Source organism: Hibiscus syriacus, unplaced genomic scaffold (genome assembly GCF_006381635.1).
Source record: "Hibiscus syriacus cultivar Baekdansim isolate YM2019G1 unplaced genomic scaffold, ASM638163v2 tig00008146_pilon, whole genome shotgun sequence".
Classification (NCBI taxonomy): Eukaryota; Viridiplantae; Streptophyta; class Magnoliopsida; order Malvales; family Malvaceae; genus Hibiscus; species Hibiscus syriacus.
In genome coordinates, this window is record NW_024062154.1 from 376483 (window position 1) to 448571 (window position 72089).

Sequence of the window (72089 nt, forward strand, 5' to 3'; positions counted from 1 at the left end):
AACCACCATTCCCTAAGTGGTATAACAAAAATGAGACATGTGAGTATCACGCCAATATCCAGGGCATACCATTGAAAAATGCCTTGACTTTAAAAGGGTGGTCGAAGACTTTATCAAAATGAAGGTTGTGTCCTTTAACAATAAGCATAGTTTGTTACTTCAAACGCACTATCAAATCATCAAAGTCAAGGGGTTAATATTGTCGATAAAGGCCGCAGGATCAAGGCCAAAATTGAGGAAGTAAGAACACCGTTGAGATGGGTGTATGAACAATTGATTACGGTAGGATTATAGAGTTCAAGAAAGGAATCAATAGACCAAACATTGAAGAACTACTGTGAACACCATTGTGAGGATGGTTATCAGATCCAAGTCTGTCAAGAATTTAAGCAGATAGTCCAGGAATTGATATACATTAGATAAATGCAATTCTTTGAAGAAAGCCCTATAAAAAGTGAAGGAGATGTTTATGAATCTGAATAAGTTCAAGAAAGGACGAGGGAAAGAATGAAGAAATCGATTATGGTTATTTCTAAACCATGCTACGAGGTGAGCCAAGGGAAGGCGACGTCAAAAGTGATGATAAAGGCAGCAATACCGTTTGCCTAAAGGGACAAAAAAAGTGTCCCATGAAATTACTCATGTCAAATTAACACTCCTAAATGCAAGGGGGATGAAGTTGATGAGGTTGGAGGCTTCACTAGGAGTGAGAGGTGTTACGCTTATGGTCGAGCAAAAAAGGCTAAAGTTGTTATAATCAATGAGATTGAAGACATGATGAATAAACCTGTTAAGATCGAGGAAGCTCGAGAGTTCTTAAAATTTTTAAAACATAATGAATATATAACATCATGGAGCAACTCCATAAAACCCATGCACGTATTTCAATGTTATCCCTCTTTCTACATTCAGAGTTACATCAAAATACGTTGATGAAAGTATTGAATGGAACTTTCATAGAAAATGATATACCAGGGGAACACCTAGATAGATTGGTGAATAATATCAATACAGACAATTTCATTTACTTTTATAACGATGATATACCTAAATATGGAAAGGGTAGATGCAAGGCATTACACATAACCGCTCACTGTAAGAGGGTTATTTTTTCTGGAGTATTAATAGACAACAGATCAGCCTTGAATAGCATGCCTTGGGCAACTTTGAATCAGCTTCCTGTGAATACCTCACACATGAAGGTTTGTGGCAATCATATCTGAGCATTCGATGGAAAAGAGAGGAACATCATGGGTAAGATAACAATCCTCTTTCGAGTGGGCCCTGTAATATTGGAGGTGGAATTCGTGGTTATGAACATTCACCTAAACTACAACTGTCTACTCGGAAGACCATGAATACACATGACTGCGGCAATTATCTCTTCATTGCATCAAAAACTCAAATTTATCACTAAAGGGACTTGATAACCATCAATGATGAAAAGGAAATCATAGCCTCTATCACCACTGATACACCATATGTAGAGGTGGATGAAAAAAAACTTGATTCATCCTTTCAATCCCTGGAGTTTTTTAATGCTACCTTTGCTCCCGAAGGAAATATGATGCCCTCTCCCCAGCTTTCGAGTAGCACCAAGATGTAATTAAATGAGACCATAGCTCGAGGAGCCTAAGTGGGAAAAGGTTTGGTAAGAAATTGTAAGAAATCATTGAAGGATTGACCCCCAACACCCAAAAGGAATTACTTTGGGATTGGATACAAACCTACCTATCGAGACAGGATTAAGGATGCTCAGAAGCTTAAGGAAAGACAAAAGGAAAGGGCATGTGGTCAGGATATTGCTTGGGAACCTATTTTCATACCACCCATTTCTAAGACCTTCTCATCTAGAGGCTTGTGATAATCGTGTTGGAGCATCCGTGGATTGATGAAGTAATTGTTGATATTGAGGCCTTGATGAAATATTTAAGCATTAATGCCATGATAAATTATTCAATTAGGGAATGCTCTCTAGTGTCAATTCGTCTATGCCCTCCTGAATATTCTCTGAGCAACTATACTATTGAAGAGCTTCTAATTTTCAAACGAATCTCAAAGTAATTTATGATAACAACCTTGTTACTTTTGCCCAAAAGTAATAGGGATCCTTTGTAAGGGCAGACTTTTATTAATTTTTATTTTATCGAGACGATGCATTTTTCTTCATTGTTTCCATGGAAAATATTTTATTTCATTCTTTATTATTATATTTTAGCCATTATTTTTCAATAAATATAAAAATTCTTGTCTCTAGCACGAATATATTCATTTCCCTTTGTAGGTCTCCAGATATCAGTTGTGCGAGTAATGATGTTTATGAACCAAAGGTGGATTTTGAAAATGACATTTGTCCAAAAGAATCTGGGGGTTATAAGGATGATGTGGAATGTGAGTTAAACCCTGAACTCGTTAGATTAATTAAACAAGAAGATATGCAGATTTTGTCCCATCAAGAGAAGACTGAGATAATGAATTTGGGGATAAAAGAGGATAAAAAAGGAGGTCAAGATTGACACTTCACTCTCATAAAAAATAAGACAAGATCTCATAGGCCTTCTGCATGAATTCAAACATGTGTTTACCTAGTCGTATCAAGACATGTCAGGTTTGGACACTGAAATTGTGGTACATAAGCTGCCGATAAAGCCCGAATACAAGCCAGTGCAACAGAAGCTTCAAATAATGAGACAAGACATGTTGTTAAAAATAAAAGAAGAGGTGAAGAAACATTTCGATGCTAGATCCCTACAAGTATCCAAGTACCCTGAATGGGTAGCAAACATCGTACTAGTTTCAAAGAAAAATGGGAAGGTCCGAATGTGTGTTGACTATCGAGATCTCAATCATGCAAGTTCTAAAGACAACCTCCAACTTCCTTATATCAATACCTTGGTTGATAATATAACTAGAAACACTCTTTTCTCCTTTATGGACGGCTTCTCGGGGTATAACCAAATCAAGATGAACCCTAAAGATATAAAGAAGATAAAGTTTGTGACCATGTAGGGCAAATTTTGTTATAAAGTAATGCCATTCGGACTAAAGAATGTAGGGCAACATATCAATGAGCCATGGTTACCCTGTTCCATGATTTGATGCATAAAGAGATAGAAGTATACGTGGATGATATGATTGCCAAAACACAAATCGAAGAAGAACATATTGAGGTCTTAAGGAAGTTGTTCATGGGATTTAGAAAGTACCAACTAAAACTTAACCTATCTAAGTGCACTTTTGGATGAGCCACCTCAAAGAAGTTAATTGGGTTTGTAGTCAGTGAGAAAAAGATAGAAATAGATCTCGATAAAGTCAAAGAAATCTTGATCACCGCCCCTTAAAACACAAAAAGAGGTGCGATGATTTTATGGGAAGGTTAAGTCACATTGTTAGGTTCATCTCTCAGTTAACTGAGAAATGTGATCCAATCTTCCGTTTGCTGAGAAAGCAAAACCCTGGAACATGGGATGATAATTGCCAAAAAGATTTCAATATGGTCAAATATTACATGTCAAATGCTTCAGTTCTAGTATCGTCAATTCCAAACAAGCCATTGATTATGTACTTGGCTATTTTTGAAAATTTGATGGGATGTGTACTAGCTCAACATAATGAAAATGGAAGAAAAAAATGAGCCATTTATTATCTAAACAAAAAATTCATTGCCTTTGAGACTCGATATTCTCATAACGAGAATTTGTGTTGTATTTTAGTTTGGACTACAAAGAGATTGAGACAATATTTGTTATACCACACCACGTGGTTAATATCAAAGTTGTATCTCTTAAAGTACATGATGGAGTCATCAATCTTGACTAGAAGAATGTCAAGATGGAAAATGTTGTTATCATAGTTTAACATAGTGTTTGTGAGCTAGAAGGCTGTGAAAGGTAGTGTCATTTCATATTTCTTGGTAAGTAGAGCACTGGAAGACTATGAACCAGTAAACTTTGAATTCTCAAATTAGGATTTAATGACCATATCCTTAGTAGGAGAAGAGGAAGTGTGGAAGATGAATTTTCATAGTGATTCAAATGACGTAGGACATGGAGTTGGGACAGTGTTAGTTTCACCTGAAGAATATCATTATCCTTTTATCATGTGGCTCACTTTTGAATGTACAAACAACATGGACAAGTATTAAGAATGTATCATGGGGATCGGAGCTGCAATTTAGCGCAAGATCAAAATCTTAGAATTATTTAGGGATTCTGTTTTAGTTATCTACCAACTTCGTGGAGAGTGGATGACTAGAGATTCGAAGTTGATAGAGTAAAAAAATTTGTCTATGGATCTGATAAAAGAGTTTGAGGAGATTACTTTTACTTATCTCCCATGAGAAGAAAATGAGATGGCAGATGCTTTAGCCATGTTGGCTTCAATGTTAAAAGTCAATGACTAAGCTCGAATAATGCCTATTTGAATGAATATAAGGGAAATATCTTCTCACTTTTGTAACATTGAGGAAGAGGAGGATGACAGTTTCCCATGGTATTATGATATTCTTCAATATATAAAATATCTAACTTACCCTGCTAAAGCTACTAAAAATGATAAACAAACTCTAAGAAGATTGGCTATAGGGTATATTTTCGATGGGGATATCCTATACAAAAAAGGAAGAGATCAAGTATTGTTAAGATGTATTGATAAGTGTTCAGGATCGTTAATCTTTGCTCGTTATTTCTTTGATTTTGTGGAATTATTGCTGCTAAATTGGTCGTGTTATGCTTGTTTTCGTGCATGTCCTTACTTTCCAGAATTAGTGACAAAACGAGCGCATTCTGCATTTTTTTATTATTTGGTCACGATTGAAGACATGGGTAAGACTCTGGGCACGACGCGGTCTGACGTGGCAGTTTCTAGAAGGTCCAGTCAACGACGGTTCCTAGAAGACTTCCTCCACATGTCTTCTAGAAGTTTGACGAGCAGAGTTGCATTAGGAGACTAGTTTAAGTTTGAATTTAAATAGAAAAAACAATTATCTTTAAGATTATTTTATTTATTTTCCTTGTTTATCCTTAGGCTTTGAGAGGCTATAAATACCCACTTGGGGTAAGCCTAAACTCACAACTCAAATTAAAATCTTCTTTTCTCTCTAGTTTTTATAAAAGCTTTCTCTTTTTACTTTTCAGGTTTTTTTATTTTTCTTTTATTTTTAAGCTTTGTTTTTAATATGCTAAGTATGACTTTTTTCATGCTTAGCTAAATTTTTCATAAGCCGAGAGCTGACGCGATGACTCAATTCCAATAGGAGAATTGAAACAGGCCCTTAATATCTTCGGAATATCTCTCTCAATCTTTGCGCTTATTTTTCAAAATCAAAACAAGTTTTCAAAATCAAAGATTGACTTTGGTCAAGAGGTTGTTGCGATTAAATGTGTGGGAGGAAGATTTGGCTTATATAAATCAAATTTGACTTCCTGGGAATACACTTGGCGAGATGGCTTCACCAAGAGGGAATTGAGATCGAAATTGATGGTTAAGGAAACAACAATCCAAGTCGGTCGCAACAAACTTAAACAGTAATTGATCGACAATTGATGTTGATAGAATCAATTTCTAAAGCCGAAATCAAAGATTATCTTGGGTATTCGGTATACAAGATAGTCACGGGAATAGCCCTTGTAGACAAAGTAACCAACGTGAATCCCGAAGAGAAAATCTTATTCGATGATCTAAAGGAAATTGAGTCAAAGTGAAACTTGAGGCTAGTTTTACTGTATTTATTCACAATCTTCATCCTCTTACTTTTACTTTAATTGCTTTATTTATTTAATCATTTTTCTTTACTACTTAAACATATTTTTACCAAAACCCCCCATTCACTATATCACGCCTGGCATAGATCAATCAGACATAAATTAAGAATTTTCCAAGTCCCTATGGATTCGACCCTACTTCTCTACGCTACGAATTTTCCTTTATTTAGTATCCGAGAAGAATGAATTTATTTTAACATCGAAAACGACAATTGTCAAATTGGCGCCTTTGCTTGGGACTTCGCTAAAGTTAGTAATTTTTTTTATTTATGACCAGGGCTAATCCGAGCACATTAGTAGAGTACGACCCGGAGTTCAAATCCAAAGCTAGGAGACTCCAGGCACAGACCCTTCAGGAAAGAATGAGACAAAAAACAAATCCAGAAGAAGAATCAAATTCAGGAGAATCCGTTGATACATAACCAATTCTGATGGCTGATCCTACTATCCGGGAGTTAGCCGCGGAACCCACCAAATAAGGGCCTATGTGCATTCATTTTCCCCACGGTGAAACTCCATACTAGTTGAAAATCGACCTTATTCATCTCCTCCCTACATTCGTGAATTCCCAAACGAGAACCCACACAAACATCTCAAGGAATTTCACATGGTCTGCTCCAGCATGAGACCACAGGGAGTAACCGAGGACCAAATCAAACTTAGAGCTTTTCCTTTTTCCTTAGTCGAATCGGCTAAGAAGCGGTTATTTTATCTCCCCCCTAATACTAGTACTACGTGGCTCAAATGACTCATCTTTTTCCTGACAGGTTTTCCCTGCGGAGAAAGTAAGTGAACTACGAATGAGAATACTTGGAATCAAGCAGCTTGATGGAGAGTCACTTTACGACTACTGGGAGTGGTTTAAGAAGTTATGTTCTAGTTGCCCATAACATGGGTTAACTGAACAAACACTCCTTCAATACTTTTATGAAGGATTATCTCCCCTGGAAATGAAGATGATCGATGCTACCAGCGGTGGAGCCTTGGTAAATATGACTCCTACTGAGGTAAGGGACTTAATATCCGCGATGACCGCAAATTCCCAACAGCTTCACGCAAATAATGAACATTCTCGAAGGGTTCATGAGATAAGTTCATCTTCCTTAGAAAATAAAATAGATATGTTAACTTAATTCGTAAACTCCCTTGTTGCAGGAAAGACAGGACAAAACCGATTATGTGGAATATGTGCATTACCTTATCATCCAACATACGATTGTCCACTGATTCAAGATGACACAGCAGCTCAAGTCAATGCCGTCGAGAGTTTTCTAGGACCTCCCTAAAGATCTTACAATCCTTACGGAAATACATACAACCCAGGATGGAGGGATCATCTAAACTTCAATTATGCTCAGAACTTAAGATCGAATCAAGGTTATCAAGCGAGACCACCTCCACCACCACAACAGCCACAGAAGACATCATTAGAGTCGATTGTCGAGAGGTTAGCACTCTCCTAGGAAAAATTCCAGAATCATACTAAACCCACTTAAAAGAGATAGAAAAGCAGATGAGCCAACTAGCTCAAACCGTAGGCCGCTTGGAATCACAAGGTAAGCTTCCGTCTCAAACTGAAGTAAACCCGATGGAAAATGTCAGCGCCATCACTCTTTGGAGTGGTACAGTAGTGGCGCCACATGTTCCATCAAACGAAACAGTCCAAAAAGAGAAGAAAACTGATGATTCAGGATACCAGAAAGAGAATAATGAATAACAAATAGACGACCCGATGCCACTCCCTATTATGTGTCACCGCCTTTTCCATCGAGGTTAGTTAAAAAGGATAAAAAAATTGAGGAAAAGGAAATATTAGACGTACTTCTGAAGGTGGAAGTTAACATACCTCTCCTTGAGGTTATTTGGAAAGTTCCAAAGTATTTTCGATTTTGAAGGATCTATGTACGACTAAATGGAAGCTTATTGGGGTTGAGAAAGTGGATTTAGGTGTAAATGTCTCAACAATTTTCCAATAACCGCTTCCACCGAAGTATAAAGACTAAGGTATGTCTTCAATACCTTGTAAAATTGGTGAGGTTAAAATCAAGCGAGTTATGTGCGATCTAGGTGCCTCTATCAATGTAATTTCTCTCTCAGTCTATAATTTAATTTCCACCAAGCCTTTGAAGGAGACGAGAGTTACACTTCAGCTAGCTGACAAATCAATTATTTATCCTGAATGACTTATAGAAAATGTTCTAGTAGAGGTTGAAGACTTAATTTTCTCTACTGATTTTTATATGATTGATATGGAAAATTATCGTAGCAACATTGGTTCTGAAATCCTCCTCGATCGTCCCTTTCTGAGCACAGCATATGCAAAAATTGAAGTTCGAAGCGGTATTCTTACTATAGAGTTTGACGGTGAGATCGTAAATTTTGATGTTTATAAAGAAATGAGATATCCGAATAATGTGCATAGTATTAATTTTGTTGGCGTTATTAAACCTGTTGATGATGAATCTAACTTTGTTGATGATGAATCTAACTTTGTTGATGATTTATGCAAGGAATCGGATGATAAAAAAGACGACATAAGGGAGTTGAAAAATTTTTCATTTGCTGATTCAGATTTGATCTTAACTCCTTTAAAAACTAAAGATTTACATTCCATTTTGCATGAACCAAAAATTAAGTCGAAACCATCAAGGAATCATTTGAAGAAATCATTTTTTGGTAAAAAAAAATGTTTTAACGTGAATTCTTTTTGACAGGATTTTAATTTGGGAAATATTCGAAGAAATCTTTATGAGAATTTTCGAATCTCTCATAAAAAATTTCTTAGTTAGAGAAAGCAAATTAAGTGGAAGCGTTTGTCACGGAACCTGTTGTCTGAATCAGGTCGTCGAGCTAACGACGTTAAACAAAAGCGCTTCATGGGAGGCAACCCATTGCTTTTAATTCCATTACATTTTTTTTATTTTTTATTTTTGTTTTATTTTTTATTTTGATCTAGCGTGTTTTATTTAATTTTTATTTTTATTTTGCAGGAACCGATTTTTTTTATTCAAACTTGAAAGATGAAGATTTACGAAATTATGATTTGAACAGTGTTAATTTTGGAGACTACTGAGTAGTGAACAGTCGAACAAAGCAGAAAAAAATAATGCTCCAGTCATACGCACTGTTTCATTAAACGACCAACGTTAGCACACTCCTATGGAGACCGGCGCATGTTAGCAAAACCAACATGAAATCTAGGGAGTACTCTATCCCTTCTCTTGCACTTTAGTTTTATGTTTTGAGGCAAAACGCTTTAAGTGAGGGGGAGTAGAGTATAGGGTTGAATTTCCCTTTTCTTATCTTTATGTTTCGATGCTAGTATGTGTTTGTTGGATTTGTCAGAAATTTCATTGATTGTCTTTGTCTTGTTGAAAATTTTTGGAATGCTATGTTTGTTTGGGAATGCATAATTGTTTAGATTAGGATGTTCTTGATAGCGAACAACATGAATTGTGAGTTGGTGTTTTTGTGATATTCCATGACTTTGTTGGTTGCAATGTGATTAGCTCAATGCATGAAACAATTTGGTGAGATTTGAGCCTTTACGAGCTTATCATTTTTGCTCTCATTTGGTAGATTAAGTGTGTCGAATTTGGTATTGATATTCTAGAACCTTCATGTTGAATACTGTCGAGATTACACATGAACATGATGCTTAAAAATGATTTGGGCACCTTAGGATTAACCATCCTACTAAATTGCCTACCCAAGCATTTTTTTCCCTTAGTTAACCACTTTGAGCCTATTCCCGCTTCTTTGTTTTCACCATATTTATAAACCTGAGCCTTTTATTTTATCACTCTTTTCTACCATTTTCAGGGCAAGTGAATAGTTATCTGATGTATGCTATAAAAAGAGAAGGAATAGCATTTCGAAAAAAAAGAAAAAAAAGGAAAAAAGGGGTTGTTCAAAAGAAAAAAAGAGACAAAAAAATGGAAAACGAAACAACAACAAAGAGAAAAAAATGCAGTTCGAAAAGAAATTTGTTGTTTGATATGTCGTCTTTTTATCTTATTGTGCTTAATGTTTTGATGGAGTTGAAATTATTATTTGTTAGTTCCTTGCTTTGAATATTTAGCCATATATTTAGCTTTTTCCCCACCTTTACCTAAGCCCCGTTACAACCAATAAAAGACCCTTTGATTTATGCATCATGTTCTTATTAGTAGTGGAGATTTGATTTACTTACAGTCCTATGGTAATATCTTGTTGATTCTGACATTGAATGTTTCTTTACCCCAAACACGTTGAGTGATTTGAGTGAATCCCGGTAAGGTGTTGAGTTATGAGCATTGAGATTAATGAATGAATGGATATTATAATTGCACTTGACTTGTTCCAATTGGTGATGTTCAATTGATTGATTTCTTGACTTGAATATGAAACTTGACAAAAGAACGTTTAATGAAGTTTTTGACTTATTTGATTATATCGTACTTGAGGACAAGCATGCGATACATGAGGGGGAATTTGATGAGTGTTCAAGATCGTTAATCTTTGCTCGTTATTTCTTCGATTTTGTGGAATTATTGCTGCTAAATTGGTCGTGTTATGCTTGTTTTCGTGTAGGTCCTTACTTTCCAGAATTAGTGACAAACGGGAACATTTTGCATTTTTTTTATTATTTGGTCATGGCTGGAGACATGGACACGACTCTGGGCATGATGTGGTCTGACGTGGCAGTTTCTAGAAGGTCCATTCAGTGGCAGTTTCTAGAAGACTTCCTCCGCATGCCTTCTGGAAAATTGACGAGCAGAGTTGCATTAGGAGACTAGTTTAAGTTTGAATTTAAATAGAAAAACAATTATCTTTAGGATTATTTTATTTATTTTCTTTGTTTATCGTTAAGCTTTAAGAGGCTATAAATACCCACTTGGGGTAAGCCTAAACTCACAACTCAAATTACAATCTTCTTTTCTCTCTAGTTTTTATAAAAGCTGTCTCTTTTTACTTTTCAAGTTTTTTTATTTTTCTTTTATTTTCAAGCTTTATTTTTAATATGCTAAGTATGACTTTTGTCATGCTTAGCTAAATTTTTCATAAGCCGAGAGCTGATGCAATGACTCAATTCTAACGGGAAAATTGAAACAAACCCTTAATATCTTTGGAATATCTCTCTCAATCTCTACTCTTATTTTTCAAAATCAAAACAAGTTTTCAAAATCAAAGATTGACTTTGGTCAAGAGGTTGTTGCGATTAAATGTGTGGGAGGAAGATTCGACTTATATAAAGCAAATTCGACTTTATGGGAACACATTTGGCTAGATGGCTTCGCCAAGAGGGAATTGAGATCGGAATTGATGGTTATTGAAGCAATAATTTGAGTTGTTTGTCATGAACTTAAACGGTAATTGATCTACGACAATTGATGTTGATAGAATCAATTTCCGAATCCAGAATCAAAAATTGTCTTGGGTATTCAGTATACAAGATAGAGTCATGGGGATAGCCCTTATAGAGAAAGTAACCGACATGAATCCAGAAGAGAAAATCTTATTCGATGATCTAAAGGAAATTGAGTCAAAGAGAAGCTTGAGGCTAGTTTTACCGTATTTATTCACAATCTTCATGCTCCTACTTTTACTTTAATTGTTTTATTTATTTAATCGTTTTTCTTTACTACTTAAACATATTTTTACCAAAACCCCCATTCACTATATCACGCCTGGCATAGACCAATCAGACATAAATTAAGAATTTTCCAAGTCCCTGTGGATTCGAACCTACTTCTTTACGCTACTAATTTTCCTTTATTTATTATCCGAGAAGAAGGAATTTATTTTGACATCGAAAATGATAGTTGTCATGTATGGACAAAGAAAATACTCGATGAGGTTCATGAAGGGATTTATGGAAAACACACAAATGGTTTCACAATTGCCATGCAAATAATGAGGTTTGCATCATCTTTGCCCGTAAATTTCATAAATGTCAGATCCATGCTGATAAAATACATGTTCCTCCCTCACCACTTCATATAATGACGAACTCTGACCATTTTCAATGTGGGGAATCGATGTCATTGGGGAATCTCATCGAAGGCTTTAAATGGATACCACTTCATCTTGGTGGCTATTGATTATTTTACTAAGTGGGTCGAACCTTCATTATATGCCAATATTATAAAAGGACTAGTTTACAGATTCCTAAAGAAGGAAATTATATGTAGATATGGAACACAAAGAGAATTATCACAGATAATGCATTGAACCTGAACAATGACTTGATAAAGGAAGTCTGTACGGAGTTCAAGATTAAACATCATAACTTAGCTTTTTATCACCCAAAGATGAAATGGGCAATAGAAGCAGCCAATAAGAATATCAAAAAGATCATCACCAAAATGACCAAGACGTATAGAGATTGGCATGAAAATTATCTTTTTCTCTGCTTGTTTATCACACATCTGTTTATACATCGACTGAGGAAACGCCATTCTCACTTGTCTATGGGATGAAAGTAGTTTTACTCATTCAGGTAGAAATCTCTTCTCTGAGAGTAATGATGGAGCTAAAGCTAGAAGTGGTTGATTGGGTTCAAAACAGATTTAATCAGTTAAATTTGATTGAGGAAAAGAGATTAAGAGATATATGTAATGGATAGATGTATCAGAAAAGGAAAATACGAGCTCACGATAAGAATGTCAAATCCCGAGAATTTAATGAAGTAGATATGGTATTGAAGAATATTCTAACTATGCAAAAATATTTCTGAGGGAAGTGGATGTCAAATTGGGAAGACCTTTATGTTATGAAAAAGAAATTTTTTAGGGGAACTTTGATTTTAACAAAAATTGATGGAGATGAGCTGCCTAATCCTATGAATTCTGATTCAGTAAAGTGATACTACACTTGAAAAAAAGAAATAGAAAAAATAGAAAAAAGGGTTTAAGATGAAAACCCAAAATAGGCATCTTAAAACCAAATGAGGACTCGAGTTGAAAATCCACAAGGACAACTCGAACAGTCACGATTAGGCTTATGAATGATGGGTTCCCTTGGAAGCCTGACATTTAAGGGAGATATTCTCATGCTCGGACATCCTTAGTACGATCTGAATCCTCTAGACACATGTCAATTTTCAAAAGAGATTTTTGGTAAGAAGATAGAATGACTCTTGCACTTGATATCAAGGGTACTCAGTCTTTATTATTTTTGTAATGTTTTCCTTTTCCTCAAGAGAAACACTTGATCAAAAAAATTGTACTATTTTCACCTCTCATTAATGAAACCAGTCAAGTGCATCTTGTTACCCTTTTACATAAGCATCATACATATAAAATTTTGATTAATAATGGTATCATATATAAAAATATTATTATGACTTACTCTGAGAAAAGTTCAAGAGTATGGGAACTTTAAAACAAGTGTTCACCATGAAGCACACATGATTAAAACAACTCTCTACCTCAACATGATTGATCAAAGCGATAAAAAAGGGTTTACCCAAGTCAAAAGACTCAGTCAAAAAGGTAGGCGATCTCAATCTAACTTCACTCACCCAAGAAAAAAAGATCAAAAGAAATCTTGATCAGGGGTGCACCAAATACGATCTCATCTAGTCAATTTATTTCAAGAAAAAATCAACCTTTTTGTCAAAAGTCAACTAAGCAAGAAGAGTCGTTTATTTGACTAGATCAAAAAGATTAATTAAAGGTATTTTTGGTAAAAACGGAGTTAGAAGGGTAGCCACAATCGAAGCCCAGATAATGATGATAGGTAAAATCTCGACTGCCTTACTCAAGAGTGGCTCGCCAGAAGTTGATGGAACCAAGTTACATTGAGCATTCATACACTTCATATCAAGTTGCACTAGATCATCCTTAGGGCATATTGTATATTACACACATATAACATCATAGCATTTTGACCTTTTGAACATGAACTCAGAAGATTTATCTCATTAGAAGATAATGAATCAATCATTGTCAATCTGACTAGATCTTCTCACCATGAAGGAGTAATGTCATCATCAAATTTGACATCAAACAAATCACCAGTGACCAGATATCCTAAGCACGAAGGGGCAATGTCATCTTCAAAAATCAAATTATTAAAAGACAATTAGATTTCCTCAACGCGAAGGAACAATGTTGCCTTCAAAATTCACAACTATTCAGACACGACTTGATGTCCTCAACACGAAGGAACAATGTCAATTTTGAATTTCTAGTCCCAAAAAAAAGACTCGGTTTCCAGGATCAAACCAAACAGGGAAGTCGAACAAAATTAGTGTCTTTGGTCTTTGCCCTATTCCTGTCACACGACAGTGAGCAAAGAGGGGCAGTTGTAGACACTATATTTTGCTCGAGTCCAAATTTTTATTTTATTGCATTAGTATTTTCTTTATGTTTAGTTGTTTATATTAACCAGGGGTTTTAATTGATACAAGGTCATTAAATATAGACGTATGTGCTCAAACATTTTATGTTAGTTAGTATTTAATCTATCTTGTTTATTAATCATAATTAAATACGTGTATATATATATGTGTGTGTGTGTGTGTGTGTGCGCGCGCGCGTGTGCGCGTGGGGTATAATTATTAAATATATATAGCGAGGTTTAGATATTATATAATATATAGTTATGAAGTAAACAATGATAAATTAAATAAAACATTTGCATATATAGATTTAGAAGTTAGTTTTAAATATGAAATACGAATGGTTTGGGTTATTCACATAATTATGTTAAGTGTAGGTATGTGTTATAAAGGCATCAACTAGATTTAATATGATTATCATGATTATTAAATACATATGAAAATATATAAATATAAAGTTAAATAAAAGAACTCTTATATTTATTCATATGTACAAGTCCAAATATATAGCAAGCCCAATCAACAAAACCAAGGTTAAATCAAGCAAAATAATCAGCAAGCCCACGTGTCAAAACCCAATAAGCTAGGGTTTCTTGTGATGTTAGCTCAATCGTCGCCTATGAGAGCCATCACATCTGGACCCATCCAACGGTCCAGATCCAAGACAACATTTAGGGTTTTTACCCTAACTTTTCAATGTTGCCACCGCCAACAAAGAGCTATTGATCTGCCCGAATCAAGTGCACGCGTGTCCTTCCAAGTGCCCTTGTGTTTCGTGTTGTGAGTATTAATAAATTATACGTAAACGATGTACAAGTATACATAATTGCAATAAGTAATAAAGTGATGAGTGAGTATCGTCTCCACGGGAATTGGTGGAAATTATGAGTTTGACCACACTACTACACTAATTTATCTAAGTATAGAAATGATATATACACTGATGATGCTTCAGCAATGGAAATGTGAGAGTAAATGAAATGATGGTGACAGAGTGTGATTAAGTGAATAATATCGTGGCAAAAGAGCAGTTTATAATGATGAATATAATGAAAATGCCAAGGCAATGTAAAATGGTAAAAACAATAAATAAATGAAATAGCTTGATAATCCTCACATATGAAACTACTTCCAGAATGAATGGTAGGGAGTCACTTAAGAAGTTGAAAACTTATCTTTCTAGCTGATTTACTCTTCTAATGCTTTACTTGTTCGACGAAGTTTGCTAAAAGTGTTCTTGCTATCTCTAGTCATAAGAACCTAACAGAATAGAATGCCACGATATCACCTCTCAATCTCAACTATGGAAACCTACACTATTGAAGATGCACTACCCCTCTTAGTCGTTGAATTCCTAGCTTAGTCTCTCTCAAGTACTAAGGGATTAGGTTATAGTGATTAACAATATCTCATTGCTTATGTTAATCATACTTAAGTTTCTTTCAAATACTTAAGAATTAATGACTAGAAAAACATCTAGTCTTCATCTAAGAAATGGACAATCTCATGCCTCCTACAATCTAGAAGATGAAGCACACATAAACAAAACAAGTAAAACAAAAGATAAACATTCATCAACCATTAAAATAAAGTTTCAAGCATCCATCGAATAAACCCCACCAATATAGCTTAGTTCATGGTGGGGTTCGAACAAACCATAGAGTATACACAATCGTTCATTCGTCCTTACAACCTAAATAAAATTTCAAGATTTAACAATGAAGAAAAGGTTGGAGAAGAAAGAACTAGGTGTGCACGGCTGGCACTTCCCTCGAACTACCACAAACGGCTATAGTAAGAGCTCCTCTCGGAAGCTATGCCATTCCCTCGAGCTTCAACAATGGAGGAACACCAATAAAAAAATATAGGAAGAAGAAAAGAAAAAGCCGCTATGTGCGCTAATGAAGGTGGAGAAAATGGAGAAAATTATGATGGATTTCTTCCTCTTTTCCCTCTCATGTGAGGTGTCCTTATAAATAAAATATCTAAGGGTATTACTGGGAATTTTGCACTCAAAATACCCATCATACCCCCAAATTCATTCATTGTGCATGAAGTTTATCTTCACAGGTGGCAGTGGACCACATTCAAACGGTTATCAGTAGCAGACACGTGCTTTGACTGCTTTTCTCTTGTGAAAATATCTTTGTCTTTTTATGCGCCAGAAATGCCAAGGCATTGTAGTTTTCTTCAGCAACATGTGATGCCACGACGTTCTTCTTAGCTTGCCCTACGCTCATTATTTCCTGCACATCACTAACCAATCACACCTTTCCCATCATATAACACCATAACAAAGTAAAAATAACACAACAACAACAAATACATCTACATCTACATCTACATGCAACTATATGAATCTAGAATGACCTATATGAACCCTTAGACAAACAATAACTTAAGTGAAAAAGACCTTAAAAGTAGTTTTTTTACGGAGTTATCACCCTGCCAATACTCGTTTTGTCCCTACAACAACAGAGGGTAAAAAGCAGCCATATAATTGTCAGACAATTATCTTGGAAAACCTTGACCCTCAGATGAAGCAACGTCGGATGGATCAATGGGGAAAGGTTGCTCATTTCCCCCTTTCTCACATGCAACCAAAAGAACAAACCAAAATAAAAAAAATGTATATTTTCCATCTTTTTTAAAGTTTATATAAATCCGAACAAAAATCTTGTAAAGAGTTCAAAAATCAACCCAAAAATATTCCAGAAAATTTGAAAGGAATACAAAGTCATATTCAATGTATTTTGTCTTTTACATGCAACATTTTTCCTCTCATTTTTTCTTTTTTTTGGAAATAACAAAACAAAAATAAGAAAATATTAGAGCTTTTAACTTAATTTTGGGTTTCCCTCGTCGAAATAGAGGTCGCCGCCAAAAAAAAGATGTCACCTTTAGAGTTGTAGATCGTCGGGAGGCTAAATGTCGGGGTAGTCAGTCGTTTAGGGGATTGGGTCTCTTTTTATATTTATCAGTTTGGGGTTAAGAGCCAAAAAAGGTGATTTTTAGGTCGTTTATGTTTGAGTTTGGTTCGATCAGCCATCAACGGTGGTGGTCAAAGAGTGAACGTAACCGATGTACGGTGGTGGTGAGGGCTTTGAGGTTCGATTAAGAGAAAACAAAAGGAAGATATGTTCCTTTTGGGGATTTTGGGATCTGATCGTGGTTAGGGTAGAGAAGATGAGGAGTTTGGGGTGGTCGGAGTAGGGTTTTGGCCACCAATCTATGGTGTCGGGCCATTTTTTTTGCCTTGAGAGGTCTGACCGACGAGAGAAAGAGGAAAAAAGAAAATTGAGAGAAAAAAGTTTGAAAATGGGGCTAGGGTTTTTACTTAAATTGGCTAAAAAAAGATGCTATATATTAAAAAAAATGGCAAAATCATGTTCATTCCCCTTTACTTTTAGCGCCTTTTTACATTATGGTCACCTAATCTCTGCCTTTTTTATTTATTTTGATTTAGGCACTTTATTTTCATTAATTTCAATTTAGTCATTGTTGTTATGCCTCTGTTTTTATTTGTTTTAATTTCAATATTTTATATTTATTTCTTTTAATTTAGTCACTAACATGCCTTTAATTTTATTCTTAACATTCGAATTAATTCAACGATTTTGCAGTGACTCACCCCGAGGTATGATTTGCATTATTTATGGTCTGGGTAAAATTCTAACACTAACCCACTAACTCTTTTATTTATATGTTCAAACTAACCAGCTAACTCTTTTATTTATTTGTTCGAACTAACCCGCTAACTTTTTTTATTTTATTGTTCTAGTTGAGTCGCTAAATTTTATTATTCGAATATATTTCACGACTTTGTGGTGACCCACCCTGGGATATGATCCATGTTATTTATGGTCCGAGTAAAATATTAAAAATAACCCCTAGCTTTTAATTTGTGCAATTTAATATTTCTGTTATTTCCATTCCAGCACTTTAATTTTTAGTATTTTAACTTTCTGCCCCTTTAATTTCCAGTCATCTATTTTAGTCCTTTTAATTTACAGCACTTATTTTTCTGTATTTTCATTTATGCATCTTAATTTGCATTCCTTTTATTCTAGTCACCAATATTACTTGTGGTTTATTTATTTCCAATACCTATACTTTTCATTGTTTATGTTTTAGCCTTATTTATTATTTGCAATATTTATGTGGTGTTTTAATCTTGGTCGTTAGTTTATAGAATATTCATGTTAGTCCCTTATATATGTTATTAGAGAACAAATAGTTGGTTTGTATTTTAGACTCAAAATTGAACTTGTTTGCCTTGTCATTACTGCCTCTAGTTAAAAATAAGAATATTTATGGGTTTATAGCATGTTTAGTCCTTAATATTTTGTTTATGTTTGACTTAGTCCTTAGACGATATTTATTGATCTTTGCATTTACTCACTATAATATTAATTTGTTCAATATGGTTACTACTCTTTTATAAGCATACACTTTTATGTCACACCTGTTATTATTCGAACTTTATTTTATTATAAATCATAATATTTTCTTTTTTCACATATATGAAAGGTAAATTTCGTTGCGATGGAAATCTATGAAGATATCTCCCAACAAAAAGGGAAGTGTGTTTTCGAGGATTTTTCGCCCAAAAATACCTTTTTATATCCGTTTGGGTTTTTACTTTATAATGGTTTTTTCATTATATTATCTTCTTTTTTATTTTATTTTATTTTATTTTATTTTTAATATTAAAAAATATAAGGCAATGTCTTTTTGTGAGGGGAATCCATGAAAAAGTATCCTAATTATAAAGAAAGTGCATTTCGGAGGATTATTTGTGCAAAAAAACATTATCTTATCTGAGTATTTCTTGAACATTAATATAATACTACACTTTTTTAAAATATATTATAGATAAAATTAAAGAAATATTATTTTTGTGAGGGGAATCCATGAAAAACTTCCTAACTATAAGGGAAGTGTCTTTTCAAAGATTATTCGTACAAAATGATGTAATTTCTCTTTTAAATATAATAATAATCTTTTGGGGTAAATAAATAGTTTTTTATATATATGTTAGATATTAATTATTCTATAAAAGTATATTGTTTCACCCATTGCATTTATATTTGTCATCATATTTTTAATTTTAATAATTTCGAAGGAAATGTTGTTTTGGTTTGAGAGAATTGACAAGTTAGTATCCTAACTCTAAAGGATGGCAATCTTCGTTGATTTTCTTAAATCGAAAGGACATCCTTTTGAATAAATTATAGCGAATCAATTTTCCTTTCTTAATGAAAAATCATTTTAATGAAACTCACTCATTTCAAAATAAATTTGAATTAACAAAAGGATCATAGTTTAAATATATGTTCGAGTTGGCAATTCCAGTGTTTAAGCAACGTATAATCGTTTAGGTATCAAGTTTGGGTGCTTTGGGGTGTTTTTATTTCCCCATGCGTAATCGACTCCCGAATTCTTAAAAAACAAATCTTTGATAAAGTGCATGCCATTTTTTTCTTTTAAATGATTTTTTCTAAGAATTCATAAAAAGACGTTTTTTAGTATTCGACCTATCTAACCCAAAGGTTGATGACGACTTCAAATCAAATTGATTTAAAATCTAAATTTCACCATCATTTCTCAAATTAAATTTTTAAGTCTAACCGATTCCCATTCGTCGCTAGGCTGTTAGGGGAACATTATGACAACTACTACATAGTTAAGTTCGGAAACGAGGAAGACTACACAAAAGTACTAACATAAGGCCCGTGGACGATTTTACGGAAGCTATCTAACGATTCAACCTTGGAGCAGAACCTTTGCAACAACCGAAAAACACCCGTCGCGCGTAGTTGTATAGATTAGATTACTTGGATTACCCTACAGATATTACACAAAAACCTTATTCAACAAGATCGCTTCTATAATGGGAAAAGTAGTGAAAGTTGATTACAACACCAGCAGAGGAGAAAGAGGAAGATTTGCATGGCTAGCCATTATAACATATCTCAATAAACCACTGTTACTATGTTTAGGGATTGACGATTTCAGTCAAACCATCGAGTACGAGGGCCTCTAACAGATGCTTCCAATGTTGTGTACACAGACAAAACAAGAAACAATGTGGAGTAATTCAGGAGTTTGCAAAAACCACTAGACAAAAGGAAGTACCTAAACCGAAACAACAACTGTAACCATGGCGACAATGGAGAAACATGAACCATACGGATCATGGAAGGGAAACCCGTTGAAGGAAAAAACGAGAAAAAGACACCAACACAGGCTCAAGATTTCAATTACTTCAACAAGAATCGATAGAAATTGGAACTGGGGAAAAATCAATACCCAACTAAGGAACACGACACAAGGGAAGAAACTGATAAGGTGAATAGCCAACAAGCGACAACATCTCGAACATCAGCAGGGAACAAGGCGAAGGAAGTCAGAAAGCAATTGCATGCAAAGCCCCTCAGAATAGACCAAGAACAAGAAAAATCAGTAAAACAAAACAAAGACGTTGAGGTGATACAAATCGTTGAATTGAAGGACAAGAAATGGAAGTGGTTACCCACAATACAAGATTAACGGAAGGGAACCATGCTGCAGTATCCATCCTTGAAGAAGACAGGAACCAAATCAAGGAACCACTTGGCAAGAACAAAATAGGAACATGAGGTCCAATACGCTCTAATAAGAAAAATGTTAGGGTTAAAAAACAACATGAAGCCAAGCCTACAAGTAAACAAAAGGTCTCCAATTGGGTGGATTCAGTTTCCCAACACATTGATAGTCTCGTACAGTCTACCCATCCTGTCAACGTCCAAGGTTCAAGTGAACTTGACAAGATTGAGGAGGATTTATTAGAGGAACATAGAACCTTAAAGAATAATGAACCAGGGACCCTAGTGGACGTAGTTGTCCAAGAGGAAGCTTATTTCCAAGCTCCGCAGTAAGCGACCAACAACTTGAACATTTTAATGATGAATATGATGATATAGAACTGCAAGGGGGCTGCAAAACCCTCATTTAGAAGAATTCTCAAAGCTTTTGTTCACACTCACAAACCACAAGTAATCGCAATACTTGAAACTAGAACAAGTGGCAACCAGGCAGACAAAACCATAAAGAAGCTTGAGTTCGAAAACTTATTTAGAGTCAAAGCGCAGGGTTTCAGCGGCGATATATGGGTTTGCTGGAAGGAGGAGACGGAAGTCGAAATCCTTCAAGTATCAAATCAATTCATACATAGTCGCATAAAGGATGTTAAATCGAAGCGTTGGGTATTCTTTACCACAGTTTACGCAAGCCCCAACGTGACGAAAGAAAGCTGTTATGGACAGGCCCCTATTTGAGTATCGGCAAGAGGGTCCCTTGCCCATCCCCTCTCGCCCGGTACCTTAAATTTTTATATTTATATATAATTGAAAAATAATAAATTATTTTTTTAGTCATTAATATATTATTATATTTTTATTTTGGTTATTCAATTATTATTATTTTAAAATTATATTTAACGTTACATTTAAATTTTGTTGGTTATCCATCATTAAAATTCAATAACGATATGTTGGTAATGCTCAATCCCACATAGTATTGAAAACACTATTGAGAATGGTATTTAAGGCTTGGCTTTCTCACTCCCTTGTTGGGTAATAGAGAACAAGGAGGACTCTCGCGCACCGCCGCCGTCGCCGTATCGTCTCGTATCGTATCGTATCGTATCGTATCGTATCGTATCGTATCGTCTCGTCTCGTCTCGTCTCGTCTCGCTCGCTCGGCTCGGTCGTGGTCGTGGTCGTGGTACCTAAAATTTTATGGACGATATTAACCCTATTTCTAGCCTATAAATAGAGAGCTATATTAAGCTTCTCAACTCACTCTTAAACATTCACAATTCACTTACAAAAGTGTTTTCTACAGTTCTCTCTGAGTGTTTTCCTATCAGAAGAGTAATACCACCAGCAATCCACTTCGGTTTCGGGTGTACGGAATTCGTAGCGACCGTATTAACCTCGGGGGACGGTCTGCCTACTGCAGCGATTACACACATAGGGGAGGATTCGTTTCTAAGGCAGTGGTTTTTACCACAACACAGTTTACGAATTTGTTCCTTTCAATTACTGTTTATATTTCCAGTCAGTGCTAACGGTGTAGTTTTGCAGTTCATATATCCAACATGATATTGATATGATATTTTTAAATTATTTCTCGCTTTTCATTAAAATTATATTTCTTATTTTTTTTGCTATTAAAGGTGTACCTTGAGCAACTATTCATGCCCCTCATTTTGTATGGAGCTCCTAATTTTTTATAATATTGTTTATTTTATAATTTAACTCTTTAATTTTTTTTAATTTTAGTTTTTTATCCTTATAATTGAGGTTCTTAATTTTTTAATCCTATTTTTTTATCTTTATAATGGAGGCCCTTATTTTTTTTCAGTCCCATTTTTTTTTACATTTATAATTGATGATCCTAAGTTTTTAAATCCCGCCTTGTACCTTTATAATTAAGTTTCTGTTTTTTTTCAATATCACTTTTTACCTTTATAATTAAGGTCTCTGATTTTTTCAATCCCATTTTTTATCATATAATTTAGGCCCCTAATTTTTTTTAATCTCACTTTTTACCTTTAAAATTATTGTCCATATTTTTTTAATATCAGTTTTTACCTTTATAATTGGGGTCCTTAATTTTTTCAATCATAATTTTTACTTTTATAGTTTAATCCCCTAATTTAATCATTTTAAACGATTTATTAACGTAATATTAAAATAATTATTCAAATTATTAGAATATACTTTCATAATTTAGGTTTGTTTCTGAGATTTTAGTTGCCTGGGGCAAATGTAAAAATTAGGTCTCCAATAATAAGTATCGAAAAATTAAATTGTAAGAGCAAGAAAAAATAAATAAATTTATTTGTAAATTATTATTTAGTATGTTTAATAAACTATCTAATAAATACATAGTTATCTCATACATTTTCGGGACCCTAAGCGAAACTAAAAGATAGACCCTTATAAAATGAAAGAATATTATAATACTTTGAATAATTAATATAGTATACTTTGAAAAAGTAGGATTACAAAAATTAGAGACCTCAATTATAAGGATAAAAAACTAAAATTAAAGAAAATTTAAGGGTTAAATTATAAAATAAATAATATTATAAAAAAATTTAGGAGACCCATACAAAATGATAGGCATGAACAGTTGCTCAAGGTGCACCCCTAATAGCAAATATATATATATATATATAATTTTAATGAAAAGAAAAAAATAATTTAAAAATATCATATCAATATCGTTCTTGATTTTTTTAATGATGGATAACTAACAAAATTAAAATATAACGTTAACTATAATTTTAAAAAATAATAATTGAATAATCAAAATAAAAATAAAATAATAGATGGGTGACTAAATAAATAATTTATTTTTTTAATTATATATGAATTTTACAATTTTATGTCCCGAGCAAGAGGTGGCTCTTGGCAAATGTTCCTATTGCCCATGCTCAAATACGTGCCTGTATATATATATATATATATATATATATATATAATCTAAATATTTTCTAAAATCAATAATAAAATAAAACTAAAGTATAAATTTAGTAGTTTATTCTGGATAGAACTACTTTTTTTCCTCAATGAAGATGTCAGCAGCTAAGTCAAGTAATGCATGCTAAACTAAATATCAAGGAATCACAAGTCAATGTTTCTTTTAATAATACATCTCTAATCATACTTTTGAACAGTTATATTTCGAGCCAGTAAAAGATTACCACGTGTTCATGGAATTTGTACTAGAAAATGGTTTAATCATTGTTCATAAAGAATACGCATCTCCAATACACTTGTATTTGATATTCTTAATTATTGATTAGGAATAATAGTTGATTAACGATAAGTAGGGATGTAAATAGGGATATAAATGAACGAAATTTGAATAAATAAAATTGCGGTGGTGTTAATTTGTTTATTTTTATAGGTATTTATATTCAAATAACCTTCTTATTAATATTATACATAATCTAATAAAAAATATACTAAAAAATTAAATATCCACATATTTCATTAATATCTACAAATAAATTAATGAAATCTATGATTATTTTTCAATGGTATGATTATTATAAAACTTAGCAAAGAGAATATACTTGTCAATCAAGGGGAAAAAAGGCATATCAAACAAATGGTTAAATATATGACGTGGAATATAATGAAAGCGAAATTATTGAAAGTAATTGCTCCACCAACACTGTGATGCTGATTTCCAGAGTCTTCAAAAGTTCAAAATTACGTGGCCCATCCTAATTCACTTCCTCGCCCTTCAACCTGAAGCCACTTTTATCATTTACCCCCCCCCCCCAACCCCAAAGGAAAAAAAAGAAATTTACGCAAATAATTTTCCGATTATAATATTATATTTTATTAAATTATGATTATTAAAAGTTATAAAATGATTCTTTAATTATATGATGTTTCTTTATTAAGTCATCGACTATTAAAAGTTATAAAATGATCATCTAATTATTTATATGTTTTAGATTCATTCTTTTCGTTAAAAAACTGACGATTGTCTGATTTAGACATTAACATACTAACTAAGATATGATAGTCGCTTGAGATTATAAGATAATATTTTATAAGATCTTAGTTAATAGATTAATATCTAACTCAAATTATCATTAAATTTTTAATAAAAAAATTAATTTAAAACATATGAATAATTTAAAAATTTATTTTATAAATTTTAATAATAAAAAAATAAAAAATAATTTATAATTAAAAAATCATTTTATAACTTTTTAATCATAATTTTTTATATATATTTTTTAAAAAAACACATATATTTTAACTAGGGTAAAAAAAAGCTGCTCCTATTATCACGGGCTGCTGTCTCAACTTCCTTTCCCCAAGCCAATCGTATCACGCCACACCTCATCCACTGATCCACAATTATTGACCTTATTGGAATTAAATTACCATTACAACTTAAAAGAAGAATTTTATTGGAATTAAATTACCATTACAACTTAAAAGAAAGCATTTTTTTTCTCTTTATAAACCCATTCATCGCTGCACTTTCTGCTACCCTACACATTCAAAATCCTTTTCTCTTTTCAAACATGGGTTCACTGCTATCAACTACGGCGATTCTCTTGCTGATGATGTTCATTTTGTCATCAGCTCTTGACATGTCCATCGTATCCTACGATGACGCCCATCCCGATCGGTCAAAGTCTAGTTGGAGAACTGACGACGAGGTTATGACCATGTACGAGGAGTGGCTTGTACATCATGGAAAAGCGTACAACGGTTTGGGAGAGAAGGAGAAGAGGTTCTGGATTTTTAAGGACAATCTCAGGTTCATTGATGAACATAACTCGGACGAGAGCCACAGCTTTAAGCTCGGGTTGAATCGGTTCGCTGATCTGACCAACGAGGAGTACCGCTCCACGTACTTGGGGGTTAAGAAACCCAACAGAAAAGTTTCCAAGAGGAGTTATCGTTACGCTTCCCGCGTCGGTGAGGCGTTGCCGGATTCCGTTGACTGGAGGAAAAAAGGTGCTGTGGCTCCGGTCAAAGATCAGGGATCTTGCGGTAAGTTCTATTGTATATTATTGTCTTCTGATATTAAATTTACTTGACTCCACGCTTTTCTCAGCAAGCCTTTTTCATGGACTTTTTTTTTAATTCTGTTAATTTTATTTCCATAGTGAGAGTTGAAAAAGGCCTGAAAGTGAATCGATTATCTTTATATTAACTTAGATCTTCACTGAAAAAAAAATCCATTTTCGAGACTTCAGGGAAGGATCTTGGACTGTGTCCTGGTTTGAAGGAAACTTTGCTTTTGTGGATTTGTGTTTTATAAGATGGTTTTTACTGACTGTTCAATGTTGAATATAGGGAGTTGTTGGGCCTTTTCAACAATTGCTGCAGTGGAAGGGATAAACCAAATAGTTACAGCGGATCTCATCTCGCTCTCAGAGCAGGAATTGGTGGATTGTGATAGAGGCTACAATGAAGGGTGTAATGGAGGGCTCATGGATTATGCCTTTGAGTTCATCATCAATAATGGTGGCATTGACACAGAAGAAGATTACCCTTATACAGCTCGTGATGGAAGATGTGACCCCTCTAGGGTTTGTATTTGATTTCAATTGCAAAAGGGGACAAAGACATGATAATAGAATATAATTAACTTTCCTTGCTAACTTTGGTGTTTTATGATCTATAGAAAAATGCAAAGGTTGTTTCAATTGATTCTTATGAAGATGTGCCAGCAAATGACGAGGTAGCATTGAAAAAGGCAGCCTCAAATCAACCAATTAGTGTTGCCATTGAAGCAGGAGGCAGGGCCTTCCAGTTATATCAATCGGTAAGATTCCGCATCCATTAAAATTAATAGTTTTTGTAAGACCATAAGTTGTGATTAATGATGTTACTCATATAGCATATGACTATGCTTTATGGAATATAAGTTTATGTGGAGTTGATGTTGCACTTTGTTGCTAAATTGTCTGCTCTTTAGTTATAAGCTTTTTATATTGGTATAAGAGCCTAGCTGTTCAGAATTCAACAGAATTTTTATTCAAATTTTGAAGCAAAATTTGTTCCCCACGTACTCTATGCTTCGATTATAAATTATAATGACTCTTGGCTAGGATATCAAGTCTGGAAACCATCTAATAAATTTCATATTACACAATGAAGCAGCAATGTTTTCTTAAAATTGGAGTTAGAATAATGTTTTGTCCACTGTTCTATTTAGGGTGTGTTTGATGGAATATGTGGCACACAATTGGACCATGGTGTGACTGTTGTTGGATATGGCACTGAGAATGGTAAAGACTACTGGATTGTGAAGAACTCATGGGGTGAAAATTGGGGTGAGGGAGGTTATATCAAGATGGCAAGAAATGTGGCCAATTCTGTAACTGGCAAATGTGGAATCGCAATGGAAGCCTCTTATCCTATCAAAACGGGTCCAAATCCCCCCAATCCTGGACCCTCTCCTCCATCTCCTGTAAAGCCTCCTACAGTTTGCGATAATTATTACTCCTGTCCTGAGAGCAATACCTGCTGTTGTCTATATGAGTACTATGGCTACTGCTTTGCTTGGGGATGCTGCCCACTTGAGGCTGCCACTTGCTGTGAAGACAACAGCAGCTGCTGCCCTCATGACTACCCTGTCTGTGACATAAGGGGAGGCACCTGCTTGATGGTATGAACATTGTTATATTCTAGATTATGCTATTGACATATTTGGTTCTGTTTCCCTGAAATCGTTATTGTTTGCGTGTTCTGGATCATGTGTCGTTCAAACTAATCTACCTTTACGTTTCTAGTGATAGATATGCTATTGACGTTGCGGTTGCTTGCTTTGAATTTGTTTTGCAGAGCAAGGGCAATCCTTTTGCAGTGAGGGCACTGAAGCGCACCCCTGCTAAACCTTTCTGGGGACATGGAATTGCAATGGAAATGAACATTTCTTAAATAGAAGACCAACATGGATTCTAAAGGGAGGATGAACGAAGCTTGACATTACTTGAAGTTCTCCGTTTTAACATATTGCCAACTTACTTTCATTTTCATACCAACAACTGGATGGCCTATAGACATTACTCAGATGCCAATTATGTATCTAGCTTACATTGTTTTATCCATGTTGTATTTGGGAACAATCAGAATGCTGCTAATTTCTATTGGTCCTCTGAATATCATTTCATCATTTAGCAATGGCTTTCAAGAATTGATTATCTGTCAACCCTATCCGTCTTTTTAGCTGCTTAATATGAATAACCAAAGTTTCTGCCTATTTGACTAGTTTGGCATGACTAAAATAGTTGTAGGCATAACTGCATTTGAAATCTCTTTCCAGGGGCATTTGGATCCGTGTAGAATTAATACTCTTTGCAGTGACTAGTTGCTTAATATATGATTGATGTCGCCTATTTATTAACAAGTCTTCACAATTTAGGCAGTAAAATTTTAGCTTAAGAACTCAAGATCAACATGCAACTATTGCCTAAGGCCTTAGTTTTAGTATGTGGAATGCAAGTGCCTTGTTTCAAATTTGTTAGCCTTACATCTGATTGCTATGAGTGGCATGCAAGTAACCTCAAATCCAGTAGGCATATTTCCTTCACTGCAATATAGTCACAGGCAAGACATTTCTTAACATTAACTAACTAAAAACGTATCCGAGTCAAAGAACATCTCACTCATCACATCCTACCAATGATACCTTGAGTTGTATTGAGTCGGATCAGATGTGGATATATATTTGGAATATCTCTACCTTTACTATTTGTTTCTGAATACATTTTGAATGCATCTCAGAAACCAATACTATAAGAAAATGAAACATCCTGGTACCATGGTTAGAAACTTCAAAGGTGAATGGTGTCACAGTTAGTTAGGGCTGCTTTCAAATTGCAAGCTGAAAGTACCCGAGGCAATTGCCTAGAGTTTTCTGGACAATGGAATAGTTTTATACTAATGCTAATATCTTGCCTGCTAACAAAAGGGACCCTTTGCCTAAATGCCATGTCTCACAACATAAAATCATACCTCATTTTCTTAGATCTATATAGTTGGGACCCAAAATATTGAAACTTAGGGGATAATCATTCATTGTGCCGAGAAGGATGGACCAGATTCAAAATGTTGCAAATAATAACTCAATCTCACTTTCCCTACTCAATCATCCATTGCCATTCGTAATCTTCATTTGGGTTTTCTAGGGTACCATTTCCGGAAACGACAAGTATAGACCATTGAATCCGAACCCCACCCTTGCCTTTATTGATTGCCTCTGGTATTGGCATTACCCATAATATCTGTCCGTCTTGATTATGGGAGCACAAAAAGAACTAGAATCATATGTATAGCTTGACAATTATATGCATCAAGTTATAAGCTTGCATTTTTAAGTCTAAAAGCACAATTTTGTTCTGTTTAAGTCATTTCATATCAGTCACCACCATCCGCATCATATTTTTAATTATAGAAATATGAAATATGGTCTTATTTTGCATAGGATAGATATCGTTATCATTAGCTTATCACCCTGCAACTGCACATTATTGATGTTATAATCCACAGCTTTTGACAGCTACAAAGCTTTCCTGGTATAAGGCATGTATTTGTTGGTTGATAAGTTATTTCCTCAATACAACTAGCTAGCAAATTACACTTCAGTGAATAAGTGTAATATTTTATAGACGGACACAACAAAAGGGTAAAAAAAGACTGACTGAACTAAAAATGCAAATCATATCTTTGTTAATAAATACAGCTGATTATCCTAAGAAGCTAAGCTTCATAATACTTGCTCATAAGTCTCAAAGAGGTCCCAGTCCTAGTTGTACTACTGCATCATCTTGTTGCTGGAAATTAGCTTTTACAGTGCTTGGCTTCTCCTCTTGAGCATCTTCTACTTTACTAGAAGTTTCTACTTTTGTCTCAGAAAATTGATCTTCACCTAATGAAACTCCCCTGTTAGGCTTCAATCTCTGGCTTCCATTATTGGTATTGTCGATCGGAGGCAGTTATGTTAGGAGCTTCGATAGAATTATACGATGGGATGACAGGAAAAAAGGGAGGAATTAACCAAAAGGATGATCCTATAATGCCATTTTGTGCTGTTCGAACCTAAGTCGATGGATTTCATTGGAGAGTCTTCCAGCTTTCGATGACCAATCTCTTTGTTCCAATTAACTGGCGCTTCTCATCGAGACAGAATGCTGTTTCATGGTTTTCAAGTATCTGGTTACGTCCTAAGGTCGTATGGATGTTGAATTGGAATGAATGGTCTTTGAATGGAAAAGACACCTGGTATGGTCTGGAGGTAGCTGAATTTCCTCTGTATGCTCTGATCACCAGATCGAGATCTTCCACAGTCTGAAAATTCCATTATTCATTACTCACTTAATGCCAAAAGAAATTTTCTTTAAAATGCTGAAAAAAAAGAGAAAAAATAGTAAGAGAGAGACCTTGTCAAATGAACCGAGTTGAATGATACCTTCCCTGACAGAAACAATGGCAATTGTCTGTTAAGAACCATGAGAAACTGTAATCAGCATTTTTAATAGGTTAATGCAGCAGCTACAATTAGAATTCTCTGTAACATGCAAACACTTTCCCTACATATATATACATAAACCTGAATGCCTGAATTGAACTGAACCTCTCAAGCCTTTGGTTGCTGCTTATAGGATAAAAAACTGAAAAATCAGGCTTTTAACTTACAGGAAAGGTTACACATTGCTATGGTGAATGAATACTGTTGAGGACAGTTAAACGGTTAATCTTACAGGTTCAATAGACATTCCAGGAGGAAATGAAGTACAGGATCATTGTCATTTGGGGTTTCTTTATACACCCACTTGTGTCTGTTATCTGCTGCAATTTTGCCTATTAATCTGTAATCAAAGTACCATTAACTTCACCATTCAGCTGTTGTTAGGAAATTTAACTATAATTAAAGAAATTATCACCCTTCTCCATAGTTATAGACTCCATGAGACAATTTGATGAAAATATGAGCTCCAAACCTCCCTTCAACAAAGCCACTTCCACCACTCTCACATTCAAGGATGTCACATAAACCATCTTACCAAACAAGAATCCTAAAACACAAAGAGTCATTATTAAGAGCCTGCAAATTAAAGAAAATTGAAACTTGGTTCTGCCACATATACAAAAAGGAAACTTTTAACTCTAAATACCAATTCCTTTTGTTTCCTTTGGAACGATCAAGAGCACTCCCTCCGTAATCCCACCTGCAAGAGAACAATTTGTTTTACATGCATTAAGTGGACATAACATCAGACAAATTCATTCAAGCTTGTTGGCCTTAACATTTACTAATTTTGTTTTATCTTTGTTCTTACTTTGGTGGTGGATAATTTCGAGGCACTTTCCTTCAAAACACAGCATAAACCCACTTTGAAGAAGTGGAAGAATCTGAACTGAACTTGAACACAAGCTCCGTAAGGTGTGCTGCATGAGACAGTTAAGCATGGGGACTCCAGCTTCCATTGTACAAATAAGAGCAAAGAGTGAGAAAATAATGAGAACTACCACTCGACGATGAGTCCTAGTTACGTAGGTATAAATAAAAGGCTGAATAGCTACATGGGCACGCTCCAATCAAATTCATTTGCATAATGTAAACATCTCATTAGTAGGAACATTGACGAGGGAGTTTGAGACAGTCTCCATCGTAAGGACTTGGAGATGGCATTTCATGAGCAGCAGACACTGTCCCCTCGGAAGCTTCTTTAATATTTTGTCGTTCCTTAAGACAGCAGAATAGACAAATATGAAACAGTTGGTCTTAATAATGTTGTTCCATTAGGAGTATGATAGTTACGAGAGTTTTGATGGGATTATCTCGCCATGCAAACTGCAAGTGATTCTCAATTGCAATTGAGCTGCCAAGCTTGCAATTGGCAATAAAATGACCAAAAAAGTGTACGAAAACTGAGGCTTTCCCCCACAATCAAAGCACTAATTTGATACTTAGTATTATCAGCTACAAATCCAACGAAAAAAAGGGGAAATGTGTTTTCTAATGAGTTATATAAAGCCTAATTTGTATTTCCTTTCATTAGAGCAACATTAAATTTGAATCTATTTAAAAGTTGAAGAGAGTGAAGGTGACAAAGGCGTCTGAATCATCTTTTAAGTGTCTTCTTTTTTTGTTCTAACAATAGTAGATGTTGATATCTATATTTGTCTATTGTTGTAATTGTCTGAAAGGCTAAAGGTTGGTTCTTGTGACTACTAGGTTAGCATTGATTTTGATAAGTGTGATTAAAAAGTACTTTAAAAAAAGGGTTTTTGAAAAGTATTTTTAGATTATTTGGTAGTGTTTAGTATTGATGTCAAAAAGTGTCATTGAAAACACAAATGACCATTTTAAATATGATGCTGTAAGTAAGAAATATATATATATATATTTTTAAATTTTTTAATATTATAATATATCAAATATATTCTGATACTATATAAAAATATTTTTGTTAATAAAAAATAGTCTTTTAATAATTATGCATATTCGGTGAAAATATATGAATTTCAAAATAATTTAATATAAAAAAATTGACATGAAAAAAATATAAATGTTCAATTCATAAATAATTTATTTTAAACATTAGTGTTAAAATTGATACAATTGAAAGTTTAATGGTATAAACGAGTCAACGCTCAAAGTCTGATGATATTTGAAGTAGTTTTCTCTTATGTAGTTAATTGAGTTAGTCTAATTTATGAAAATGGTTTTAAATTTATGGATGAAACAATTATTGTGAAATTATTAGTCTAATTGAGCTAATTGAGTTAATTGACTCAATGTGACATCTTATATACTTCAGATTGATCACGTCGACTTTGAGGTGTTACAGATTTTATGTAAACATTTGAATTATAATTAAAATTTATGTATATAATTATATCAAATCAAAATTCACTTAGGTGGCGTTTGATTTGCTTGAATGTTTATGATGGAATTAAAATATGTGAAGGAATTAGAATCTGTAGAAATTGGAATTTGAATCTGAAACCTGTTTGGTTGGCAGGAAAATGAATTGAAATCCAATTCCATATTCTGTTTGGTTCACAGACATGTCAGATGAATTTGATTTCAGTAATATAAAATGACAAAATTGCCCTTTTTGTTTTTTTTTTAATTTTAGTTTGTTTTATAACTTACATGTAGAAATATATTATAAAAATTTTAAAAATATTATATTTTCATTTTATTGATTGATTATTCATTTCAATAAATTATAACAATCATACTAATAAACATCATAAGTTAAAATCATCCCAATTGGGGATGACCATGGGTCGGGTTGGGTTGAGTTTTTGGTCCACCCGACCCAACCCGAGAACAATGGAACCTCCACCCGAGACCCGACCAAAATAAAGTTTCACCCGACCCGAATATATGAATTAGAAACCCGACCCGAAATAATAAAAATATTATTTTTATTCAATAAAAACAATGACTTAATTGAAAAAAATTATATATAGAGGGGTATTATTGTAATTATTCCTAAATATATAAGATAAAATTATATATTTTTTCGGGTCGGGTCGGGTATTTTTCACCCTAAACCCGAACCCGACCCGAATATCACACTTAAAAAACCCGACCCGAACCCAAAATTTTTAAAAAACCCCGACCATATCCCAAATTTTTTTGAAAAAATCCGACCTGACCCGAACCCGAGCCGAATATTGCACTCACAAAAACCCGACCCTACCCAAACCCGTAAATTTTTAAAAAAATCCGACCCGAATACCTAGAGATTGATGAGGCTAGTATGGTCAAATTTCACATTCCCTCCTCCAAAGAATTTCAATTCCATCATGTTATGGATGAAATTTACTTTCCATCCCTTGATGGAATTGGATTCCAATTCCCCCTTTGAAAACTTGAACCAAACATGAGAAAGTGGTGGAATTGGATTCTAATTCCAACTAATTCCAGCGAACCAAATGCCACTTTATAGAATTTTATAGGTCATTTGTATGAACACCAACGACTGCAATGATGATTAAATGTTCATTATCAAATGATTAAGAATACTTAGAACAAATACTAATTTATAATCACCTTCAGTTTATTGAAAAAAATATCATACTTTTTTTTATGGTCCAATAATGATTCCTCAACTTCTGTTTTGTTTTTGCATAAAACATTACCTGATTTAGTAATAAGGTTGAGTTCCAAATTCAAATTTCATAATTATATCATTAATTAAATGCTTAAACTAAATATTAAACAAAAAAAAATCTATAATCATCTAAACTTATGTCAGTGATTCGTAAATCTTTCATGTAAATAACTAACTTTTATTATTTGTGTATTATTTTGATACATCCTTTATGTAGACATTAAATTTTTTGTTCATTACTCATTATTTATTATTTATTTTATTTATTATATTTTATTATTACTATAATAATTTTATTATTATTATTAAATAAATTTTATTATTTCAGATCCAAAATACAAGGACCAAAATCGAAGCCTGAATACAGACCCGACCCATTTACACCGGAGCCCAGTTATGGCCCAACATATAACCCAAACCCTTTAGGGTTTGTAACATTTCAGCTAGGGTTTTCTAACCCTAGCCCCAGCTGCTAATGATTCTTCCTCCACGCGGCCGCCGCCGTTGATTCCAGATCATCCAGCGCCGACGCCTCTGATGCCAGGTGGTCCAAACAACTGCTGCCACGCCAAGCCTTCACCGAGCTTTCCAGAGAGCCAGCTGCCCCATCCACGTCAAGACCCTACTGTGAGTCACCACTAGAGGTTCAGTGACTCACCAAGGACCATTCTTATATCCAGTCTGTGGTAAGGTTCATGGTGGCTATAAAGCCACCGAACCTGCAAAACAAAAAGAGGGAGGACAACAAAACAAAGGAAAGAAGAGACCACAACAGCAACAAACAAGAGAGACAGAGAGCAGAAAACGAACAACAAACAACAATACCCAACAGTAGCCAAATAAAGAAGGAGAAGAGAACAGAAGCTTACCAAGGAAACTACATAATCATCGGAGCCTTTCACGCGTCCTCACACTCCCCCGGAGATACAAAAAAATCGAAGGTAGTAATCGTAGATTTACTACGTTTGGTGGGGTTTTAGGTTAAAACAACCTCAAAATAGGTTTTAGGACTCTGAGATCTATATTTTGGGGTAGGTTAGAAAAATCCGGACACCGTGAACGGTGGCCGACGGCGACGATTATCACCGGAGCACAGTGGCCGGCGAATGGCCAGCTCTCTTCCCCGATGAGTGTATTTAGAGAGATGGGGGATAATCTCTCAGTTAGAGAGAAAAGAAAAGAAGAAAGAAATGAGAAATGGCCATTATGGCCGGCCATAAAGGGTTCAAATACCCCTTCCCAAACGACGTCGTTTTGGGGAGGGGTATGTGTGTAATTTCACTATTGGTCAAACCCTTTCCGCAGTACCTACAGTTTTATAATCTTCTATTTTAGTCACTAAAATCTATTATTAAGTCTTTTAATTCGGTTTCTTAATTTTAGTTTATTATAATTTAGTCCCTAAACATAATTATATATATGTTAAGTAAAATAACCGAATTAGCCATTATAATTTTGTTAAATAATGTTTTAGTCCCGGACATCATGTTTTAATTTATTTTAATTTAATATTCGAATTTGATATAAGTTTATTTTAGTCCCTAAATTAAATAAATATAAAATAGCATGTTCAGTCCCTGTGATTTTAAATAAATAATTATGAATTAGGGTATCTAATTTTAATATGTTATAATTTAGTCACTAGTTTTAATAATATGTTAATTTATTGTTAATTTTATTGTTTTTTTAAATATATAAGTTTTAATTTTATTTATTCATTGTTTAATTTTTTTATGTTTAATTTTTTTATTACTATTATTATTATTATTATTTAGTCATATGAATATATATATAATAAATAATTTTTTTATTTTATTTTGTTTTTCTATGAAATAAAAATCCTATTTATGAACTATTTATGTTTAAATTTTATTTTAAGAAAATATTTTAGTTATTTATTTATTTTTTAATATTAAAGGAAAGAGCTATCTTAAAGCAACTAGAAGCCCTTTTCTAATATTTTTAAATAAATAAATATCTTACTATATTAAAATAAATTTGTTATTATTATTTTAAATGTTTTATTTATTTATTTATTTTTTAATATCAAAGAAAAGAGTTGTCTTAAGGCACCTAGAAGTACTTTTCTGATATTTCCAAGTAAATAAATATCTTATTTATAAATAAATAAATATATATATATATATATATCTTAATATATTTTCTTAAAATTATATTAATAAATTTAAAATAACAGGATTATGAATTAAATATATTTTTGAATTTTTAAATTTCCAATAATTGAGACTATTTATAATTAAAGAGTATCAATCTTGGGCGTTGTAGGAGTGCTAATCCTTCCCCAAACGTAATCGACCACGAATCCCTTTTTAATAAAATTTTGGTTATATGTAGATCAGTTTTATCTTTTAAATTATATTTTATTCAAAACTATTTTAAAAGATTGTTTTTAGGTATTTGACCTACCTGACCCAAAAGGTCAATGGAGACTCCCAAAATATTTTTTTATATAAAAATAATTTATTTATTCCCGCCAAGTAAAAATTTGTGCCCGGACAAAAACTAGTTACGACAGCTTGGCGACTCCGCTGGGGACCTTTAGTCAAGCTTTAAAATTAATTATAAATTATCTCTATTAATTAGAAATTAGAAATTCATATATTTAATTTTTAATTTTTTTTAAAAAAATTATATATACTTATTATTTTCATAATATTTATATTATTTTATTAATGCTTTATTTTATTTTTCAAGTATTAAATTTCATTATTTATTGTCTGTCAGAGTTTTGAACATTTCTCCTCACACACAACACATGCATTGCATAACATAAGCTTTTTAATCAAGCTTGTCCCTTTTAAGTGGGAGTAAAAGCGACGTCTTCGTGAGAATTTATTCTCTGTGTCAGACCTAGCAAGTAACTTTCGGGGTTCATATGCTCTATGTCTTCGTGAGAATTTATTCTCCGTGTCAGGCATAGAGAAGTGTATCCCCTCAAATTGAACTCGATCCACTTTAGTCTGTGATGGACTAGGATTAAGGGTTAGCAGCCCAAGGGGCACTGACAAGGACAATTCGGGTACCTTTATTCTTAGATCTGAAACTCTGCATATAATAAACCCTAGAAATTCACCTGATCTAAGACAATACTGAACCTCTGTTCGTACGTATACACAAAGGAGAAATAAGCTTTAGCTTTTAATTTATTATTTTTATCTCTGAATAAATGCATGCGAACTAGAAATCATGCAGTTAGGTTAATTTTTCCAAACAAAGCATGGAACTAAAAAGCATGAGGTTAGAATACATTATATACCTTGATAGATAGAATCTTTCTTGGTACTAACCAATTTATTTTTTCCCTTCCCATTTTTATTTTTCATACATTTTGTTTTGCTCTAACTTGTTTATGTTGATTTCTTTCGTCTGCATTGCATGATCATGGCATAACCAAAAGGAGTTGACTTAAAAGACTATTCATCAAATTGGAAAGAAATCGTAAATGGACAAAAAGTTTTATGATCAAACAAAATATAATGCAGCAAAGGAAGAACATCTTGAGAAAACTCCAAAGATAAAAGCGAGCAATACACATAGAGATCCTGTTATATTAATACCAAAAGTACTCCACAAAAATCCTGCCAGATTGATACCAAAAGCAGTCTATGGTAAGAGCATCAGTTAGGGTATTCAGAATAAAGGTAGTTTTTATGAAGCTCAAGCATGTTATTTGAAGGACTTGAATGACCAAAACAAGAAATTGAGCACAGAAGTGGAAACCATGCAAGAAGATTTCCAAAAGATCAGTCAAGCTTTTCAAAATGCTAGCATAGGAGATACCCCAGAAGAGTGGATAACAGAGGTTACCAAACTGAAAAAGAACTACAACATATATGAAGATCTAATCCAAGAACTTCTTAGACAAAAAAGTTCTCTTACAAGGGAAAATGAGCAACTCCGAGAAATGACACAGAAGATGAAGAAACATCAGAATGTCATGGAAGAAGCTGCATTCCAGACAAGCAATACGACCCATAAGCTGATCGACTAACTTAGCTTTCAAGAAGAAATGGGAAAGTTATCTCCTATATGTAAAGTTTTGTTGAAGATAGGACTAAAAGTTGTCCCCTATATGTAAAAGTTTTGTTTGATGCACGGAAACTTTTATGTTCAATGAAATCTAGGGATGGCAAATGGGTATAGTTTTATGGATTCCGCACCGCATCCGCTCTAATTGGGGCGGGGATGGGTATAATTTTAGCGGGTAGTGGGCGGGTATGGATTTAGAAAGTGGTACCCATCGCGGATGGTGGGCGGGTAATGGGTTTAAGACATTACCCGCCCCACATCCGCCCGCCCCACATCGGCCTGCCCACCTAAATATCCATTAAATTTTGGACCATTATGAATTTAGGTGTAATTTTAGAGACTAACTTATAAATTCTAATATTGTATAAGATATAACATGTAATTTATCCAACTCTCCAACAAATAGCAAAGGATATTTTGGGCATTCTTGTCTCCACTGTCCCATCAAAATCTGTATTCAGTATAGGTGGAAGAGTAATTGGTCCTAATGTATGCTCAAAATTGGCTTTGGGCCGATATTAAAGGTAATATTATTATTTAATTTATATTAGTTGTCAAATTGTGCTTAATTATCTTATTAAAGTTTAGTTACTAACTTATATTAGTTTTACTTTCTATTATATATGTAGGTAGTAGTGAATTTAAATTGGAGCGCTCTCAGTTGGAGGAAATAGAGAATGATGATTGTAATACTGGAGTATTATATGTCACAAATATTGCCTGAAATTTTAGAATGTTGTGCCAAAGAATAAAAATATTATGTGTTTGTCATTTATGTTTCTAGACTTTAATTATGTCCTTTATTATGGTGTTTTATGTATTTTAAGATCTATATTAACACTTAACTTAGATAATCCTTGGATTATTTTATTATGTTTCTTAATGGACATGTTTTTTTTATGTTTGTTGCTTATGTATAACTTAAGTTTACTGTCAATCGGGTCTAGACGGGTACGTAGCTAGTGGGTAGTGGGGATGGATTTGAGAATGTACTCGCGTGGGCGGGTGTGGATTTGAAAATTTGTACCCATCATGGGTGGTGGGCGGGTGGTGGATTGAAAAATATTAGGTGGGTATGGGGATGGGGGAGGGGGTATCCGCACCCGACCCGCCCGTTTGCCATCCCTAATGAAATATGTTCTAAGATGATCACTATTGAGTGACACCTTTTCATACATGCATTTGCATTTTGCATCTTTACATTTTCATTTATACTTTTATGTTTTCTTTTGTATTGCACAATTTGCATTTTTTTGTTACATTCACATATTTACATTTGCATTTACATTTTGCATTTTTACGTTTATATTTATATTTTCATTATTGCATTTGCATATTTGCATAATTACATTTTATTTCAAACTATTCTACATGCATTTAATCATGACAACGTGGAATAATTCGTGGAGAATTCCATGACAGAATCAAAGTGGAGTTAACTTGGTCTTCCTAAAGAAGGATAATAGCCATGAATAAGATTTTAGCAAGGGTTGGTAGAATCGAGAAACTAAAAGAGCAATTTATCGAGACACAACAAAAGATGAATGATCAAGTAAAAAAGTTCCAGGAAGATTCAAAGGAACAACTGACCAAATTGATGGACCTAGTGAATATTGTAATCCATGGAGAGAAACCCTTAGAGGATCCTGTTGTGAAAGATTTGAATGGGATTACGAATAATGTAGATGATACAATGGAAACAAATGACCAGAACTTTGCCAAGGAATGTGGAAATTCGATAAATCTCCAAAAATCGGGTATGACCCCAGAACAGGTGACAGAGATCAAACTGAAGCGAAGCATAGAAGAGGTTTCGGTGCCATTGAAGAAAGCTAAGCAAAGCAAACATCTAGATCGTCAGCTTCAAGAAAGCAAAGAAAATAATTGTAATGTGACAGTAATGTCAGGGGAAATTCTACCCAAATTTCCTTCAGTTTCATGCAGCAAGTTATATCCTGAGTTACTCAAAGCCCATCTTATTGGCCCATGTCAGGCTAAGCCTTTGTTTCCTCCTTACCCAGGATGGTATAATGAGAAATTCTTTTGTGAATATCATGCTGGAATCCGAGGACACTCCATCGAGAATTGCGGTAACTTCAAAAGACAAATTCAAGACCTTTTGGTTCATAAAATCATAAGAGTTGATGTTAACAGTCAATCCATTTTGATCAAACAATCGGGATTCAAACCCCAAAATGAAGTTAACACGATCAAAGCAAATAAAGATCATACAGCAGAAGTTATTGAAAAGAAAATGGAAAAATTGAGGAATATAAAGTATGTATGACAGATTCAACTCCTGATACTTCTCTAATACTAAAGAATGAGAAAGAAATGAAAAGAGAGATAATTCGAGTTTGGCCCACCGGTTTAAGAATGAATGGGAAAAATGTAACTTTGAAGAAACCTCAAACATTTGTATCAGATGTTCTGAGGACAAGTGAAGCAGTGGGCAATATAAAGAGTATGGTGAATACTACTCCAATCACAACTGCAAGATGCATTCATAATTAGAACAAAACTATCATCACCAAAGAAAGCTGTTCTGAATATAAAATTGAACCCAATTTCCACTCGGGGAAGAAGAAGATGATAATAGAGACTGATCAGGAAGAAGTAAAGATTTGTGCATTTGAGGGTTTATCCAAAAACATTGACACAAAAGATGAACAAGAAATGGGGGTAAATGAGGACAAAAACCTTAGTCCTATTACACACCTAACATTATAATGAGACATGATAGATAAACAAGTGGAAGTTGATATCTACCACTGTAGTACCTTTATACTTTCAGCATCTTGTTTGAACTTGTTTTTTGTTCATTTTCTCCGCCCTTTGTGCAATAAATAAATTTGTGTTGCTTTTATGGTTATGAGCAAGGAATTAAGTTTTGATCTTGAAATTCTTGAGTATCAAGTAGATTAAATATTCTTTTAATTTTTCAAGAGTTATAGATCTTTGGCAAGTGGTAAAATTATATCTTCCATATCCCATCCAACACCAATTACTTGATCCTTACAATACCAAATCGGACACTACGATTATCTAAGACTCTGAAGAAATATCTCTACCTATTTTTGAGAGACCGAATCCAGAAGTTTACTGGTTTATGATACTACCTTCCACCACATACACGACTTCAAAAGTCACACTTTTGTCCTTCCAAATATAAAACCATCATAAACCAAATGACCTCAAAAGAACCAAACTTTCAATTATCCATGAATCTTCCTGTAAGAGGAGACGAGATGAGGCATTATGGACTAGCTTATCGAAGATAATTTCGAGTGATTGGAGCATACTCAAAGAAGAAAAAATGATTGATTTAAATAAATATATCATGCATTAATTACATTATTTTTATATAAATGAAAGTTAATCTTGAATATTCATCCCCCTGGAGATACATCTTTTCACAAAGACTTCTATGTATGAGATGACTGAACTTTGCGATCAATCATACAAACTCAGTGACATATTGCCCAAAGATGAATGAGGCAGTTGAAGGAGCAAATAAGAACATTAAGATGATCATTACAAAGATCACTGAAACTTACAAGGATTGGCACGAGAAGCTACCTTTTGCCTTATATATACATCGAAATATTGTTCGAACATCACTAGGGAAACACCTTATTGTTCAGTCTTACCAATTTGAGATACCATCACTTTGTATCTTAAAGGAACTAAAATTAGAGGAGGCTTAAGGAATCCAAGCTCGACAGATACATCAGAAACGGATGATAAAAGATCACATCCGAGAGAGTTCCAAGAGGGTGATATAGTGTTTAAAAAGATTTTGCCTATACATAAAGATTTCTGTGAGAAATGGATGTCCAATTGGGACGGGTCAAATATTGTAAAAAAAAATAGGCCTTTTCCGGAGAAGCATTGGTTTTGGCAAAAATGAATGGGAAAGTTCTGAGAAACCAAATAAACTCAGATTTTGTCAAGAAATATTATACTTGAAAAAAAAGGAAAAAATGAAAAAAAAAATTGGCAGTCTAGAGGGATCCAGATGATAGAAAAATCCCCAGCAAAGCAGATCCAAGTCAAGCAAAGAAAGATTGAAGGCATCCAATTAAGAGAGAATATCTTCAGAATTCATTCCGCCTCTCAAGATCGATTTTTATTTGCAAAAATTGGTTTTTAAAATCTTTAATGCATGATATAAAAATGATAAAAGGGGGGGTTCAAGATGTAAATTTTTAAATAATATCTTGAAACCAAAGGAGGATTCGAGTTGAAAACCTGAAAAGGCGGCTCGAATATTGAATGGTGCAACAACGACATAAGAGACGATCTTAAGCTCTTAATGAAGCACCACACATCCCAAAGATGTTCCTGAGAGTCAGACACAAGAAGTATCTCTACGAGATGAGCATAACAACGAGAAGTATCTATACAAGATGAGCATAACAATCATTTCTTCAAGTTAACCCAAAGAGACATATATGCTGGACTAACCTGAGAGACCTTACTTTACCAGAATCCACCTACACCTTAAATCAGTTAATAGTTTTGACACTTGCCATAGGACTATGATTTTTGAATGAGTTAAAAGAGTAGTTGATTTATTTGATATTCATTAATTTCATGTCTTATGATTTCATTCTATTGTGAACCTGTAAAGGGCAATACTTTACAAAATTATGTCATTCTTCAATAAAGAAAGGAGAAAAAACATTTTCAAACAGGACAGTCTCAAATGAGGAAGGTCCTTGAAGCAAGTTGTTGCCTATTCTACCTCTATTGAAGAGAAAGAATAAGTCAGGCCAAAATAATGAAGCACTCTTGAAATCAAGTGGTCTGAGAAGACAGAAAGTTTGGAGAATTGAACTTATGATGCTTTTCTGTGACATTATCAGCAACTTATCAAGAATGATTACTTTGTTTTAAAGGGAGATACTGAAAGCCCATTTCAACTAAACCTTTCCATGGTTCGGGAAGAGTGAGATATGAAGGTGTCTATCTTGAAGTAGCAGAAGAGCCAGTCACTGAAAGTCATTGCAAGAAAATGCACCAACAAAAATCTTCAAGCCTATCCCAATGATGTTTATTTCTTCCGATAAGGTTGTTACACTGGATGCTACCATCAACAAGGTCAAATCAACACATCTCGTCAATTGCTCCAACCGTTTATCATTTAGTTCTTGCGCATATATTTTTAAAGGTATGCCAAGACAGTAGAAGGCAACCTCTGCATCATTGATTCCAGAAAAAAGAGACAGAACATTGATACCACCAGGGAACATGTCTCTAGCAGATCCTCTTCGTCGTGTATGGTGTTTAGGGAAACCTAGAAGCATTCTCACCTCATCAGGTTCAAGTAGAACAACTTTATTCTTTCCAACCCATACCAGATTCCATTTTCGGCATTCATCAAGAACGTACTTTTGGACACTCGAAGGAAGGCCACCATTTCTTTTTCAATGAAAAAGCATCATGTATGGTGCATGGAGGAAGCGAAATAAGAAGAAATTTGTTCTCAATTAGCAGATTACGAATGTAGCCCCTTTTCCGTGTAGCAGCATAAAATACTTTGAATCTACAAATTCTGGCTCTACATTGTATAAGTACCATGATATTTCGGTCCAAATACCAACTGGAGCAAGTACCACGTTCTCGAAGTAGAAATCAGGAGGCCCAATAACATCTTCTGGAAGTTTCTTTGAGTTATCTGATCTGGTTTGGTAAGAACCCAAAACCAATCATTGGATTTGAAAGATGAATTGCATGATCTTCTTCATTAAGAAGCTTCTTTTCAAGCTTCTTCTGCTTCTTCCTTTTCCAAAAATCATAGCCTGAGTGTCGTCTTTTCTTGTAATTGGGGTCATTGCATAATGGTTTCCTATCTCCTATCGGAAGAAGTGTGTCAGCAGCCTTAACCATTTGAGCAGCACATATAAAATCTGTCAACTCTGCAATTGATGAATCAGGACCACATATCCATGGCTATTAAAGCCTCAACCTCTGAGTTCCCCATTTTTTGTCAAGTATAACAGTTTATTCTCCTCATCAGAATCAGAATTTAGGATTTCCTCGGTATCAGAAGAACTATCAATATCTGTGAAATCATCCTGAAAGACCGCTTCATAATCAGATGAGTAGTTATCAAAATCAACATGTTGCATGGGTGCGGACTTTTCAAGAGCATTGTATATGTAGTTTTTCTATTGCATCAAAATAAGATTACTGTTCACATAAATCGATTTCTCTCCCACAGAAAAGTATATTCCAGAAATAACCTTCATTAAAAACAAGGTTCACTGTGTTAGACTGGAATGAATTACCAAGTGATTCATACCGCTCTGTCCGACTATATCCTTTCAGATCCAAGAAGTGGGCACCTCATTCAGAAGATGCACATATCTCAGACATTTCCGTCAGAATGATTGAACACTTCTTAAGTTTGTGACAACATGAAGAGAATTCCTCAAGTTACTTGACAACTGCTGTTTAGTGACATCAGAATGAGAGTATTCAAGATAAACAGATTTGAGGCATGAATAAAGCCACAAGTACCTACAACAGTGTATTATCAAAATTGGACCTCGTTTGAATCATGATATTCAAGTCAAACCGACATTGAGAGTGAATCAGAAACATAATATTGGGGCATCTCGAAAGCCCATTTTAGACAAAAATGTTACATGTGGAGCATCCTGAAGGCTCACGACAATATAAATATTTGGGCATTCTTGGAGGCTCATCTCAACAAGAAGTATGGTTGAGCACACTTTTAACATCTGTATCAGCAAATATTGGGGCACTTTAAAGGTTACTTCATACAGATCCATGTGGGGCATTTTGAAAGCTCACATCAACAATCAGCAAATACTGGGGCATGTTGAAAGCCCATTTCAATCAGAATCAAGAATGTTGGCACATTTTAAACGTTTGTATTAGCCAATGCTGGGGTATGCTGAAACCCATATTATCTTACAGAAAGATCATTGATTTGAGAAAATATTTCCATTAAGTCAAAAGGGTATGAATAATGAAAATGGAGAAATAGTGGCAGTCGAGCTGACTATACATAATTGCTTCATTCATCAGGAAGTTGCATTAGGGTCCTATTGTTGAACAAATATTTACTCAGCAAGTATTGTTTCAAATACCCAATCTTCTTAACCATGTGTCACATGACAACATGTTCTTTGAATTTGGTCCCCATGCAGACCGTTCGATCCAGGGTTCAGTTCCTCAAGATCTCGACTTTGAATTTTTTATTTTGTATGTCGGTGATGATTGAACATATTTCTTTGAGATTCCTGGCAGTTAGTTTTAATCATGTTGTTGAGGCTACAAAATCATTTTTCACATCAGTTTTGCCTACTTGATGACATTAAAGAAAGAGGCTTGACTTATGTATGTTACCCTTATTCCCGTTGTTACTGGAGTTATCATTGCCAGTCAGGATGAACTGAGTTTTAATCTATTGGGTTTTATCATGTGCGTTTCATCCGCAACAACAAAAATTCCATGGTTCCTATAATTGATGTGTTTCTACTTCCTAAATCATTTATTATGGAAGAAAACGTGATTGATATCACACTAGCCCTTGCTCAAGATGATATCAAGATCAGTTGGTATTTCTTATTCAATTAATTACTAGCATATCTACATTTACACCAGCAGCTCACTTGTATTCCCATCAAGTTTTGTTCTCAATTGGTCTTGTGACATCATAAAAAAAAGGTTCTGCACACTATGAAAGAGCTTCCCTGACCAGCATCTGTGCAGAAGCCACAGGAAATGATGAATGTGTTGTCAAATGTTTTACCAGCATCTGTGCAGAAGCCGCATGAAATGATGAATGTGTTGTCAAATGTTTTACGAGCATCTGTGAAGAAGTCACAAGCTGGATGAATGTGTTGTCAAGCATTTTATGAACCAGTTATTCCGATGCTAAACCAATGTTGTGATCATATGGTTTCCATTTATTAATACAAGATAAAGTCTGTATTCTTCAACCCAAAGGTTAGAAGTGAGATATGATGAAAAATTCTTTCCACAGAAGGGAAACAAAAATTTTAACAATAAGAAACTAGTGGAGCCAACTAAGGTTGAACGACAAATTGTTGTTAAGCATCTCGACATGATATGGTCCAAGTTGCCTTGTTCGAGATCCAATTAGATGTGGAGACATGAAAGGAATTAGGATAAATCCTCATTGTGATGTGTTTCAAAAGTCAAATTAGAACATACGCTGATCTCCTAATTAATCTCCGCTGAGTCAGACATATCTACATTTACACTCTTCAAAGATGATAGATTCTCTTTTCAAAGATGAAAGCTTTATTGGATTTCTACACAAGTCCAGACAAAGAAAGTTGGTTTTATCTAGACAAAATGTGGCATCAAGGTCATAGTTCTGACTACGGCAAAAGTTCCATAAATGAAACATTTCTTCTGAGACTTAAATGAAGCAAATAAGACACAAAGATTGCTCTTCCAAATCAGAAATGCAGTTTGAAATGACATTTTGACCAAGTGAAGGAAGGTCGAGTTCACCACTTTGAAATCAAATAAAGATGAACTTAACATTCATGCATCATATTTAGACATTTGCAAAATAGGTGCATTTTCATTCATTTTATCAATGTTAAATATTTGACAGGAAATTCAAAGATTTTAGCAAAGATTCAAATCCATCATTCGATTGATCAACATTTCCAGAAGAGTTCATAATGAGAAGAACTCATCTGAAGAAGGAAGAAGAAGTTCATAATGAGAAGAACTTGTTCAACTTTTCGCTTGAATTCATCATTCGATGGATCAATATTGCCAGGTCGAGTTCATAATGAGAAGAACTCATCTGAATAAGGAAGAAGAAGTTCATAATGAGAAGAACTTGTTCAACTTTTCGCTTAAATTCATCATTCGATGAATCATCATTGCTAGGTAGAGTTCATAATGAGAAGAACTCATCTGAAGAAGGAAGAAGAAGTTCATAATGAGAAGAGCTTGTTCAACCTTTTGCATGACTCTATCACAGAAGGAGATAGATCAACATAAACTTTTCCAGAGAAAGTTCATAATGAGAAGAACTCATCTGAAGAAGAAGAAGAAGTTCATAATAAGAAGAACTCATCTGAAGAAGGAAGAAGAAGTTCATAATGAGAAGAGCTTGTTCAACCTTTTGCATGACTCTATTATAGAAGGAGATATATCAACATCAACTTTTCCAGAGAAAGTTCATAATGAGAAGAACTCATCTGAAGAAGAAGAAGAATTTCATAATGAGAAGAATTTGTTAAACCTTTTGTATGATCTATCACAAAGGAGATAGATTATCATCGAGAAGAGCTTGTTCAACCTTTTGTATAATCTATCATAGAAGGAGATAGATTAGCATCAACATTTTCAGAAGTGTTTATAATGAGAAGAACTCATCTGAAGAATAAGGAGCAGAATTTGTTCAACTTTTTACTCGAATTCATCACTTGATGAATCAACTTTTCCAGAGAGAGTTCATAATGAGAAGAACTCATCTAAAGAAGGAAGAAGAAGTTCATAATGAGAAGAACCTGTTCAACCTTTTGCATGATTCTATCGCAAAAAGAGATAGATTAGCATCAACATTGCCAGAAGTGTTAATAATGAGAAGAACTCATCTGAAAGAGAAGAATTTGTTCAACTCTTTGCTAGATTGCATCACAGAAGGAGACGAATTGTCATCCCTAGTGGAAGAGTTCATAATGAGAAGAATTAGAAAAAAAGAAGAAGTTCATAATGAGAAGAACTTATTCAACATTTTTATCTTAATCAAGAAAAGTCAAATGGACAAAAAACTTATTGTCTTTTTTCTTCTTTGCTCTATTCTTGTTAACACAAGAATGAGCAAAGAAGGGCAGCTGTAGACATTAAATTTTTTGTCCATTACTCATTATTTATTATTTATTTTATTTATTATATTTTATTATTACTATAATAATTTTATTATTATTATTATTAAATAAATTTTATTATTTCAGATCCAAAATACAAGGCACAAAATCGGGGCCTGAATACAGACCCGACCCATTTATACCGGAGCCCAGTTTTGGCCTAACATATAACCCAAACCCTTTAGGGTTTGTAACATTTCAGTTAGGGTTTTCTAACCCTAGCCCCAGCTGCTAATGATCCTTCCTCCACGTGGTCGCCGCCATTGATTCCAGAACATCCAGCACCGACGCCTATGACGCCAGGTGGTCTAAACAACTGCTGTCGACACTGTTGCTACCACGCCAAGCCTTCACCGAGCTTTCTAGAGAGCCAACTGCCCCATCCACGTCAAGACCCTACTGTGAGTCACCACTAGAGGTTCGGTGACTCACCAAGGACCATTCTTATATCAGTCTGTGGTAAGGTTCATGGTGGCTATAAAGCCACCGAACCTGCAAAACAAAAAGAGGGAGGACAACAAGAAAAAGAAAACGGAGCAAAACAAAGGAAAGAAGAGACCATAACAACAACAAACGAGAGAGACAGAGAGCAGAAAACGAACAACAAACAACAATACCCAACAGTAGCCAAATAAAGAAGGAGAAGAGAACATAAGCTTACCAAGGAAACTACATAATCATCTGAGCCTTCCATGCGTCCTCACACTCCACCGGAGATATAAAAAAATCGAAGGTAGTAATCGTAGATTTACTACGTTTGGTGGGGTTTTAGGTTAAAACAACCTCAAAATAGGCTTTAGGACTCTGAGATCTATATTTTGGGGTAGGTTAGAAAAATCCGGACACCGTAAACGGTGGCCGGCGGCGACGATTATCACCGGAGCACAATGGCCGACGAATGGCCAGCTCTCTTCCCCGATGAGTGTATTTAGAGAGATGGGGGATAATCTCTCAGTTAGAGAGAAAAGAAAAGAAGAAAGAAATGAGAAATGGCCATTATGGCCGGCCATAAAGGGTTCAAATACCCCTTCCCAAACGACGTCGTTTTGGGGAGGGGTATGTGTGTAATTTCACTATTGGTCAAACCCTTTCCGCAGTACCTACAGTTTTATAATCTTCTATTTTAGTCACTAAAATCTATTATTAAGTCTTTTAATTCGGTTTCTTAATTTTAGTTTATTATAATTTAGTCCCTAAACATAATTATATATATGTTAAGTAAAATAACCGAATTAGCCATTATAATTTTGTTAAATAATGTTTTAGTCCCGGACATCATGTTTTAATTTATTTTAATTTAATATTCGAATTTGATATAAGTTTATTTTAGTCCCTAAATTAAATAAATATAAAATAGCATGTTCAGTCTCTATGATTTTAAATAAATAATTATGAATTAGGGTATCTAATTTTAATATGTTATAATTTAGTCACTAGTTTTAATAATATGTTAATTTATTGTTGATTTTATTGTTTTTTTTAAATATATAAGTTTTAATTTTATTTATTCATTGTTTAATTTTTTTATGTTTAATTTTTTTATTACTATTATTATTATTATTATTTAGTAATATGAATATATATATATAATAAATAATGTATTTATTTTATTTTGTTTTTCTATGAAATAAAAATCCTATTTATGAACTATTTATGTTTAAATTTTATTTTAAGAAAATGTTTTAGTTATTTATTTATTTTTTAATATTGAAGAAAAGAGCTGTCTTAAAGCAACTAGAAGCCCTTTTATAATATTTTTAAATAAATAAATATCTTACTATATTAAAATAAATTTATTATTATTATTTTAAATGTTTTAGTTATTTATTTATTTTTTAATATCAAAGAAAAGAGTTGTCTTAAGGCACCTAGAAGCCATTTTCTGATATTTCCAAGTAAATAAATATCTTATATATATATATATATATACATACATATATCTTAGTATATTTTCTTAAAATTATATTAATAAATTTAAAATAACAGGATTATGAATTAAATATATTTTTGAATTTTTAAATTTCCAATAATAGAGACTATTTATAATTAAAGAGTACCAATCTTGGGCGTTGTGGGGGTGCTAATCCTTCCCCAAACGTAATCGACCACGAATCCCTTTTTAATAAAATTTTGGTTATATGCAGATCAATTTTATCTTTTAAATTATGTTTTATTCAAAACTATTTTAAAAGATTGTTTTTAGGTATTTGACCTACCTGACCCAAAAAGTCAATGGCGACTCCCAAAATATTTTTTTTATATAAAAATCATTTATTTATTCCCGCCAAGTAAAAATTTGTGCCCGGACAAAAACCAGTTACGACACTTTAAACTCAACTTCTTTCTAAATTAGACATTAGTAAAATAAAAGCTAAAATGTCGATACTATCACATTCTCGATAAATAATATTTTATATTTAATATAAAAATGGTGGTTGTGAATGTTGTTGGTGATCTATTCCTTTTAATTTAGATGAAGAGTCACACTATTATGTAGATATAGAAAAAAATCAATATATTAGAGAAGATGATAAAAAGTAACCTAAACTTAGAGAGAGAACAAGATAGAGAAAGAGAGAGATTTCCCCCTCCTCAACTTTACATGTTAGTTAGTCTATATACGTGTCTTTGGTGTTAATAGAAGGCCTAGACTAATGAAGACTATTTGTAGGTCTGCATGATAAATAGATCTAATTATCATAAAGCTTATTTAGTTTGCGTCAAGATTGACAACAGTTAGATCAAGTTATTATAACTGTACAAAGGATACGAAACTCCAAAGACTGAAAGAAATTTAAGAGTACCAGCTGATACGATTTGCAAAAAAAATCCAAGTACAGCAATTTTCAAATCCAAAATAGAACAGCATGTTATATGAATTTTTTTAATATAAGTATATTATACTCTACATTCATGATTATGCCTGCCAAAGGAAAGCACTGAGCAAAAACTTAGACAACTGGGTGTAAGTTATTTCCTTGCCCAATGAGGCCATTTCAATTTGAGATAGTTGGCGTGGATAAAGTCGTTTGAACCAGTTACTGCCTACGAACATCTCTCATAAGTCAACGTTTAAAACCCAGAATCGACAAACAAAACTGAGTTAGTATGTTGACAACGTGGCCATTGACTTTGCCCCCTCCATTGGAATGCGTTCTAAGTCAACTTTAGAGGAAGTTATCAAGCAATTCACCTCTTTATTCTGTCGTTAGATCCAACTTCTTGAAAATTTTAGCCATTGACTTCATCTACTCTGCACACGAATTAGGAATATAGCCTTCAGTGACTTCATTTGTGAACGCTGCATGAACAGAACCAATCGAGTTTAAAATTCCCAGAATGGTAGTTTTAGTCACCCGTATTCATTTTAAACTGGTTTTCACCTTGCTTTGCTTCGTGGGTTAAGTGAACAAGTGTGTTGGAAATTCAGCAAGTTAATAGTTTTCTCCCATTAACAAGTCAATGCACCCCTTGATTGGTACAGCTAAGAGGATGACTAAATCAACTGTCAACCCTTACCAAGGGAGAATATGTGTCCTCCATCCCTTTAAATACTAGCTTTACCGGTTTTTGTATTCTCGTAGTAAGAACATCATTTTCACCAGAAATATTTACTTGCATTATGTCGATCCAAGGTCTGCCTATCGATGTTACAGGTACGATATATATGATGCACCTTACTCCTGTGATTGCCATGTTATTACACCTCTGGCTGTTTCATTTGTTTTGCAGTTGTTGGATGTTACAATTTGGAGGACAAGGAATGGATATCAAGACAAGATCCTTATGTTTGCCTTGAATATGGAAGTACCAAGTACAGGACCAGAACCTGCACAGGCATCTCTCTGTCAATATAAAATCGATTTCGACATTTATATTTTTGAAATTCAAATTAAAGCCCCCAAACTAACAGATCTCTTTCAAACTAATTTTGTTTAGATGGAGGGAAGAATCCTACCTTCCAGGAGAAATTCGTGTTCACACTTATCGAAGGCCTCAGGGAATTGAATGTAGCTGTTTGGAACAGCAACACCATCACTTCCGATGATCTTATCGGCAGTGGAAGGTGAATGATCTCGTTCTGCACTGATTAAAGAAAAAGAAAACCAACTTCAACTCACTGTATAACAGAGTTGTTCCTGTTTATGTTGCAGGGTTCAACTCCACAAAGTCCTCTTCCAAGGTTATGACGATTGTACCTGGTCACTTCAAAGCAAATATGGCAGGTTAGCTAAATACAGGCTTGTATAATCTTTTAATACATTTTACTGCCTCTCTGATAGATTTATTTGGACACAGGCACTCGGGAGAAGTAAGACTCATATTACACTACTCTAATGCCAAAGCTACAGTAAGTTACTTACTTGATCCTCTGTATACTATTGGATACATAGATATACATGCGTATATATGTATAATGAATACTTATTTGACCATTGACAAAATACCATGGTTTCCATTTGTAGGCACAACCACAAAAATGCAAGACAAAATCAATTTCAGAATATGCACCATCTGCCCCCATAGGCCAGGTCTCACCATATGGTTACCCACCCGCAGCGCCGCCGACTCCTTACCCAACAATGCCTTTTGCGGCTCCAACTGAATACAAATCATCATATCCTATTGCCACAGCACCCTATCTGCCTACTCCGATCGGTGGTTATCCTCCGCAGGTCCCTGCCGTTGGTTACCCTCCACAAGCCCCTCTGGCTGGTTATCCACAACAAACATACCCGCCTCATCCTCATGCCTCAACTGTTTATCCACCAGGTACGTTTTTTCTATTGATGCATCCATTAATATTCCTAAAAGTAAAGATGTTGAAATTCATCCCATTATTCCCCCCCCCAAAATAAAAATTTCCATGTTTATCGATTGCTTGATCTGAACTTCTGGTTATTGCTGCAGCTCCAGCCGGAATCTATCCTCCACCACCGCCACACTACTGAGCTCTTTCAAGCACATCAATGGGAGCCGCAGGAATTCCTAGTCTGAACCACAATGGCTCAGTGGTTATTATGATACATGAAGAAAATATCATTGTATTGGATGAATATATTTGCCTGTTTGATCTGTGTTTCAAGCATCATGATGTTTCTCTTGATGAATTGGTTTCTTGCATTCTACTGTTTCTATGCAGTTCTATATAATAAAAGAGCGGTCTTTTCACGTTGGTGGTATTAGTATTAGTGAACTAAATTGTTTAAGTATTTAATTAATGCAGGACTTGTTTAAACACAAGATAGCGAAAATCTATTTTTGTTTAAAGATTGCGAAAATCTTTTAAACGCTTTTTAATTTATGAAATCGAATATAACCCAAGATGATGATTAAGATTAAACCGGCGATACGGTTGGAGGTGACTTAGATCATTAAATTATTATTAAGTTACAAGATTAGGAAAAACATAATTGTCATAAATATATATTTAGCAATAATTACATTTCTATTAAAAAATAGGGTAAAATACACAAATGGTCCTCCGACTTTAAGGTGTTGCTTTATTGAGTCTCGTAACTATTAAAAGTTACAAAATGATCCTCCTCGACTATAAGACGTTGTTTTTTTAGTCTCACGACTATTAAAAGTAACAAAATGATCACCCGACTATTCATATGTTTCAGAATCGTCCTTTTTCGTTAAAAAATAGTTTTTTTTTCCAAACTTTAACCTGCATACTAGATATGATAAAATCATATTTTAACGATGTCTATTGGCACCGTCGTTGTTTTCAAGCACTGACTTGCCAACATAATGTTTCAAGCACTGGCTCAACGACATAATTTAAGTGGAGATTCGATCCACAAAATACAATTAAAACTATTTTGGGATCAAATTTAGACGTTAGAAATGAATGAAAATAGTGTGTTTGTATGGGATTTGAAGCATGTTTTGGGGTGTTGGGGTTTATGGATCATTGTGGTAAAATTTAGACGTTAGAAATGAATGAAAAATGATGTACAATGACCTATCTTAACATCTAATCACCTTAAGGCTTAAAACAAGTGTTTGAGATGAGCTTGGATGTGTTTTTTTATAGGTAAAGCATGGTATTTTTGGGTTTGGATATCGATAGCAGATGAATTAGTATGACATTGTTCATCATAGGTCAAAAATATGAGTTCTTTAGAGGAGAGTATTGATACCTTATTCATATGGTATCGATATTGTTCATTTGATATCAATAACGAGGACTTGGTATTAATACTAGATATTTTAAGACAACTTCAAGTCTAGAATTGATATCGATACCAAAGGATAATATCGATATCCTACAAGTGAAATTCAATACTCAAGGTGTGGTATTAATACCGAGAAGATTAAATGGACTTTGAATATTTTTTTTTACTGATACTCAAGAAGAGAAATTCAATACTTAAGGTGTGTTATTGATACTAAGAGGATTAAACGGATTTTGAATATATTTTTTATTGATACTCAAGGAGAGTATCAATGCCCATAGTTGGGTATTAATACCATCAGTGAAATTTGATTAGGAGACTTTGAAATATCGAATAGGACTTGAATGCAAAGAGCCCAATAGTGCTTAAGATTGAATAATAAGTTTTAAAAGTGAAAACTTGATAAATTATGTGTTAATCTTAAGAACATCACGATGAGAGATTCTATAAGACTTATGCATTTATTTGACACTCAAAAAATGATAAAGACACTCGAGTTATTTGCGTACGACAATTGTTTATGTGTGATGGGTTATCCATCTCAAGGATTGTGTCGTGACACTTAGTGATGGATTATCCCTTTTCTACATGTCATAGGGGTTTATATACTGACCTTTAATGATAGTGTATGGTGTAAGGTCATAATGACTATTCATAGGTTGACAGGATGAATAGACCTATTTATCTATAGATGATGTGGCTTGTAAGTAATCACATCATGGATCATAGTCAATCGGAGGACATCAAGCTCTAAAATCCTTCGAGGAAATTCGAATGTGCTGCTTATCATGACTTACAAAGAAGGCATAACAATATTCTAACTTGACTCTCTTGATAACCAGAACTACCAGATCTCAAGAATGATTAAGCCGAATTTAATTTTTTTTCTTCAAATTAACTGGAGTCACTTTGTTTCCATTTTCAAACTCAAATTACTATTTGAAAATCGACAGTTTGAGCAATTGTTCAGGCAGTAATGTCAAGGGTTAAAGCGGAAAAGGGAAAGATTCCAACCAACAACCAAGCAATGATTCGAATCTTTCCCATTGGAGTGTTAAAAGAAGAGAGAAAAAACCAAAGTAGGTTGATGATTCCATGAGTTGGTGCCTTGCAGCAACATGTGATGTCCGTCATATCCATCATTGTTACCATGCATGCATGCATACTTCTAAGCCACCGTACTCCCTACTTCAAGAATCCATAGATTCTCAAAGATTGCAACACACTTAGAATCTCTTTCAACATATTTAATCTATTTGGAATTTCAATCAGTCTCTTAAAATCCCGGGGTTTCTTGAATTGGTTTTAACTCCATTATTTGAGGGGATTCCTTAAAAAAGGACAAGTACTCCAAAGTTAAAAAACTATTGAATAAGGAATGCACTGTCCTCTAACTGATTATGAGGCCTTAAATCCAACGAGGGACCATATGAAATGTTAAGTATATATCGCCATCCAACTTTACACTTACGTCTCCGTGAAGTTATTACTTTTGTCTAGCACTATATATTTTTTTTTTTCCATTTTAAAAGTGTCGTGTAAATTACAGCTTTCTAACCAAAGTAATTTCTCTTGACATAGCACTAGAAATACACAACTTGGCACGTCAACATAGTTATTTTGAGTTGATGGCCCACATGAAGTACAAACATCTAAGAATCTTGACTGTACTACGAATCATCCACCCGAATACTTCAATATAAAGATTTAATAGTGGTCGTTATATAACGGTAAAAGTAATGTCTAAAATCATTATTGCACAATCATGATATCCTCAATGATTATAATTACTCTAGTTATTATTGTAATTATGATAAACATAATGTGATCCAATTGTAATTTAAATTTTTGTTCCATTACATAGTTTGGGTTACCATTTGTATGTCTTGGTGCCTCGGTTGGGTATGAGTCAACGGACAACGGTAAATGGGTTGTGGACTTGTGGTTGACAACAATTTTTGAGTCAAGGCTCATGTGAGTGAGGTAGTGAAGGACGTCCGGTAATGAGTCTGTGAAGGTTAGCTTCGGGTTGAAGGCTGTTTCTGTTTATGGATGAGCGCCGAGTGCACGGACAGGTAGTTGCGTGTGGTGGCAGTGGCAGAAAGACCTCTGACAGTGCGTGTAAGGGTCGTTGGCTGAGGGGTGTGGATGCTAGCTCGGGCCATTTAGTTGGTTGTGGTAATAATTCGAGAGGATGTGATGATTGATCCTACTGAAAATTTTAAGTTCTCATATTCTTTTATACTTTTAATTGATAATTTATTTTTATATTCTAAATATTATAAATTCGATTATAATATAAAATCTTATATCAATTCTTGATTGATTGTGTAGCATATGATGCTGGTGGTATTGACGGTGAGGTTCAAAATGAGCCTTGGCCGAGAGACCGCTTTTATTCTCAGCTCTTTTTTTTTCCTCTTGTAACTAACTCTATTTTTTTTCTCGAAAAAGAATTATCATAGATAACCTTTTTTTTCATTTTTTTACATGTTAAATTAAGGTTGATATCCCGAAAAATAATGGGATTTGACGAGGGGGAATTGAACTAAACTCTGAAAAAGTAACAGTTTAATGTTAAAAAACTAGTATGTAGCATTTGATTAAATAATTATTTTAATTTGTTTAGTATGTTTTAGTTTTAATGTTTTATTTTAGATTAAAAATATTTTAAAATTTAATTAAATAGTCATTTTAATTTTTTTAAGTATTTTGGGCTCCATCATTTTATTTTAAGGTAAAAAGATACTTATTTTGAAGCATTGATCGTTTGTTGACTAACAATTAGGGATTGAGATGAGTTGGGTCTGGTCAGATTTTTTGACAATCTGACCCGACCCGAACAATATACATCCTCCACCCAAAATAATGTATTTATTAAAAATATTATTTTTATTCAATAAAAATATGAATTTAACTGAAAAAATATTATATAGATAAACATTATTGTAATTATCCCTAAATATAAAGGTAAAATTATATATTTTTCCGGGTCAAGTATTTTTTACTCTAAACCCGAACCCAACACGACCAGAACTCGATTTTTTTTTATCTAACCCACCCGTCAGATTCGGACCTCATGCCCATCCTTACTAATGGTTTGTATTCACAGAGAGACTTTTTTATCCCGAAATAAAATATTAGAAATCAAAATACTCTAAAATACAAGTATCAAAATAATTATTTAATCAAAATTTACAATCCTATCTAGTCCTGAATTGGAACGATAATATCATATGGAAATTTACAGTACTCCCAGTTTAGCTTATATCCTAAAATTTGACACTTACTCGCTATAAACATTTTGTTAACCTCTTTTAATCTACTGTTGCTCATAATATTAAAATATTAAAATTGGGTAAACTACTATTTAGTTACCTAATTTCCATCATATTTCTATTTTAGTCATCCTACTATACAAAATTTTAATTTATCACTAAATTTTCAACTTTTGCTCATTTTTGCCACTTGACAGTTAATTCTTGAACAACATCTTTTATATTGTTTTGGTAAATTTATGAAAAGGCCCCATGAAACTTTCTTCTCAGACATTTATTTTTCATACTCTCTTTGATTCATCGATATTAAAATATTTTCTTCCAAATCCGAACATTTGAAAATCGACAATAAGGAGAAAAGAAGTTGTCGACACTATTTTTCGCCCGAGTGGGAAAAAAACTAGTACGACTTAGGAGTTTTTCTTTGAAAATATTTTGAAAAGTGAGAAGTCACCACTAATCATTTTAAGGTGCGATCGGACACCATAAAACCGAGTGATTGTAATAAAACATTTTATTTTTATCAAAATATCAAGTTCAGGGTCTACGAAAACCAAAAAATAGGTTCGGGAGTTAGTTACGCGTGGAGAAGGATTAGCACCCACACAATGCCCAAAAATTGGTACCTAGTTGATTACTCGGTTTTCGTAGACCCTAAACTTGATATTTTGATAAAAATAAAATGTTTTATTAAAATCACTCGATTTTTATGGTGTCCCGATCGCACCTTAAAATGATTGGTGGCTCCTCACATTTCAAAATATTTTCAAATAAAATCTTCTAAGTCGTACTAGTTTTTTCCCACCCGAATGAAAACGATGTTGACAGCTTGTCGACTCTACTGGGTACATTTTGATTTTTTAAAAACAAGTTGAGAGTTGAACCACGAGTTGGTTACCCTATATTTAGGATTCCATAAATTATGAGTTCGTTCTTATTTAATTTACAATTCATTATGTTATTTAAAAAAAAGATTTTGTCTCTGGTTGATGCTTACACTTCTGTGAATATTTAGGATTGTTGCATATCATAGCTCTAAACCTGAGCTCAACCCCTAAACTTTCACCATAAAAGCCACTTTTCCTTTTTTTCTCATTTGTATCCTAACCCCCAAAAAACCTCTATTTATTCTCTTTACTCTCTCTTTTCCTATCACCTACTGAAAATAAACCACATCAAAATAACGTCGCTAGCCACCACGTCTCCGTCCAACCGCCGCTCTGGCCACCACCACGACAGTCGAAGTTCCTAAACTGAACCCCAAATGACTCTATTCACTCTGATCTAATCACCTATAACCTAAAAATGACCCTAAAACCTTCATGCAAGACCCAACTCTCAAGATTTCTTTGACTCTTCAGCTTCTCTCACCAGTGACCTCCGTGACGAATCGAGTTCCCCAAGGAAAGCTCTATCTCCCTATAGGTAACTCCTTTTACCCCCTTTACTTCTATTTTTTTTTATTTTTTCCCAAATCGTATGAAGACAAAATTTGAAGAATGAAAAGAAAAGAAAAGAAAAAACACCTTGAGAATCTTTTTTTACTTGGTATTGCTTTTAAAAAATGAAGGAAAAAATCCCTTTACAATTTTTGAGTTTCAGTTTCTTATCCCCAAACTTTACATATATTAATAAAAAATCTAACCCCTACTTGCTCCTCTGATTATCACTGTATATGACGTTTTGCATTTTTAATGCCCCGAACTTTGTGGGTTCAGGCTGGATTTGCTTTGATTTTATCCTTTTTATTGTGTTGTTGAGGTGATGACGGTGGAACAGTGAAGGTGACATGCTTTGGATCGGAGAAAAAGGTGACAGTGACCGAGGAAGATGGACGGCCGACGCGTGTGGCTTACACGTTGATGACGCACCGGTGTCGGTGGTGACGCGCCGGTGCCGGTGGTGACGCGCCAGTGAAAGGAGACAAAAAGCCACCTTTGGATGATGTGATCTTAAGCATTGGATCAAATCTAGATCCAATGATTTAGATTCATCTGTGCTTCTTCACTTGGATGGGTGACGTGGCAAGCTCCTAGCCCTTGGATATAACCCTCCATTAATGGCTCACATGGACTGTGTTTATTTGACAAGGATTGAGGAGATGATAGCCCTTGGATGAAAGATAATCAAGGGATGAGATCATTTTGTGTTTCTTTAATAGATTAGTGATGCCATAATTAATTACAACTTAAAAGTAGCACCTCCATTAAATGTTTGTCTCTATTTAAAATTCAAAAAATATCATCCCACCAAGAATAAAAAAACCGACAGCTACCCAAAGAAAATGGTACAATAGGGTCTAAACATTGGGTCTGATTTTATAATAATAATATTTTATACTAATATTATAATAATAATATTTAACGGTTGAAAAATGGTGATTACAACTGCCCTTGTTTGCTTATTGTAGCGGAGCGAGAATAGAACAAAGACACAAAGCACCATTTTTTAAAGTGATAATTGCTTGTCGAGTTGCAAGTTCTTCTCGTTACGAGCTCTTTGTTGGGGATGTCCATCCACATGCTTTTGTGATGGATGAGACGTGATTGAACAAGTTCTTCTCATTATGAACTTATTCTTTTGGAAACATTGACCCAACTTATTCTGCGATGGTTGACCTGAGGTGATGCTGATCCAATTCCTTATTCAATGGATGAGCAAAGTGTTGAACAAGTTCTTCTCATTATGAACATATTCTCTCGAAAACGTTGATCCAACTCCTTATGTGATGGAATCAATTATAGTGTTGATGCCGATCCAACTCCTTATGTGATGGATGAGTTAAAGACGGTGATGTTCCAACTCCTTATGTGATGGAATCAAGCTAAGGTTGAACAAGTTCTTCTCATTGTGAACTTCTTCTCCCTCATCAGACGAGTTCTTCTCATTATGAACTCTCCAATGGAAATGTTGATCCACCCTCTTCTGTAATGGAATCAAACAAAGATGATGCTGATCCAACTCCTTATGTGAAGGACGAGCAAAGTGTTGAACAAGTTCTTCTCATTATGAACTTATTCTCTCAGAAACGTTGATCCAACTCCTTATGTGATGGAATCAATCATAGTACTGATGTCGATCCAACTCTTTATGTGATAGATGAGCCAAAGTCGGTGTTGATCCAACTTCTTATGTGATGGAATCGAGCTAAGCTCGAACAAGTTCTTCTCATTATGAACTTCTTCTCCCTCATTGGACGAGTTCTTCTAATTATGAACCCCTCCATTGCAAATGGCGACCCACCTCCTTCTGTGATGGATTTGAGTAAAAGGTCTAACAAGTTCTTCTCATTATGAACTTCTTCTTCCTCTTTGGATGAGTTCTTCTCATTATGAACTCCTTATTTGGAAATGACGATATACCTCTTTCTATGATGGATTAAAATCTGCAAAAATAAATGTCATATGCCAATAATAATTGTGTTTGGAATATCCGAAGGTTCTCGAATCTTTGGTGAGAGCCACTTTCAAAAATTGAGATGTGGACTAATTATTTGCTGAAATCTTCTTCTCCAACAGAGAATTGTGAAATCTTTGTTAACTTAGGAATTCCTGTCAAATATTCAACCTCTGAATGAAAATGAATAGGTGAAAAAAATTTGTTTAAAGAGAAACTATCTCATGTGAGGTAAAAAATATTTTGTTTCGAGTGAGACAATTCTAGATTTTGTGTTTCAAAGGGAAATGTCTAAAGTGAGATGAAATTTGTTTTTTTAAGAAAAATAATCTCAAGTGAGATAAAATTTATTGTATCAATATGAGAAACTTTGAAAATCGATTTCTCATTTTTCAAAAATATCAAATGATAATATCATGTCTGAAGGTCTTAATGTTTTTTTTAAATAATTTACTAAGTAAGAAACTTTGGAAATCGCTTTCTTACATTTCAAAAATTTCAGTTTTGGGAAAGATTAAATAAGAAACTTTGAAAATCGTTTTCTTATTTTTCACAGATGATATGTAAACATCTTAATGGTTAGGTAATATGCCCCACTTCCAAGTAATGATGATTGTTTTGTGGATTGGGTTCTTCTGCTCTTGAGACTCTGGAACTCCAAATGTGATTTCCTCAATTTAAGGTTTGAATTGTGATTTTCTCTTCTTAGGATCACATATCATTTTCTTTCATTGGGAGATATGTTAAAGGTCCATGCATTTATTTATGAGAATACGAATGCAATTAAAGTTGTCTAAATGTAATGCACTTTCCTTATGCAAATAATGTTCTTATGGATGCAGAAATGTTAATTCAATTTCCTTTTGACTTCAATGTGGAGAACTTGGTGTTCCTTCACTTGATCAATTTTGCCTAGAGTCTACTCCAATATCAGCACTACAACTTGTCAGTTCAAGCATGCATTCTCTTTTTTTGGAAAGAGTAATCTGATCAGTTCATGTCAGCATGTATTCTCTCTCCACTTGTTTTTTTTATTTCTTTATGAAAATCTCAGAAGAAATGTTCTCTCTTTAATTCTTGTTGTGTTTAGATATATGATCTTGACACCTTTTTTGGGCCAATTGTTCTATTAGAGATGTATCTTCATGACTCTTCTGCCAATTGAAGCATGAATGGTTTGCTTTTCAAAGTAAGTTTTTCTTGTCTTTATTTTACCCCTGACGTTCCAAGTGGCAAGGTTCATTCTTAACACATTATTGGTTGGAATCTTGTTACCTTAATATGATCTGGAATTTTAGCCTTGCCCACAATGTGGATACTTTAATGTCTCATCTTTATTTGAGTACCAAAAGTTCAACTTCGAATGGTCTCACTTCTTGCATTATTCATTGAAAATTACATCATGTCTTCCAGATAAACATTGTCCTTTGTTCCTTATGAAGCTTTTGAACATAAATGTCAATGGAAAAGACTTCTTATTTTCAAGGCCATTCATAAGGCTGACCAATATGCCTAATACAGAAGTGTCTTGAATCTTTGTTACAAGTTGAAATATCAGAAAAATCTCAAAATAACCATGCCCCTTCTTATTAAGGCAATTGTCTACTTTTGATTAATTATTGATGAAGTCATAAAGAAGTGCGAGGAATTCTATTCTAAAATCTATTGATCTTTCATACTTTATTTTTTTTTCAAAAATAGGGGAATGTCCTCATTACTCTTGCATTTTTATTTGAGGTAGAATAAGCCTTACTAGCTTTAAGAATCTCTTTAATTCTTGAGAAATCATCTTGTTTATTTGCCCCAAATCAAAACCTCTTAGAGAAATGTCTTTGATAGGGATTGAATAGCTATCCTCACGTAGTTACGTACATGAATTCAGTTCATATATCTTTCCTTTGCATACACTCTTTTATATATGAACACAAGTGTCAAGGTTTTGGGCTACTTTGGGTTCACTGTGTTTAAAGATTAGTTCAAAGTAATACCAAGAAATCTTTTGCTTTCTTTTGAACTATGTTAATCAACTTATAAGATGCTTGTAAATGAACAAATTTGGGGCTTGAAATGAGAAAATTGGAATTTTTATAAAGTTGTGGCAATCGTAGAAAGAATAAAAAAAATCAAGAAATAAAGTCAGATGCCTCAAACTTCGCTAGCATGAATGTTCCTGAACCAATCAACTTGATATAATTTGGAGCACTAAAGTAAGCCTTTGTAAAGATCTCAAATGTTGCCAAAATGTCTGTAGATGTGAAGCTCTTTTCAAAATATCATGCTCCCAAAATTAATCAACTGGATATTACCCCGATGCATAGAGGTGAGCTTGTGTCTAAAAGACCTCAGATGCTGCCAAAATGTTGCAGCTGTGAAGATCACCCCAAAGTACCAAACTCTTGAGATGGTTTTATTAGTCGTATGCTTAATATCAAAATGTATTTGATCCGCCTTTTCATGTTTTCAACTCAAATAATTCCTTTGGTTTCAAGAAGACCTTTGTGAATTATCGTCTTGAACCCTCCTTTTAATTTTCTTCCTTCTCTTTTTCTTTTATTTTATTTTTTTACTTTTTTATTTTTTTCCAGATGTAATTCTTCTAAACCTGAATATGAATTTATTGGATCAATTAACACTCATCCGGAAACTACCTCATTGACAACATATTATCATTTCCTAATCAAGCATCCAACCCCCTTTCAATTTTCTTCCTTTTCTTTTTTCTCTTTTTTAATTATTTATTTATTTGTATTTATTTTTTATTTATTTCTCTTTTTTTATTCATATATAACACTTCTCAACCCGAATATGAATTTATTGGATCACTTAACACTCCTTATAAAATGACCTCATTGACAACGTATGGTCATTTCCTAATCAGAAATCAATTTCCCACTAAAATCTTTATGAATTGACAAGATCTTTTCAATCACTATATCTTTTCAACCTCTTCTCTTCGATGAGGCTCAACTGATCACATCAAGCTTCAGCTTCGTCTCATTTATATTTTTGACAAAATTTGAAGTGATGATATCTCGACTGCGATGAGTAAGACTATTTATATTCTAAAGCCAAATGGAAATGATGTTGCACTTCGTCAAAGTATATATTGAAGTTTGATATGTATACATGACGAAGGACAATTTGTTATGGCAATACTTACTATCCTCGTATTTAGAAGGATACTGATGAGGAGCTTGTACATGATTTCAACACTTAAATTTTCTTTTCACGACTGCTCTTATCCCAAAAGTGCGAGCCTCAAATTCTACCATATTATTAGTGTAAAAGAGTTCTGATATGTTGTCGAAAAGGTAATATATGTTTTATGAAGCAGTCGCCATTGCCCTAAGTTCTCATCCTAAAGTATTATATGTCTCAATGATAAAGCTTCCATGATTCATCTTTTGAACAACATCTTTTTTTTAGATATACATTAAATACTTATCTAAAAAAATAAAGCTCTGGGACTCGTAATTATCTGATGCAAGTATTGTTAGAAAATCTGCTATGACACTCATTTTTATCACCTTTTGGATCACATACACAATGTCAACACTTCCTATTGAGACATTCTTCTAGTCAATGTTAGTGTCTCTATTAAGAACTCTAGTGGGTCAAGTCTTCAAGTAGCCCATACAAAAACACATAATGATTTCTGAATTGGCGAGTATCAGATCTCTCCATCAATGAACTTCATGCCAAGATAATAGATGGCTCTTTGCTTTCTTCCAGCTTTATCATGTAGCCTTAACACATATCGTAATGAATTTTCAAAGATGCTTGGGCTATCAGGAACTTGTTCCACTATTATATTTGTATTCAATCCTGGCATGTTTTGATAAGATCAGGAAAAGATGCCTTTGAACTCTTGAAACAACTCTATAAGCTCTTGTATTATTTCATACGATAAAGTAGTGCCAATCTCCACCTCTATTCTTTCTTTATTTGTCACATATTCAAAATCTTGGCTTCTTCATTGTGAGATAAGACCTATCTATCCTCTTTTTTTCACCAGCCTCGATAATTTTCTAGAAGCATTATACTCTTCCTCATTTTTTTACTCACATATTTCTACCAAGCACAGGCCGCTCGAAATTTATCTCATGATTAAAATTTAGAAATATTAATGCTATTATTGTTTAAGACACATGCAAAGAAAATTTGGAACGAATGTATATATTTGGAAGAGTAATAGATATTTATATGGAATGAATAAAAAAATAAAGAATGTCGAAAGTAAAATAAAGGAATGTAAAGATTATAAAGAATGTAGTGTATAAAATGATTGTCACTTGAGAAATGAAAGAAAACATCTTCAATTGCAAAAAAAAAAAAATAGAATTAACATAGAAGCCCTTCACAAAAGATTCCCTAATCCTCGCGAGCAAAAGAAATAGGTTTAATTCTGAGTATAACTCTAAATTTCATCTAAAATTGTTAGAAGTTCCTTTGTAACCCAATTGTTCAGTTCTTCTTTAGGGAGACATGGTCAGATTTCAGTGCAAATTTTCCAACTTCACCATCTTCAGGAAAAATGGTGATGTGCAACTCTTGATCTTTAAACCTCTATTATTCTTCAGTTGTTTCCACCAAGCGTGGTTCAACATTGACCTTTCCAAAATGGAAGGTGTTTGTATGTTTCAAAAGACTATCACCTTCCTTCAAGCTGACATCTTTCTCTCATTCTTGCTTTTTCAACTCTTCTTTCCTTTGTTGGAGATTGGGCCCAAATTTGGATCCAAAACAATTTCATTCGAGGATGACAGTCTTGGTTGGGCTTTGAACATCTAATGTGGCAGCGATTGGTGGAGTATTTTTCAAACTTTAAAATGGCTAATTCTTCACTTTCCACCAGAAAATCTGATATAGGCGTCTGAAATACTTTGAGCCTTACGTCTGACCAATTTGTTCTCCATTCTATGGGTCAGTCTCGGATTACATCCACCGAAACCTTCTTGCCTGGGTTTCCCATCTCCTTCTCTTGTGCCATGTGGCCTTCACAAGATTCGACTAGATTAATCTCTTTTAGGAGAGAGATTTCTAGAGATCAAATTTTAACCTTTTGTTTTCCTGCCTTGCACCTATGAATTTCTTGCTCTAGAGGATCTTGAAATTTTTCTTAAAGGTTACTAGAAATATCTGAACATCTTGAGGTTTTGTTATGGTTTATCCAATGGACCTCCTTATAAGACCATTTTTCATTCGGAGACCACTGCGAATGGATATAGCGCGGTGCAGTCAGTTCAGCTTTGAGCATTTCAGAATGTATCTTTTTGCATGAAAAGTTAGAAGGGGGAACTGAAAACTCTTGGACTTTCTTTTATCATCTGACTCTCTTGAGGGAAGGCTAGCTGGTGTTGTCTTTGGAGGTTGAGCTTGGTTGCCCTGACTTGATGGTTGCAAGTGATTAAGGCGCTGAATCATAAGAGTTAGACTTTCCTTAGTTTTATTGATCTACACTTGGGCTTCTTCTCTACTCTTCTTCTTTGAGTGAGGCCAATCTCTCATAAGGAAACCTTCATCTTTATTTGCTTATTCAGTCATTATTAATTCAGTGATGCCTCATCGAACCACATCTAACTTCTGGATATGGCTAGAGATATCTTATTCTTTAACAAGTTTTTGATTATCTATCAGTGTCATTTTGACCTACCTCTATCACTTGGAATCTCATTCACAGATTTTACAACGGGATCCTCTAGTGGCTTCTTCCTATGGATCACAACATTCACCATCTTTAATAATTTGGACATCTATTCCCTAGACTCATCATAGAACTTTCTTGCTTGATTAATCATCTCTTGTTGAGTCTTGATAAGTTGCTCTTGGAATTTCTCGATTCTACCAACACATGCTAAAATCTCATTCATGGCTCTTATCCTTATTAAGGAAGACCAAGTTGGCTCCAATTTACCTTTTAGAAATTATGTCATGGAATCCTCCATAAATTGCTCCCATACGTTCGTGATTAGATGCATATAAAATAATTTGAAACAAACAAAATGCGAATGCAAAGGCCAAAGTGAAAATGAAAAGGTACAAATGCAAAATGAAGATGCAAAATGAAGATGCAAAAATAAAATGAAAATGCAAATGTAGATGCAATGAAGGTGTTGATTCCAAAATAATTGTCATAAAACAACTTTCAAAGGACACAAAATGTCTCAATACATCGAGGCAGAAAAAAACTACAAATCACGTCACCCTGCTCGACTTCCTAACTTTTTCGATCAGATATATAAGGAAACAATCTTCTTCTATCTTTGGCTTAATGGAAAAATCTAATGCTTTGACTTCTTTTCCAGAAATGCATTTGTTGAGTGACCATATATGATTAGCATTCTCCACTGTCTCATGTAAGCTTTCATTGTTTCTTAATAACCTCAAATATATTATTTCTTTTCAGCTAGCTGCATTGCATACCTCTTTCAGTTGCTTCTTATAGTACCCCTTTGGACCAATGATGAGTTTTTACAGTTATTTTCTCCTGTTTCGAGTGGCATTGTCGTACTAAAAGCCTTCTAATGGGATTATTAACTCAGAATCAATACCTTCTATGACATGACATGTATGAAACATATGTTAATTTCATGGTAATTATCCTAGAACAACTTTCAAAGAACACACAACGTTTCAATACATCAAAGCATATAAAAATGACTTTATCTACCCTTTCATGTGTCATTTTCATTTTAATAGACTTCTAATTTGATAATTAACTCGGGAATTAACACTAGGTTTATGCACAAAATAAAGCAACAAGACAAGGCACAAGGAAAAGAATTTAGCAAACATTTAAATCCCTAACCGCATGCATTCTAATTCTCTTAGGGTATCCACGTAGATCTAGCGGGGTAGGTCTACTGAATTCTATAGATGAGGCTTGGTTCTAGCAAAGGGTTCCCAAGCTATCTTTATAAACTACTAAGGTTGACTCTGAATCTGGCCCATTACAAACTTGCGAATCGGATTCTGCTTAGGGGATCACACCGTTAAAAGCGTGCTTTAGAATTGATATCCAGACAGACAACTAAGGATGTTTTCTAGGGGTAATTTTTCAGACCCATACGAGGAAGCCCAATGCTCCCCATGAGGTGTGATGTCTCCCATACTTAAGTAAATTAGGGTTGAGCTTAGGTTTAGAGCTATGATATGTAACAATCTTAAATATTCACAAAGTTTAAGCATTACCGAGAGAGAAAATCTATTTTTTTAAATAACATAATGAACTGTAAATTAATTAAGATCGAACACAAAATTTTTGGAATACTAAATATAAGGTAACCAACTCATGGCTCGACTCTCAAGTTGTTTTAAAAAAATCAAAATGTCCTCAGCAGAGTCGACAAGATGTCGACACCGATTTCGTCTATGTGAGAAAAAAAGTAGTACGACTTAGGGTTTTGTTTGAAAAGATTTTGAAATGTGAGGAGTCACCACCAATCATTTTAAGGTGTGATCGGGACACCATAAAAACTGAATGATTTTAATAAAATATTTTTTTATCAAAATACCAAGTTTAGGGTCAAGAAAAACCAAAAAATAAGTTCGGGAGTCAGTTATGCGTGGGGAATAGGGATGGGCATGGGTCGGGTTGGGTCAGGCTTTTGGTCCACCCGACCCGAGAACAAGGGAGCCTCCACCCGAGACCCGACCCGACCAAAATAAGGTTTCACCCGACCAGACCCGACCTAAATAAGGTTTCACCCAACCCGACCTGACCTGAATATATGACTTAGAAACCTGACCCGACCCGACCCAAAATAATAAAAAATATTTTTATTCAATAAAAACAGTGACTTAATTCAAAAAAATTATATATAAAGGGGTATTATTATAATTATTCCTAAATATATAAGGTAAAATTATATATTTTTCGGGTCGTATCGGGTATTTTTCACCCTAAACCCGAACCCAACCCGACCCGAACCTGAATTTTTTTAAAAAATCCTACCCGATCGGGTTGGGTTCGGGTTGAGTGCCCATCCCTAGTGGGGAAGGATTAATACTCCCACAGAGCCCAAAAATTAGTACCTAGTTGATTACCCTATATTTAAAATAAAAAAATTAAGTTCAAACTTTATCTAATTTAAAAGTTGAAAAGGGTATTCATTTATTAAAGCCAATAGCATTCGCCCCTAGCATGATTGAGGGAGATCAGTTATTGTGCCCAATAATCGGAAATTGCCTCGATATTTTAGAAATCATTATGCAGTCTTCAAAAGTATGTCGACATATTTCGGGAATCACTAATAGTCACCCCCTGAGCATACTTGCGGAAGATATATTATTGACTCCTTAATAAGTAAACATTGCCTTAGATTTTAAAACATGATGCAATCAAACAATTTATTATTAATCATAATTAGACTAAGAGAAAATTAAGGTTTTTTTCTATCTTAAAGTGTCAAGTTATTAAAGAACCTAGAGTCATAAACCTAAAGATCTAGGCTCTAATATTAATCCTATTTGATTTTAACCAGTTATAGAATCGAATAATCGATTTGGTCCCTTTAGCATTTAGGAGAGGCCCAACTCATATTATTCCCTAAATTAAAGGGACTAAATTGAAATCTAATCTAAAGTGGAGGCTATAATACTAACTTAAATTAATTTTAATCAATTATTTAATTTGAATAATTAAATTGGAACCTTGAGCATAAGCGATGATCAAATTAAGAATTATCCTAATTTAAGGAGAAAATATTAAATTAGGCCTAATATGGAGGCTGTTATCTTATTTCTAATTAATTATACGATTCGAATAATTAAATTTGAACCTCGAGCAAAAGCAATGACCAAATTAAGAATTCACCTAATTTAAGGATTAAACTAAAATAAAAATAATCTAGATTAGGAATAAAACATTAAAAATATAAATTAAGAGGTTTAATTTAAAATCTAAAATTCTAGGACTAATTTAACGAAATTGAAATTAAAGACAACAATTAAGTAAAAAAACAATTAACACATAAACATGGATCAATATTGAAACAATTTAAAAATATAACACTAAAATTAAAACATTAAGTAAAGGACAAAAATGAAAGAAATCATAACATAAGTCTTAAATTAAGAAATTGTAGAAAATCAAAGCTGGAATTTAAAGGAAAGAAATGTAAATTCTGAAAAGTAAATGAACCAATTAAAATAGTAGAAATTTAAAGGGTAGAAATGTAAATAATGAAAAATAAATTAATCGAATAAAAAAGGAGGTTAGGGTTAATTTAATTTTACTCGGACTATGAATAATGTGGATCATACCCCAGGGTGGGTCACTACAAGGTCGTATTAGTGTTTAATATCAACATTTAATAACAATAAATAAGTAGAAAAATAACAAAATTGATGCATCATATTCGAAATAAAGAAATAATAAAAAATAATGACCAAATTGCAACAAAAAATTAAAACAATAGCTAAAATAAAGTAGTCAAAGTAGCAGAAATGATGACCAAATTAAATTTAAAAATGAAAGCATGGCAAATCGTAAATAAAACAAAATATAAATATAACAAGAATGTAAATAAATAAATTAACATATAAAAATTAAAATAAAATAAAGTGCAAAAAATGGCTAGAATATAAACAAAAATGAAATCAATGTACCAGATTCAAAATAAGACCAAAATAATCCAAATTACGTGACTAAAATGAAAATATATGCTTAAACTATAGGCATGAACGCAAATATACCGACAATGCATAACATGAATAAAAAAAAGAGAAATAATATATTTGGTCCTTGCAGGCGACCAAAGTGCAAAAACATGACTACTTTAGGGGATTTAAGCGTAAATAACCCCTACAATTTTACCATAAAAGCCACTTTTCTTTTCCTCCCTCATTTGTAGCCTAACCCCTATAAAAATGGGGATGGGGCTCCTGGTTCAAAAAAAGGGATGTCAATAGTTTGTAAAAATGAGGTATCTTCTTCCCCTATGCGAAAAGCATATAAGTAATAAAAACAACATTTGTAACAACCATATTTGTTTCCGTAAACAACTAACAAAAATCGATAAAAAAACAAAAAAAAGTACAAAATAAAAAGAAAACGAGAGAAAAGAGTTTTCATACCTCAAGGTCGGAGCCTTTCGTTGGCGAATAGGACCTTCGTTCGTATATCCGAACGGTCAGAAGAGAGAAAGGAAGCCAATGAACCATATAATTTAGAACCACCTTGATCCAACGGTTGCCGGAGTAGATTGGGGCAATGAAAGTCGAAGGGTTTAGCCCTTGTTTCATGTTGTTGGAGGTAGGTTCTTGTGAAAACAAGCACGATTCATGACCACCATGTGGAGGCGAGCAAGTACGTCAAATTTAGGCCTGAGCGACCACCGGCGACGGTGGCTGCGCGGTGGTGGTGGTGGCATACATGAAGGTTGGCGACAGCGCTCTTCGTCGACCCCTGGAAAGAAGAGAGAGGGGAGAGGATTCATATTTGAGGAGAGAGAGAAGGAAAAACAAAAAAATGAAGAAAAAAGAAAGAAAAATGGGTATATATAGACTAATTAAAACGGTGCCGTTTTGGAGCCCACCTGAATAGAGGAAACAACGTCGTTTTGCCTTTGGTGCTCTGCGTTTTGGGTCATTGTGGTATAAGCACACGTGCAATCACTCAATCTTTCTCTCGTGTTCATTTTGATCCCTAATTTCAACATATTTCATTTGACTATTTTTAATTCCGTCATTATCTTGTTATTTTCCATTTTTGTTTCTTAGTATAAACTTTTAGCTTATTTGCTCTCAGACTATTCTAGCTTTGTTGTGTTCCAACGTTTTGGTCACTTGGGTCTTATTTTGTTGGCTTATTCTAGTTTTGACTCATTGTTCTTATTTGTTTCAATTTAGTCATCTATTTGCTTTGATTTATTTGAAATTAATCCTTGTTTCTTTATTTTGTTTCATTTTAGTCACTAATAAGTTCAGTTTTCTTTATTTATTCATGAATTTGGTGTTGTATTTACAATTTATGCATTTTGGTTACTGTTTATTTCCGATTTGGCTATTTTTATTTTATTATATTATGGTCTCTACTGCTAAAATACTAACATTAAATGTTAATACGACCTCGTGTTGACCCGCCCTAGGGTATGATTCGTGTTATTCATGGTCCGGGTAACAATTAAATATTAACCTCCTAACTTTTAATTTTATGTTCAATTGTTTAAATATTGTTTTTTCAATTTTGCCTCTGTATTGTCTTAATTTAAGTTTTATATTCTGTTTTCTTTCATTTTTGTCCTTTACTAAATGTTTTAATTCCATCTTTTCATTTTTTATTTATTTTAATTTAGTCCTTTTTGTATCATTAATTGCTTTTAATTTTGTCTTTAATTTCAATATCTTTAGTCTAGTCTTAAAATTTTAGGGTTTAGATTATACCTTATGATTTAGATTTAGAATATTTTAGTACTAATCTAGATTGCTTAGATTTTAGGTCTAGTCCTTAAATGTAGATTCCTTTAAATTTGGTCCCTAAACTTTTAATTTAGGAAATTTTTTGATTTGGTCCTCTCTTATGCTTGAG

At 33.8% G+C, this 72089-nt stretch overlaps 3 protein-coding genes and 1 long non-coding RNA gene across 4 annotated transcripts; 2 read left to right on the top strand and 2 right to left on the bottom strand.

The window, feature by feature from the left end:
• The first annotated feature begins 25136 nt into the window (after nucleotides 1–25136).
• Nucleotides 25137–27885, top strand: LOC120202087 (probable cysteine protease RD21B). The gene is made up of 5 exons (XM_039202569.1): nucleotides 25137–25667; nucleotides 25974–26209; nucleotides 26305–26445; nucleotides 26839–27291; nucleotides 27468–27885. The coding sequence occupies exons 1-5, from the start codon at nucleotides 25193–25195 to the stop codon at nucleotides 27561–27563; spliced, it is 1401 nt and encodes a 466-aa protein (XP_039058500.1). The 5' UTR covers nucleotides 25137–25192; the 3' UTR covers nucleotides 27564–27885.
• A 1837-nt stretch (nucleotides 27886–29722) lies between these two features.
• On the bottom strand, nucleotides 29723–30290 carry LOC120202090. Its single transcript, XR_005523705.1, has 3 exons — nucleotides 30235–30290; nucleotides 30065–30121; nucleotides 29723–29972 (listed from the first exon to the last, which is right to left on the bottom strand). It is a non-coding gene; the product is annotated as an uncharacterized LOC120202090 (long non-coding RNA).
• A 130-nt stretch (nucleotides 30291–30420) lies between these two features.
• On the bottom strand, nucleotides 30421–31135 carry LOC120202089. Its single transcript, XM_039202570.1, has 4 exons — nucleotides 30965–31135; nucleotides 30800–30853; nucleotides 30569–30700; nucleotides 30421–30493 (listed from the first exon to the last, which is right to left on the bottom strand). The coding sequence occupies exons 1-4, from the start codon at nucleotides 31110–31112 to the stop codon at nucleotides 30489–30491; spliced, it is 339 nt and encodes a 112-aa protein (XP_039058501.1). The 5' UTR covers nucleotides 31113–31135; the 3' UTR covers nucleotides 30421–30488.
• Nucleotides 31136–51292: 20157 nt separating this feature from the next.
• Nucleotides 51293–52870, top strand: LOC120202048 (elicitor-responsive protein 3-like). Its single transcript, XM_039202539.1, has 7 exons — nucleotides 51293–51356; nucleotides 51433–51537; nucleotides 51640–51766; nucleotides 51855–51926; nucleotides 52000–52049; nucleotides 52168–52473; nucleotides 52612–52870. The coding sequence occupies exons 1-7, from the start codon at nucleotides 51323–51325 to the stop codon at nucleotides 52650–52652; spliced, it is 735 nt and encodes a 244-aa protein (XP_039058470.1). The 5' UTR covers nucleotides 51293–51322; the 3' UTR covers nucleotides 52653–52870.
• Nucleotides 52871–72089: the final 19219 nt, after the last annotated feature.

Coding starts and splice junctions, on each gene's coding strand:
- LOC120202087 (XM_039202569.1), top strand. CDS start 25,193: ATGGGTTCACTGCTATCAACTACGGCGATTCTCTTGCTGATGATGTTC. Junction 26,210..26,304: donor GAAGATGTGACCCCTCTAGG/GTTTGTATTTGA, acceptor TATGATCTATAG/AAAAATGCAAAGGTTGTTTC. Junction 26,446..26,838: donor CCTTCCAGTTATATCAATCG/GTAAGATTCCGC, acceptor TGTTCTATTTAG/GGTGTGTTTGATGGAATATG.
- LOC120202089 (XM_039202570.1), bottom strand. CDS start 31,112: ATGGAAGCTGGAGTCCCCATGCTTAACTGTCTCATGCAGCACACCTTA. Junction 30,854..30,964: donor CGAAATTATCCACCACCAAA/GTAAGAACAAAG, acceptor GTTCTCTTGCAG/GTGGGATTACGGAGGGAGTG. Junction 30,701..30,799: donor AAAGGAAACAAAAGGAATTG/GTATTTAGAGTT, acceptor TTTGTGTTTTAG/GATTCTTGTTTGGTAAGATG.
- LOC120202048 (XM_039202539.1), top strand. CDS start 51,323: ATGTCGATCCAAGGTCTGCCTATCGATGTTACAG. Junction 51,767..51,854: donor GATCTTATCGGCAGTGGAAG/GTGAATGATCTC, acceptor TTTATGTTGCAG/GGTTCAACTCCACAAAGTCC. Junction 52,474..52,611: donor CTCAACTGTTTATCCACCAG/GTACGTTTTTTC, acceptor TTATTGCTGCAG/CTCCAGCCGGAATCTATCCT.